This window comes from Aethalodelphis obliquidens, unplaced genomic scaffold (genome assembly GCF_003676395.1).
Source record: "Aethalodelphis obliquidens isolate GAN/ISIS:26980383/991018 unplaced genomic scaffold, ASM367639v1 scaffold51, whole genome shotgun sequence".
Taxonomy (NCBI): Eukaryota; Metazoa; Chordata; class Mammalia; order Artiodactyla; family Delphinidae; genus Aethalodelphis; species Aethalodelphis obliquidens.
The window spans coordinates 8,345,016-8,414,713 of NW_020837995.1; the positions used below are offsets into that span (position 1 = coordinate 8,345,016).

The 69,698-nt window shown below is 51.0% G+C and overlaps 2 protein-coding genes and 2 long non-coding RNA genes across 8 annotated transcripts; 3 read left to right on the forward strand and 1 right to left on the reverse strand.

The window, feature by feature from the left end:
* Positions 1-6,154: 6,154 nt before the first annotated feature.
* On the forward strand, positions 6,155-29,586 carry BAHD1 (bromo adjacent homology domain containing 1). 5 transcript variants are annotated; one of them, XM_027083897.1, is made up of 7 exons: positions 6,155-6,478; positions 20,772-22,211; positions 23,978-24,360; positions 25,344-25,503; positions 25,907-25,983; positions 26,730-26,830; positions 27,312-29,586. In XM_027083897.1, the coding sequence occupies exons 2-7, from the start codon at positions 20,786-20,788 to the stop codon at positions 27,499-27,501; spliced, it is 2,337 nt and encodes a 778-aa protein (XP_026939698.1). In that variant the 5' UTR covers positions 6,155-6,478; positions 20,772-20,785; the 3' UTR covers positions 27,502-29,586. The 5 variants fall into 5 exon arrangements, with proteins under 5 accessions (XP_026939698.1, XP_026939699.1, XP_026939700.1 ...); XM_027083898.1 differs by lacking the exon at positions 6,155-6,478 and adding an exon at positions 6,562-6,663; XM_027083899.1 differs by lacking the exon at positions 6,155-6,478 and adding an exon at positions 7,143-7,899.
* A 2,376-nt stretch (positions 29,587-31,962) lies between these two features.
* On the forward strand, positions 31,963-33,796 carry CHST14 (carbohydrate sulfotransferase 14). The gene has a single exon (XM_027083900.1). The coding sequence runs from the start codon at positions 32,202-32,204 to the stop codon at positions 33,330-33,332; it is 1,131 nt and encodes a 376-aa protein (XP_026939701.1). The 5' UTR covers positions 31,963-32,201; the 3' UTR covers positions 33,333-33,796.
* Positions 33,797-36,379: 2,583 nt separating this feature from the next.
* Positions 36,380-37,241, forward strand: LOC113608149 (uncharacterized). The gene is made up of 2 exons (XR_003428224.1): positions 36,380-36,556; positions 36,661-37,241. It is a non-coding gene; the product is annotated as an uncharacterized LOC113608149 (long non-coding RNA).
* A 794-nt stretch (positions 37,242-38,035) lies between these two features.
* LOC113608015 (uncharacterized) lies at positions 38,036-45,992 on the reverse strand. The gene is made up of 3 exons (XR_003428182.1): positions 45,257-45,992; positions 43,401-43,542; positions 38,036-42,057 (listed from the first exon to the last, which is right to left on the reverse strand). It is a non-coding gene; the product is annotated as an uncharacterized LOC113608015 (long non-coding RNA).
* Positions 45,993-69,698: the final 23,706 nt, after the last annotated feature.

Sequence of the window (69,698 nt, forward strand, 5' to 3'; positions counted from 1 at the left end):
TGAGGCTTCACTGATACGTTCAAACCCTGTCCTACTCGACCTGGCAATACCAACAGTGGTCGTGGTCCAAAGGGGCAGACAGTGGGGCATGGCTGTCCAGGCTCATAGAAATCAGGGCTGTGGGCTGGGTCCAGGGGATCCAACCCTGACCTGAGAGTCAGGCAAGCTGGGGTATAAGTCTCACCTGTGTGACTTGGGACAGGCATTAACCGTTCTAAGCCTCAGTTTCCTAACCTGTGAAATGGCAACAGTGATCATGCCTGCCTCCTGGGATTGGGATGAAGACGAAACCAGCTCTATATGGTTTTTAATCATCAATGTTCACTGCCTGAGAATTCCAGTCCCAAGTGGAGCAGAGAAAGAGCACCTGGAGGGCAAAGCTGGTCCCCCTGCTTGCCGACTTCTTTCTTGCCACTGCTCCAGGAAATGGCAGGACGGCTTAGAAGGGGCGAGGGAGGAGACGGAGGAATTGGACCCTCCCCATCCCTTCCCCGGGGAGAGAGAAGGTAGAACCCGTACTTGGCGGTGGGAGCCGCGCTGAGAGGGGACTCTTCCCTAAGGATAGACCCTTTTTGCCCAACCCACCTGGAAGGAAGGGCGGAGACCCGAGGTAAACCGTCCCTCCGAGAAGCCACCGTTGGGTGGAAACCAAGGGGCAACAGGCCCCCTGCATGAGCTATACCCCTCTGCTCCCCCAACTCGCCTCCCCAGATCTCTGTCACGCCCAGATCTGACCAGGACCTTCCTTCCCCTTAAGAGCCTTCCGTGAGCGATACCTTGGGATGAAGCCCCATGGCAGGGCTTACAAACCCGGGTGGCTCCAGTCCCGCTCCAGCCTCAACTCCCGACTCACCGCCTACTTCACAGCTCTGCGCTTTACTCAAGCGAAGACCCCTGCCCGGGGCGTCCTTAACTTTGCCCCTACCGATGGCAGGTCTGCGTGGAGAATGCCTGCGCCTTCATAAAGACTTTGCTCACTGCTTAGCCCTTTCTCGAACGTTCTCGCACCTCACCCCAGCTCCACACCAGAGGCAGACCTTGGCACCCCTCCTTTGGCTTCCTCAGCAGCCACTGCGTGTTCCTGTCAAGAAGTTATGTTTGTCAAGCTGTTTTCTGTCTACTTGTCCTTCTACCCCGAACACATCCCAGCCCCCGACTGGAAGCTTCTTGAGAGCAAAAAAAAAAACAAAACAAAAAACCCACAACAAAAAAACCCCAGTCTGGTTCCTCGTGGTAACCCAAGGGCTGGCCCTTTGGCCGGGGGCATTCTGACCCCTCCAGAATCCTTCCGAGGATGGACAGCTGGGCGGGGGCAAGGGCGAGTGGGCGGCTGGATGGAAGAACTAGAGAGGCGGATGGGGCCGCTTTTGCAGAACCGGAGCGGGTGGGGGTGGGTGAGGTGAGTCCTCGACCTTCTGCAGCCGGCTCCCGCCGAACCCAGCCCACCCGGCCCCGCTCCCGCTCCCGGGGCCGGTGCCCACTGGGCCAGGTGATCTCGAACCTTCTCCCTCTCACACCCCAACAACAAACAACCCTCGCGCTCTCCCTCCGGAGAAAGGAGGTGGAGCCTGACCTCAGCCGGAGGCTGCAGCAGCTGCGGGAGGTGCGGGGGGAGGGCTCGTAGCTCCGGTCCTTGGGGGAGCCTCTCCTCCAGGGAGTGGCACGGGTGGGGGCCTTGGCGGGTTCCCAAGCGCCCGGGAAGCCCTCCGGCGGCAGCCTCGACCCTCCACGGGCGAAGGGAGGAGGGGCAGAAGGGGTGGCTTCATTGGAAGCCTGCTTCCGACTCTCCTTCTCGGTCTGGAGTGCCCTCGTAACCACCTCCCCCTTTCACACCCACCCTCCTCGAACCCTGCGGCCGCAAGGGCCGGGTAGGACTGAGGTGCCGCGTTAGCAGGAGGGCGAGGATGCAGCTCCGCCGGGCTCCCGGGAGCCGAGGTGTGCCCATCCCCCACCCTCTTGGCTGGGAGGGGGGTTGGAGGGCCCACGAGGGTGAGACGAACTCCGGGGACTCAACGACAAGGACAGGAAAGAGCCTGAAATGGGGTTTAGTCTGCAGTTGTTGGGGCCTCGGTGGAGGCAACTTGGGTAAGGGGCAGAGAGGGCACCCCAAGGGGAAGGCCTGAGGCCCTAAGAAGGGTGGGAGTTGGGAGTTGTGAGAAGGAAGGAGAACGCAGAAACAGCTTTTTCGGGGGTCGGGGGGAGGCAGGCAGCCTGCAAAGACTTCCCCTGGCCAGCAATCTGGAGGCTAGCACTGGACAGATGGGGGTTTTGGACACCGCGCCATGGACATGTGTTCCCCAAGGTCTGAGTACACGTAGCCCCCCTTGTTCCCTTTTATGCAGAGACTGGGCCCACACAGGCTCCTGCCTCAACTTGACCTCCCCCTCATCCTGTGGCAGTGGGTGCCATTAGAGGAAAGAGAGGTCCTGTTCCGTGCTGGGCACTCAACAGCTGGCTCCTTGGCGGCAGGAGGGGGCTTTGCCCCTCCAGCTCAGAGTCACAGGGAGAGCACTTCTGCTTCCCCCATCCCTAGGGAAAGGGGCCCCAGCAGGTAAAGACCAAACAGACGGCTGCACTTGGATTTGCCTGGGGGCAAATAATTTCTGGAGATCCCTTTAAGCAGGGGGTTTCGATCCCTTTAAGAGGGAGTGGGTCAGATAAAAGGACTATAAAAGTCCAGCTTTCTTTATTCCCCAACACCCCCCTTCCTGCGACGGGGGAGGGGGGCAAGTGCTGCAGCCGCATTTAATTGGTGTCCTGGTATCCCTGCCCCAAGGCACCGTGACCTCCAGTTTGTCCAGTGGGGATGAGGGACCAGGTAGCTCAGTCAGTGATCTTGACACCTAGAGTTCACGCACTCTTGGGGGGTGGGGCAAGAGAACAGCTGCCCCACTCCCAGGAAAGACAGGACCAGGGCGTGTAATGGAGGAAGGGGAAAGTGGTTACCGCCACCACCGCAAGGACTGCGCTTCCCCGCTGTGGTGCCCTGCCCTGTGCCAGGTGGCTGGACCCGAGGGCAGGCGGTCTGCAGGGACTGCGGCGGGCAGTGGGGGAGGTGCCTGGCGGCTGGACTGGAGATGACGGAGCAGCCAGTCTGTCCCGGCTGTCAGTCTGGTCGTACGTGGTGGGGGAGGGGTGTGCAGCGTGTTTTCTCTCAGCCGCATCTCTCTCTCTCTCTCTGCTCTCCCGTTCTGAGGCAGTTAACCCTTCCTGATGGGTCTGGTGGCGACTGGGTAGAGAGAGTCCCCTGCCTGGAGGCAGAGAAGGGGTGGCTCTGGAGACCTGATGAATCCATTCCTCTCTCCAGATGAAGCAGCAGATCCTTTTCAGTGGGGGACCTCTGGGCTACTGGGTGTGCCAGGGTGAGGAAAGGTGAGGGCCCCAGGCGTTGGCACAGCTGCCTTGGTGGAGTGGGGTGGGGGCAGCATTCATTCAGGAAAGGTTTAGAGGAAGAGGTGGAGCCCTTCCACACCTGGAATCGGCTCTGGACTGGAAAGGAAGGAAGCCCAGGTGAAGAGGTCCCTGGAAGTGGGGTGAAGAAGAGAGACCAAAAGGTCCCTTGGGGAACAGGCAGGGTGTGCAGCCTCTGGTCTCTTTGTTGGCTCATTGACCGGCACTAACAAAATGGATGGGGAACAGAGGTAGATCAGTGGGCTGGAATAGGAGGAACATCAAGTGCCTTCAGCCAGCCTCTTCTCCAAACCATAGTGAGAGCTTCTTGGGGCAAAGGAGACAGCCACCCACATGGGGGATGCTCTGAGAGTAGAATTCCTCCAGCTGCTGGGCAGGCTGGAATGAGCTCTCATGACCACTCTGCCTCCTCGCCAATCAATGTTCCCTTTTTTTCCTCCCACCAGGGCCCCAAATAAAGACAACTCTTTCCCCACTCCCCCAGCCTAGGGCCATTGGATCTTCACTCCTGGATGTTGGGGAGAAGTCCAGTCCTCCAACCTCACCCTGCAACCACTTCCTAGGCCGAGCACGGGCTTCCTGCCCTTTGGGTCTCCTTTTCCTGTGACTAGGTACATTTCTTTTTTGACCCTCTTGGCCTCAATCCCTGCCCATTAGTGGGCATGAAGCCAAGGTCACCATAGGCTGGGCTGCTGACAGGGGCCCCTTCCCCTCTTCTGCCTTGGCTCTAGTCTGCCAGACGGCATGGCTCAGCACCAGCAGCCACCTCTGCTGTTACCCTCTACCACCAGTCTCTTGATGAGGGGTGGGGGACATCAGCTCACGGGACAGACAGGTGGAGGGGGTATTTTGTGAGGTGGGGGTAGGGCTGGCCTGATGGTGGTGGGGTACTGCTAGGAATCTTTGTCCTGGGAGGCTCAGGGAGGGGAGCAATCCTTTAGTGTTCTTTTATAGGTTTGGGGATTTTGCTTTCCCTAAGAGTGGGAGGTGGGAGAAGTAGGGGCAGTTGTCTTAGGAGACCCTGGCCCTTTGAGAAGTTGCTGTGCCACAGTCTTAGTGTTCAGCTTCCATTCACACCCTCCTGGGTGACCCTCTCCTTTAAACATGTCCCCCAACACAGCTAAGACTGTCTGGGCCCCACTGACAGCTCCAGAGGCAGATGGCAAAACGTCTTTTAGGGTTCTATTTCCCAGCCATAGGGGCTCACAGCCCTGATTTTCTTAAAGTGCTGACTCTCAAGGTCTAGGAAAGGCTAGGCATTATGTGTGGTGCAGGAGGAGTCCCTCAGCCACACTCCTAGGCTGGGTTTCTCCTCTTGCCTAGGCAGCCCCAGCACTGGGGGTGCTTCTCTCTGTCAGAGGTGTTCCTCCACTCAGCCCCTCCCTGGGCTGCTCCCAGGCTCTGGTGACTTGACACTACCCTTTTTGCCGCTCCTCCTTTTACTTCCCAAAGCTCCCCTCCCCCGCCTGAATTGGGAATGAGGCTTTGTTCTAGGCTGGACTCAGCATTTCTCAAGAACCTACTATGTGCGCATCCAGTGCATGTTGAAGTGAAGCCCTTTGCCGGCTCTGGCGATACAAGGTGCCGAAGACACAGCCCCTTCCCGCACCTCACAGGGACCTCCCACACCTCCGGGTGACCTCAGCCTGCTGTGCCCACCCACCCCGCTGACCCCGCGAGCGTGCTCGGGCTTGGAAAGGCACGTCTGTGGGTGTGAGACGGAGCCACAGCATTTGGTGACTAGGGGGAAGCCAGGTAAGTGTCCACACTTGGTCCCATCCTGGCTTGGGGACGCGAGAGAGGGAGTCCAGCCTGGGCTGTCAGGCTGCCCACCCCCTCCTCCCTCCCCCGGAGAGCTCTGATGTTCCCCGCGGTGGTGGAAGAGGGTGTGTGGGTGTCAAGGACTCACAGACCAGGCTCTGCTGTCGGCTGGAAATGGATGAGGGTTCCACACTCTGCTTCTGAGAAGGGTGAATTAGGAGCTGGAGTGGGGGGCGGTAGGTGAAGGGGAGAAAGAGGAAAAAGAGATGCGGGTGAGGGGTTACCGAGCCAGGACCGACCTTGCTTGAAAGGAAAGGAGACGTGGCAGGCAGGGAAGTCGGAAAGATGAGGCAAGGGCGGGAGGGGCTTCTCAGCAGTCGGGGCCCTTTCGTTGGAGTCTGGGGCCCTTTCTGCAGGAAAGGGGGGTTGTCCTCGCTTGATTTTCAGCTGGTCTTCCCGAAGCCTTGCCCTGGGGGCAGCAGCCGCTGGCGAGCGTGGGGGTGTTCCTTGGCTCGCAGTTCTCTGCACTGGGTGCTGGAGAGAAGGGGGACGAGGGATGTAGAGAGGTGACGGCCAGGGCGGGGGTGAGATTAGATTTCTCGGGGGGGGGCGCGGGTAGCAGCTAGGGGATTGGGGCTCCAGGGTCGGGTCACCATGGGATACGGGCTCATGTTCTGGAGACGAGGAGAAAATCCAAGAAGCCGGCAAAGAAAACCGCCCCCTCCACCACCCTTGGCACCGTACCCCTCCCCCCAGGCCCCACCACTCCCCGCACCGCCTCCCGCGGCCGCCTCGTGCTGCCCCCTGCGTTGGGACGACCGACCCACGGTTCTGATTGGTTGGAGACCGGGAGGGGGAGCCGAGGGCCGGATTGGCTGGCGGGGCCAGCGCAGGGCGGGGCGGCTGATTGGCGGAGCTGGCCGAGGGGCGCGCTGCTGATTGGCTGGGGACGAGGAAGCAGGAAGGAGGGCGGCGGAGGCTCCGCTCTCGGGGAGTTTGTGGGGGAACCGCGAGCGGCGTAGCGGATCCCGGAGCCCGGCCCCCGCCGCCCGCCCGTCCGGCTGCCTGCCCCGCCCGTCCGGCCCCCGCCGTCCGCCCGCCCCGGCCAGGCGCGCCCGCCCCCCCGACGGCCCCGCCCGGCCGCGGCCCCCGCTCCGCCCGCCCGGCCCCGGCCCCCAGGAGGAGGCGCTGACGCAGCAGCGTGGAGCCCGGGAATTGAGCGCCCCCGGGGGGTTCCAGCCGCCGGATTCCAGCCCGGCCGGGGCCTGCGGGAGCCCAGAGCCGCGCCGTCCGCGCCGCCGTCCCGGTGAGCTAGGGGCCGCGGTCGAGGATGGGGGAAGGGGCGAGCGAGCGGGAGGGAGCGAGCGAGGGAGGCAAACGAGTGAAGGGGAGAGGACCGGTCGCCCGTCAGCGCGCCCCACCGAGCGCGCCGCGCCGCCGCCCCCGCCAGCCCGGGAAGGGACGGACGAACGGACGGACGACGCGAAGCAGGTGCGGCCGCCCGCTCGCTCGTGCCGCCTCTCTCCCCCGGGTCCGGCGCCACGGTCCCGCCATCGGGGAGTGCGGAGCGCCTCGAGGTGACAGCCCCTGGGGGCCGCCCGCTTCGCAGGCCGGGGGCGGGGTGGGTGGGGGCCGCAGTGTGGCAGCTTGGCCGGGCGGCGGCGGCGCGGGCGTCCCGGGCGGCGGAGGGCGGGAGGACGCCGGTCGTTTCTCCGCCGAGGCAGAGCCGGCTCGCCTCCGAGTGCGCGGGCGGCGAGGCCCCCGCCCCACCGTGCCCCCTCCCCCCATCGAGGTCCCCGAGGCAAGGGGCCGCGGCTGGGGGCGGCGCCGCGGGATCGCCAGCACAGGGTGGGGGGCGCCCTCCCGCGCAGGGAGCTGACCGGTTATTGCTGGATGGGGGGCAGGGGATGGGGGCCACACCGGGGCGGGGGGTAGTGTAGACCAGACCCGATCGGACTGGAAGGAAGGGAGGCGCCGAAGAGGGAAGGGAACCGGTTCGAGAAGCGAGTGTGGGCCGCGGGAGGCCCGGCGGGGACCGTGCGGAGCAGCGGCCGAGTCCGAGGTGGGGCGGGGGATCGAAGTTGTCAGACCGCCTCTAAGTGACAGCGGGACCCAGTGCTCGCGGCCGGGCCTGGCCCTGCCTGCCTCGCCGCCTCTCCTCCAGGGCCGGGGGCCGGGTCAGGTCGGGCCCGAGGGGCCCGCTTGGCGGCGAAGCGCCGGACAAAGGCGGCGCCGGAGCGGGCGCAGGTGGTGGCGTCGGGGAGGGGAGCGGGTCCGAGCCACCCACCCCAAGGGGAGGGCGACCGGGCCGGACTCTGCCCTGGGGATTGCGGGGGCCGGGACGACCGCCGGGAGGAGCTGCGGCACTGGCTCACGGCTCCAGCCTCGGATCACCTCGCTGTTCTGGGAAGAGTGGGGTCGACCCAGTGGGGCAGAGGGACAGAGGTGGGGGTGTTCACATGGTGGGCCTGGCCGGTGGCGACCGGGTTGCAGGACTCACCAGGAGAGAGTCCGGTGAGCAGCTCTAGAGCCTGCCAGGACTGAGGGGTTTCAGCAAGAAGACTCTGTCCACAGGCAGAGGGTTAATCCCACCTGGGACATCTCCCAGTCGCCCATTGTCATTAGTCTTAAGAGGGCAGAAGACCAGTTGGACTGGGGACTAGGAAATACCTCCCAGAAGTGCTCCAGCAATCCATGGACAACTGCCTTCAGCACTAGTGAAAGAAGGTACTCACATAGAGAAATGAGAAGCTGAGTTTATAAACCCAGGCAGGAATTTAATTATTAAATAAAAAAGGTTTCCTTTCTATCACCTGAGAGACTTTCCTCCCACCTTTTCCACCCCCATGCCTTCTGCAAAAAGGAGAAAAGGACCCCAGAGAAACTACATGTCCTGGAGGAACACCACTGTCCTTGGCCAAGTAGAGGACATTTGGGAACCAGTGGCTTAAGCCATGAGTGCTTCTGACCCCACCAGTTACCAGCTCTAAGCTGGATGCTGTTTTTGCATATGTAAAAACCCACTCAGAGCTCCTGTGCCCTCTCCTGTGATCCCATACTTAATGGAAGAGTTGGGACCACAAAAACAGGGAGACTTAGGGTGTTTAGAATGTATATATTTGATAAAATCTGGGTCCCACCCCAGGAAGGTTTTGGTTATGAGCTGCTCCCAGCTGTGGTTGACTGTAATCCCTCCTTGGGAAAACCGCCTGTCACCCTTGCTTAGTCTGAGCATGGAGTTAATTCATAGCCACCCTCCATCCCCCTCCCCAAGAGGGTCTAGACCCCAGCCTGGGTGGAGTTGAGGCTTGTGGGAAAGGGAGGTATTACCTCATGCAGGAGACTAAAGTTTTTCTGAGAGAATTTAATTGTATGTCTAAGATCCAGAGGATGATGCAGCATCTCAAGGTCTTTGTGTCTCCTGAGGGGCTCTCCAGTATGTATGTGATTTCTTTTGGTGGCAGTCAGAAGGGGGTGACCTGTCTGGCCACCAGAACCTAAAGGAGAATGACCAAAACAATGATTCCCTCTTTGACAGGCTCTTACCTGGCAGGAGACTCATGTCAGTCAGATCAAGTGTTTAAGAGGGTTTGCTCTGGAGAGTTTAGCCAATGAAGAGTTTCTCTCTTTTTTATATCTCCCTCCCTTTCTTCCTTTCTGTTGCCCTGCTGTTCCCATGTCAGGCCTATGTTGTTATCATGACCTCCCTGTCCCTCCTGCTTCCTCTGGCCCTTCTGATCCAGTCTGTACACAGCTGGTAGATCATTCTTTGTAAAGCACTCCTTTCCCCATGTCACTCCCCTACCCACAAACTTGCAGTGACTCCCCTCTTCCTGCAGTCTCATCGTAGACAGTCTCCCTTAAGGCTCTCCCCTAGCCATGCTGCGCTGTGCATGTTTATCTCCCTGCATCTTTGCTCCTGCTGATTTCGCCAGTTGTCCCCAGTTAGGAGCCCGTTGCCTTCTTCTTCTCCTGCCTGAACCCTACTCTCATCCTTCATCTCAGACCACTCCAGGCCAGCGTTGCTTGCCTCTGAGATTGTGACCCTGGATTTTATAACATGGTGTCTTCTTGAGTGTTTTTGTCAGTTGGAAGTTTCTTAAGGACAAGGACAGTGTGAGCATTAAACCTTTGTGTGTGTGTGAGTATTCTAGGATTTCTGGTATAGTGCTGTGCACATCGTTTTTATTGAATGAATAAATGCAGTTGGCTGCTTAGTTGAGTGGGAGCGGAAGGGAAACGTTCCCTTCTGTTTCCTTAGAAATGCTAGTATAGGAGTTCTTGGTGGTTTCTGACCTTTTTAAGGCATATACATAGGGTGTATTTGGGGTGCTTTAGCGTGGGGAGCAAATGATTGCTTCTGATATTCCAGCTGGTGAAGAGTCTGTCCTGTGGATTGCTCACATGATACCGTATAGACATGAATTGGAAAAGGACTGTAATCCTGTTTTCCTCCTACCTTACCAGGCCATTCTCGCTACCCGGCTTTGCTGCTCTTATGCAATTTTCCTTGTTGTCCGTGCTAAATGAATCCATATGTTTTATCCCTTCTCAATCCTGGGTGTAAATGGGGGAGAAAACACGGTTCTGAGAACAGAAAAGGAAGATTCCTGGGTCTGGCGTGTGGACAGGGCTTTGGGGACTGATGTTGGAGGAGTTGCTTATAGAGGCATCGCTGATATGGGAGGCACCATCAGTCCCACACTGGACCCATCAGAAAGGAGAGCTTATGATCCCAGCTCTCTTGGAACTTCCGTTTTTGTTTACCACCAACCCTGGGCCATGGGAGAAATGGGAGAGAGGACTGGTGACTGGTTTGAGTCTAGACATTGAAAAAATAAATTCCGCATCCATCCCCTTTCCCCCAAACCTCCCTTTTGTGCCCCAGTTTGATGATTAATGGACCAGCATTTCCCTTCCAAGCAGGAATGCCACCCCTCACAGTTGCCATGGCAATGCAGACCGCTCCCCCGTCAATTAAAAAAAAAAAAATCCGCACTACTTCTCTCCTCCTTGCTTCTACAGTAGTAGGAGACAGGTTACCTCATAATGCATCTCCTGGCCTCTCTTCTCAGCTGCTTGGGCTGTTTCTGCTGTGTGTCCTAGAACACGGCCCTTCCTCTTGTTCTGAGGATGGTCTGAGTTGCTCCACTCTAAGCAAATTGTGCCCCTCTTGGATCTAGCAGCTCCTGGAACACTTTTACAAAGAATCAGAGAAAATTTCTGCTTATTTAATTCACCCACAATGCAGATTAAAAACCAAAAAGAGCCTTTTTCTATCTTTTCCTTTGGGGTTAAAAAAAAAATCCCCTCCACACTGTCTCTGGTACATAGAGGTGTAAGTTGGGGAGCGTTTTGACATCCATAAAGGAAGTTTCAGTAAACCTGGAAGGAATTAAGCCTCCCAGCATACAGAGTTCACATTGGAGTTCTGTGGAGATTTTCGATTTCTTTATTTTCATTCCTCCCCACCTCTGTCCCAGCATTCAGGAGGACTTGTGTGTTTTCATTTTATCTGTTCTTACTCCTCTTGGCCTTGCTCCGGCAACATCTGGCCTCAGCGCCCTGTCGCAAGGTGTCATTAAAGAGAAAAAAAAAAGCTTAAGGGGAAAATGTCTCTGGAGTTGAGAAGTTGCCTGTGTTGAACTAAGGCCGCCAGTTGAAGCTGCCGGGTTTATGGAGCATTATAGGAACAGCCTCAACATTAAAGGGCCTCCTTTTTATGAATGGGTTGTGAAGAATGTAAATAAAGCAGCATCTCTCAATGGGGAAGCATTTTACATAAGCAATACTACCCCAGCCCGAGTATTTGTGGGAATTTGCTAGCATAGTCTGGCAGAACTCACTTCCTTTGTGAACTTGCCATTGTGCTGGGGACTTTGGAGGGACAAGAAGAGTGTGCTTTGACACGGAGGGCAGCGCCAGTGCTCCTGCTCTGCAGGTCCCCGGCCTTGACGTGATGGGCCACCTCATGGCTGGAAGTGCCTGCTAACCCTGAAAAGGTGGACAATATAGCATGTAGTCAAGAGCCTGTGATGATTAGAAGCATAGGCTCCTGGCACCTGGGTTCTGAGATTCTGCAGCGCCTCACCCTTCAGGCTGCTTCTACCTCCCCGGAGAAGGGGACAGGGAGGTCCTGGATGATGAAATCCTGCCTGTTTTTAGGGGAGACACCTAACTGTAGTAAAATAGACTGGTTTGAATTTCAGCTCCTTTATGTTTCCCCTGCTCACCTCCTGGTACTGCCACTAATGAGCAGTAAACCGGCTAATAGGGAGAAGTAGCAGCAGCAGTGGCCGTGAGGCTGAGGCTGCAGGCGGTCTGCTCAGGGCCAGACAAGTGCCCTTGGCTCCAATGAGCTGGCTTTGCAGAGTGGCTGAGTACTAGCCTGGCCCTGGGGTGCAGTGGAGGTATTGGTGTCCTGCCCTAGGTGACTTGGTCTAGCGGCTGGGGATCTAACTGTGGTGGGTTTGGTGAGCAGGCCTCAGGGCAAAGTCACATCCAGGACTTTGTGTGATGTCCTGGGAAGCATTTTCATCCAGATTCCATTTTTACCAGTGGGAAACACCTGCAAAGATGGTTTGTTATTAACCTGTCTCAGCGTCCCACCAGTAATAATAACAATAATAATAACATTGCCCTTGAGATCTTCTGCAGGCACCAGGAATAAGAGAATGGGTTTGTCTCTCAGCCTCTCTGAGGTTTGAAATAGGAACTTATTTCTGAGGCACCATAACCAAGTTACCTGAATGAAAAAATGACAAGTGACTGGTCTTAGTTAACAGGATCAATGCCAGGCAGAAACTTGAGGTCTGCATCTTTTTTCTTATGTTTCTGTTCCAATAGGTTTGCGGGATGGGGGTGGGGGCTTTAACACACCTGGTGTGTTAAGACACCTGGTGTGTCTCTGCCTCCTGTGACCCCAGGGTCTCACCTGGAGTGGTACTTACCACCCCATACTTCCCTTCCATCTTCAGTGCCTGTTTGGGCCCCAGCCCTCCTTACATGCAGCTCTTTCAGTTTCCTACCTGCAGAAGAGAGGGGTGGCCCTTCTTCAACGGCAGCTGCCTGTCTAAATGTTTGGGGAAAATTCAGTTTGTTAATCACATTCTCATCCAGCCAGGTGGTTTAGAGGTGAATTATTATTATTACTGTTTTTTTGGCTGTGTCTTGTAGCTTGTGGGATCTTAGTTGCCCTACCAGGGATTGAACCGGGACCTCAGCAGTGAAAGCGCCAAGTCCTAACCACTGGACTGCCAGGGAATTCCCTAGAGGTGAATTATTAGTTTTTAGAGCATCTTTGCAGATACCACAGCAAAGGTATTAGGGTGTTGCTTGATGCCAGGATATCCTGATGTGTATGCCAGAATGGAAGATGGAGTCACGATTCCACTATAGTCAGGGTCAGCAGGCCCTCCTCAGTAGTGAGGGGTGTCCCTGGAGGCGTTCACACAGTTGGGACAAAGTGTAGAAAAGAATTGTAAAACAGATGAAATGACTGTAAGAGATAATCGTCAGAGAAAATTGGAAGGACTTGGACTTATTTGGCCCAAAGAGGTAGCCATAGAGGTCAGGTAATACATCTTCAAATATTAAGATGGCTGTTTGGAGTGTGATGACCAAATTTCAGTCTTCATTGCAGTCCGTGATGGAGATTTCATCTGATTCCAGACGTGGTTAGATGCATGGGGTGGGGGGGCAGTCTGTAGACTCCTTTCCTGGATTGACTGTTAAAATCAAGAAAACATGTCTTTGTAGCCCTTACCCCTTTCGAGGATATAAAATGGGTTTGTTTCAGAAGTGCATTTAAGAGCATATTGGGAACTTTGAGAGACTTTTCTGTAGAAACAGTTTGTAAAATTATGTTTATGTTCCCTGGCCAGTATATAGATGGCTCTTAATCGTAGTACATTTTCAATTCTTTTGTCGTGAAAAATCAGGAAAAACTAATAATGTGTTAATGCCAATAATTAAAACAGCACAGAGAAGCAGAATTGCACATGCAAGTTGATCTCGAATGTTGGTCTGTGACTCAGCAGCCGTCCTGTGTTGCGGTTTGGGGCGTGGGCTTGGGGACTGACACCAGCCACCCCGCCTCTGCCCTCGATGGTGTGGGAGTGTGGGCAAGTTCTTCTGCCTCTCTGTTTTCTCCACGTTAGGGTGAGATGATATCAGCCACCGGGAGTGGGGGGTGGCAAGGATGAATGAGAGTGACGGTGACTGTAAGAAGTAAGTGGAACGAGAGGAATAGTCTCCTGAGATAGCTAGGCAGGTTGGGAGAGAGAAGAAGGAGGACAGTCGTGGAAGAAGGTTGTGCTGTGTAATATGAGAGAATTCCTAAAGTAGCCTGTTGAACTGTAGATTATATTGAAGAGGCAAGGTGGACTCCTGGGGATGAGGGATAGTTTGGAGGTCAGAGTTTCTCTGGGCTGTAAGTTGGGCCATCAGTCTAGGGTGGAAATGTTATATGGGATGGAGCAGGTGGGCACCCAGATCTTCATTTGTTCAGTAAGCTCTTACTAAGCCCTGTGGATAAGATTTATTGGTAAGGAAGGCAGAGCCTGCCTGTCCCTGCAGAGTTTGCATAATGAGGGTGTTACTAAACAGTTAATTGGTTAGGCGTGAGATATTCAGGTTGGCTGCCTGTGTTTCTGTTCGCGCTGTGGGAGTATTGGGAAGCCCTGGTCTTGGGTCTTGTTCCTCATGGCTGTTTCATTCAGGACATCAGCACTTTGCTGGGGAGGCTAAGGGCAGAGCTCCCATGTTGGCCTGGCTGGCCAGTTTCTTGTGTTCAGGACAAGAGATTGCACCTCCAGTCTCGGCACGCCATCTTAGAAATCCAAGTTACTGGTTCCTGGAGCGTCCTGGTGGTTGAACCAGCACATATCCTTTGCCACTCCTGGGCAGGTGCCCGGAGCAGGCTGGTGAGCTGTTGCGTTTTTTGAAGAACGGTGCATCAGTACACGAGGTTTCCTCCTGGTTGACCTGTTGCTGAGCCTTGAGGTTCCCTGTCCCTGTTCCTGCTTTATTTTTTCCACACTTTAACTGCCGGGAGCAAATGGGTCCTGCTCCAGGAGGAGATTTGCTTCTGGCCTGGTCTGTGCACTGTGGAGTCTGGGTGGGAGGGTCTGAGGGAGCCTTAGCCTGGCGCTCCCTGTCCCCCAGCCTGGAGTAATCCTGTATGGAGCCAATGGTGGTGAGTCTGGGGAAAGCTGCATTTGTCTCCCGCCCTTTCCAAATGTTTAGGAAGCACATTTCTCAAAGTGCTGCCCATTTCCCATTGGGCTTAGTACACCTGGCAAGAAGTAGATCGTAGACCCTCAGTAAGAGTCTGAAAGTCCTGGCTCAAATGTGCCCTCTGGGAAGCTGCCATGGAGCCAAGCTCTCTGTACCGAGCTCCGAGCCCTCAGTCACAGCCCTGTCACGCTGTCTTGCCCTCTGTCTTCCTACCAGCCCAAGCTCCAGTTCCTCAGTCTGCTTTGCATTTTTCTTCAGCACTTGGCGTGATACTTGACATGTATGGGGAAAGAATGAGCTTGTGTTGAGCGCCTGCTGTATACCAGGCACTCTGCTAGGCAGTTGACACACACTCTTATTTAACTTGATCCTCATAACAACCCTGCTGTGTAGGTAAGGAAACCAAGGCTCAGAGAAGTTCAAGCCATTGACCAAACCCACTTCAGATTAGCAGTGGCACGAAGTGGCTTCCAGCCCCGTGTGGGTCTTGCCTTGCTGAGCTGTGGCGAGGGGCCAGCAAACGTTGGCTGAATGAGCAAAGGTCACAAGAGGTGCCGTGTGCCTGGGAGTGAGCGACGGGTGCTCTGGCTTAGCTGGACCGACACCTGCACATAGAGGTCTGCCTGGTGCACACAGGAGCTGGGCACTGGGAAGAAGCTAGGGGAAGGTAGGTTGCCTTCAGTAGGGACATGTGCCTTAGAGGAAGCCTCTGCAGACTAGTTTTGTATTGCACGTGATTACCTTCTAATTTGTCAGGGCTGAGTTTCTTAGAGCAGAGCACTGTGGTATGACTAAAATACAGTGTTCTCTGCCCACTGTCCTCACTCAGGGGTCTGTGTGTATATATTGACTTATAGGTCCCAGGGGTAAGTCTTGTCTCCTTCACTCTCAGCCCCCCTACCTGCAAGGAAGGGCCTTGCCCTGAGACTAGGGACTGGCTGTTTCCAGTGAGAAGGTGAAGGAGATTCCACCAAATCTACTGTTACTATATTCCTGTACTTAATTGCAATTCTAATGTAAAATGGAGAGGTCCATTTCATAGTCTGAGTCCCCTCCCTCCCCACAGAGATGTTAACAAGAGGTGTGATATCTGGCCTTGGGTCCAGAGCCAGCAGTACGTGGAGGTTCTGGATGCTCAGGTGTAGCTCTGGGCGCATGTGTCTGGGCGCTCCCGCTGGGATGCTCAGCGTGGACAGGAGTAGCCAAAGGTGGGGCCCGGCTGTGGGGCTGGGCTGGTGGCTGCACCGGACCCTGTGTGGGGTGGGGGTGGGCCTTCCCCTGCACTGCTGCTCCTGCCTCTCTGGGCTCCTGGGAGCCCCCAGTGTGAAGTGTGAGGAGCAGGTGGTCGACAGGCCAGAGATAGGCTTGGTGCCTCCGGGGCAGGCGGGCCCAGCTCCTCAGATGGCCATGACCCGAGGGCAGTCTATAAAACAAGCCGCATCCAGACGGGTCAGGCCAGTTCCCTTTGGTCAGGCGCCGTGCTTCCTGCCCAGGTGTTTGTAGGGTCCCAGCCTGACTGCAGAGTAAATTGAGTACGCACAGCAAGTGAGGCTGAATGGGCACCAGGGAGGCCCTCTCTTCGGGGCAGTACCTTGGGGCTTGAGGTCTGAGCTGCTGGAGCCAAGGCTTCTGCTCTCTCTGGGAGCCTGCACTGAAGCTGCAGTCAGATGGCAGCAGCAGGCAGAGCGAGTGCCCTCTGACCCCATCCCCTGGGCCTTTAGCATCTGAAGATCTCGCCTTTCTTGTTTCTTGGAGGCGTGGAGCTGTTATTCAGGGTCTGTGGGATACAGTTTCTGCCCCTGCCCTCTTCGCTGCATTGTAAACCGAGCCCCCCAGAGTTCACCCCAGACTGGGTCCCGAGTGGGATACGGGTGGCACGGCTGCGTTTCCCGGGGTGGACACTCGGGTGTTTTCAATGGAACGGTAGCAGAGCAGGGGTCAGGTACAGGCTGCGTTTTCAGATTTCTCACTACTCCCGGTGGCTCTGGATTCCTCCTAATGTGGGGATTCGAGGGCTGAGGGCAGGCCACCCTCCACTGTCTGTGGGTCTGAAAGAGGGGGATCCCCAGGATGTTGGCCTGCCCGGTTCCTACTCTGCTAGGCTCCTGCATGGTCCCTAGTGTCATTCTCACCACCACTCTTAAGTAAAGTTCTTTCTGATGTGTCTCTTTGAGATGAGGCATCTGAAGTTCAGCAAAGTTAGGTAAGTTGCTCATGCGGGCCAGAGCTGGATCCAGGTCTGGCTGACTTAAAGCTTTGGCTGTTGCCATTTTACCGGCTCTAGGGGGTTCAGGAGATACCAGCCGCATCTTTATCTGGCTTTATCACAAGAATTTCAGCAGCTCACCTCTCTGTTTTTCCATGAAGTAACATCAACTAAATTTAAAAGAACAGGAGCTTGCCTTTGTGCTCTTCCTGCTTTTCTTCTCTGATAGCAGATTCAAGAAACTTAGTGTTCGTGAAAAAGTATTATTCCGTTGAGGGGTGGCGGAGGGGGTTATTTTATTCCAAGAGAGATTGCAGAAGTGGGCAGTGCTTACTTAACTCGGTGCCTACTGTGTGGCTTTAGGGGTAATTGGAGGGAGGTGGCTTGGGTCAGGGCCCTTCCTGACCCTCACCCAGGGGACCACCTGGTCTGCTCTTACCTAAGACCGCCCCCCCCAACCCCAAGTACTCCCTCCCATTACAGATAAACCAAAAAGCCTGAAAAGCATAATTTCAAGTGCAGTGGGTAAGAGAGGTTTCAGGAAGAGCAGTGGGGCAGAGCCCTGGGTCCTGAACCCCTAATGATGGGGGTGTGGGTGTGGCCTAGAGCTGGGTAAGTTAGGGAGAGCCATGGCCAAGGCTGAGGGCCTCTTTCTGCCCCAGGGCAGCCTCTGCTTGGGGGAGTGATCTGGTTTCGACCTGCTCATCCAGGCCCCCACCCTTGCCCTCGTTTCTCCTCTGGTGCCCACAGCCCATGTCCTCCAGGCCTTTGACCTGCTCTTGCACACAGTACCTTGGGTGTCCTCCACCTGCCCTGGTGGGCCGTGGGGGCTACGTATAAGGTGCTGCTGCAGCTTGAGGGCAAAAGACAAGGCCTCCCTCCTTTTCTATTTCTGTGGAGATGACTTCTCCCAGCCCTGGTCAGGCTTGTGATTTTGGATTCAACTTTTGATTCATTGGGTCTTTGGCTCGGAGGACCACCGGCCGGCCACTGTGCTTCAGACTGGTTTTCTTCAGTGAGGGCTTGCTTGACATGGTCTAGGCGAGCTCTAAGACGCCCTGGGGAGTCCCTCCTAGGAACCTTCTCCCGAGGGTGCCTGAACTACCTGCCCCTGGGAGGACAGGGCTTCCCAGAGAAGAGGAGGGTAGTCTGAGAGAAGCAGGGCATTCTTGTCTGTTGGTAGTGGCAGAAAGTTCCTGGTTGAGCTGGTGTGTAAGTGGGAGGGACAGGACAGCAGGATGGTTGGCAGAGCTGGAATGGGAACCAAGCCTCCTGCTTTCCCGGGATCTTCTTCCCCCATTGAGCTGGGCCACCCCTGCAGGTTGGAGGGGCCCTGGCAGGCTGGGCGCCCCTCCACCCAGCCCCACCCCAGGAAAAAGCTGCTGCCGAAGTTCTCACACGTCCATCTGGCTTCAAAGCATGACTCACTGACTCTCTTCAGCCTGGAGTGCAGTGCGCTAGGCAGCAGAGTCCCCAGCCTCTCCTCAGGAGCGTGAGTGACATTGCTGCCTTAGGCACCACGTGAATGCAAGGAGTTCTGCCGGTGATGGGATTTGGCAAATTCAAGGGAGGCTAGCAGGAGGCCCAATATGCTTGATTTGAAAATGTGACTTGCACCCTTTGATTTAGAAGCTTCCTGGGATCATCAGCCTCAGGGACAGTGGGTGTCCCTGAGGGACGAAGAGGGAGGTGAAGGAGTGAGATACTCTGCCGGAAACAAATTCCCAGGTTCTGGGGACAGACTCCCAAAAGTGGAAGGCTTTTCTCCGAATCTTTTTCATATTGCAAGGGAAAGACTGAGTGGGACCAAGTATCCCAGAATCCCTGGGCCATCCATCCATGTAGCAAGTCTACCAGCAAATTGAGGGTGGGGGGAAGCGAGGGCAGACCAAGGACGACCATGGTCTGCTAAGAGCTCTTCATTGGCCAGGCTTGGAAACACCTCCCTGTGTTCGCTTTCTCTTTCCCATCCACTCCTCCTTACTCTGCTTGGTGTCCGTGTCCTTAAAGGCCATAAGCCCAGGTGACCTCAGCCTTGGCCACCGGCCATTCCCAGGCCCGACTCCTCTGGTAACTTGGGGCCTGTTGAGGGGCTTTGGCCCCTGCTCAACTGTGTGGTCTATTCACTGTCCTCCTTCTCCAGGCCCTTTGGGGGTGGGGGAGGGCTGGGCGCAGGCTTCCCTAGGAAATACAGATGTGCTTCTCCTTGTTCCTGCTCCTTCACCTCTGGCACAGGGGTGCCCTGCCCTTGAGGGAAGGGCCTGGGGTTATAAGCAACTGGGATTCTTTTGAGGGCTAATAAGCGTGCTGAGCAATCAGGGATGGGTGGACACCCTGATTAGAAGAAAGAAAGCGTCTTAGGTAGCCTAGCAGATGCCTGAGGTTTTTCAGGAGCGCTCCAGTCTGTGCTTCAGGAATGAATGGATTTGCCTCTGTGGCTCTCTGTCCTGCCTGGGGCCTAGTCTCTGGGTATGCAGGTCCCCGCATGTGGCCAGAGCAATGCCTGGCACCCCGCCTCCCTTTTCCAGTTTTCCAAGTTCTTTCTCAGGGGTGAGGGACACCCCTGCTGCCCTCAGCCTGGTTTTTGGAGCACTCTTTCTCAACTAGTGGCATGTCTCTGGAGAGAGGGTAGAGGGTACCCAGTGACCCCAGCCACTGGCCCAAGGCCACAGGAGCTACTGGAAGGGCTCTGGATTCCCTGGGAGTCCTCAGGCTTGGGACTTTCAGGGTTAAATCCTGGCCCTGCAGGGACTGCTCCCAGCTCCTCTGGTGGAGCGAGAGTGAATAACAATAGCAGCGGAGAAATCAAGCTGAAAAGCTTGCTGGGCAGGAGGGGTCCCAGAGTGCTGGGGAGGGCAGAGCTCCGTCTGACACCTTACTCAGCAGCATCTTGCTTTGTTGGGGTGTAGGTAGGGAGTGAACAGCATAGTAGTCTCTGACCACCGATGCCGGCAGTGTCCGTCCCCCTGCCCCTGCCCCTCAGCTCTCCATTGCCTGGGCTGTGCCAGCTTCCTGCACACAGCCTGCTGCCTTTTTCATTTACGGGGGTGCCCGGGGGGCCCAGGTATGTTGGAGGTGGGGAGGGTGTCTGCTAAGCAAAGTTAAGGGATGATGCCTGGTCGCAGGCATTTTCTGTCTGGAGCTCTGGGTTTCCTGTGACTCACCCCCATCCTGCCCCCTGCCTGGCATCTTGCCTACAAGGAGGGAGTCCTGAGGAATAAGGCAGGACTAACAGGGCTGCCTGGGTTTGTCGCCTGAGTTAGTTCTTCTATTTGGTACTTTCTTTTCCCAGCTCTTAGTGGCTGGTGGGCCTTTAAAGCTGTACCACAGGTCTAGAGTGTGGTCCCTGGGTTTCCTACCTGGGAATGCTGGCCCCAGCCTTACTGACATCCCTCCCCCAGGCACGGGCACTGGGCCGTTTGGAATCTGAACTAAGGTGGGGCTGGCTCCACGGGCTGGCTGAGACCTCCCCCCACAGGCTCCTCACAGCCAGGCCTTCACTCTTGAGGGGGCTTTCCAGCAATACCCAGGTTATGGCTGTCCTGCTGTATGTGCCAGGCAGGTGTCCTCACAGGTGGACTTTGCCTCCTCCACGGCCCAGCAGGCAGGTTCCTCATCTCAGCTCCTCGCTGTCCATCTCCTTATCCTCCTGTGGCCAATCTCAGAAGCCTCGAGAAGGGGGAGGGGACTGATAATGTCTTTGAAGGAATTGGTGGGCTCCCACCACCCAAGCCCCTATCCTGGATCCATGTCCTCAGGACAGTCTCCTCCTGTCCTACGATGAGTATCTAGTGGGAGAAGAACAGGTGGAGACAACCGAGAGCTTTGCCCCCAGCTTCTTCTGTCTTCCAGCTCTGGGGTTTGCATTGCTCCATAGGGTCCCCAGGGGCTTGGTTCAGAGGAGAGTGGGGCAGCCAGTCCTTGCACAGCTGCTGGTAGCCTGACCCCGCTAGACCTTTGCACTCTGGAAGGGGGTGTCCCGGGAACATCCAAGCTGGAGATGGAGTGAGTGGCCAGAGTTACTGCAGGGGATGCGGGCCAGAGTTACTGCAGGGGATGCAGGCCAGAGTTACTGCAGGGGATGCGGGATGGGCTGCAGTGGGGGAGAAAGCAGGCCAGGGCAGGCTTCTCTCATTGCCTGCCTTATGTCCTGCAGCTTGGAGGTACTCCATGACACACACTCGGAGGAAGTCTCTTTCCATGCTGAGTTCGGGCCCCACGGGCCGCCAGGAGCCCCTGCAGATGGAAGGCAGCAGTATGGAGCAGGGGGCAGAGGGTGTGGAGCCAGGTCCTCCTGAGAGCCCAGGGCACCTCACGGGGCGCCGCAAGAACTACCCACTGCGGAAGCGCCCGTTAATTCCCGAGAAGCCCAAGGCCTGCAAAGTGCTGCTGACCCGCCTGGAGAATGTGGCTGGTCCACGGAGCGCAGATGAGGCTGATGAGCTGCCCCCCGACCTGCCCAAGCCCCCTAGCCCGGCCCCATCCAGTGAGGACACTGGCCTCCCCCAGCCCCGCAAGCGGCGCCTGGCCTCCCTCAACGCTGAGGCCCTCAATAACCTGCTGCTGGAGCGGGAAGAGACCAGCAGCCTGATGGGCACCCGCCGCAGCCGAGGGGGAGACCCCCACCGCAGCCGGGACCGTGACCGGGCCACTGGAGGCTGGGCCTCCTCCAAGAAGCGGCCCCGGCTGGGGGACCTCGGAGGAAGTCGGGACCTGTCCCCAGAGCCAGCACCGGATGAAGGGGCCTGCCGAGATGGCGATCCAACTCCCAAGAGACTGGCCAGCCTGAATGCAGCTGCCTTCCTAAAGCTGAGCCAGGAGCGGGAGCTACCCCTGCGGCCGCCTCGTGCCCATCCAGAAGCAGATGGGCACTCCACTGAGCCACCAGCACTGAGGGCCCCGAGGCCAAAGTGGGCCAAGGTCAATGGCAAGAACTATCCCAAGGCCCGGCAGGGGGCTGGCTCTGGGGAGGCTGCAGGCCCACCCGGCTGGCAAGGACACCCCGAGGAGCCATGGCCATCTGCCACCCCTCGTGGGCCGTCCAGCCAGCCACCTTACCAGCCCCTGAGCGAGGCTCTAGAGAGCCCCTTGGGGCTGCGCCCTCACCTGCCCCTGCTGATGGGTGGGCAAGCAGCCTTGAAGCCGGAGCCCGGGCGCCCAGGCGAGGAGTCACCTGCCCCCAAGCAGGAACTGCACCAGCCCTCTTTCCCCGCACCCCAGCTCTCCCCGCTACCGATGCCTGGCAACCCCGCCGACTACAGTGGCCTGTGTGGTGGGCCTGAGCTCACCGCACTAGGCAGCTTCTACCTGTACTGCAGCCAGGCCGGGCTGCGGTGTGGGGGCTACCCCTCCTGCTCCGTGCTCCCCGAGGACAAGCTGTCCCCAGTGGCTGCAGCTAACGCGGGGCTCCTCTTGGCCCCGAGCTCAGTGCCCGCCGCGGGCACCCACTTCCAGCACCCTCCATGGGGTTCTCGCTACTGCTCCAGTGAGGATACTGGAGTGAATGGCTACAGCATCTGTGAAATGTTGCCCCCGTCTCTTACCCACATCGGCACTACCTGTGGCGGCTGCCCCTACAAAATGCCTTTTGCAGCAGGTATGCCTTCCCGGAGGTGGGGTACACCAGGGAGTCTCTGAGAAGCAGTGTCCCAGGAGGGTGGGGCGCACTGGCATCTGTCTACCGCGTGGGAGAGTCGGGGGTTTTGAGAAGGGAGGGTTCCTCTAGTTTTGTGCCCCCAGCCTAGGAGATTCCCAGGAAAGAGGCCCGTGTTTAGCTCTTAGCAGCCCTGCTCCGTCCCCACTGTCTATGGAGGTTTCTCGGCATGGCAGTTAGGTAGCTTTGTGGTGGTGAAGTGGGCAGGGTGTGTCTCTCCTCCCTCTCCACTGGGATGCCCATTCTTAGACTCTGAGTAGCAAGTTAGATGCTGAAATTAGCACTTTTGCCAAGTTCTTCCCATGTCCTTCTGCCTTCCTCGAGGAAAACTAGAATTCCTTACTTCCCGGGAACCCAGACCATCTGCATGCCAACCGAGTTCAGCATTCACGGGAGGGGTGGTGGGTACCAGGCCCCGTAGGTGGTACCAGCTGCAATAGGACAGCTTCGTCCTGGCCATACAGGCCTTGAAAGAGAAGTAATGCTCAGACTTAGAATCACCTTGCTAGGTACAGACCGGGTGGGCACACTCTGAGAACAGACAGGCTGCCATCAGGGCCTGGGCTTTGGTGTCTACCTTCTTGGCAAGATCCAGACACCTGAGAGTCTCGTGCTGTAGTTGATGAGACATCCCTAAGTGATCTCTCTTTCCCCAAACTGGCAGGAGTGTCCTCACATGCCTCTCCAGGCTCCCTTCCTGGCTCCTGGGTGGAAGTGAGGTGACCAGAGCCATGCTAGCCAGCAGGTCTGCCCTGCTGCTGGTGAAGTGAGGGGCCAGGCCTTCTCAGGGCTCTCCCCTCCCCTGCACAGCCCTTCTTGAAGGGGTCCATAAAACAACTTTATAAACCGGTTGACTCTGGCCAGACTGGTTGTTTCAGGTTCTCGCATGAGTTGGAGCTCTAAGAAATGAGAACAAGCTTCTTTTTAGGCTCTTCTTTTTCTTCCATACCACTCTCTAAGTCTAGTCACTTAAACTGTGGGACCCAAGACCCCTAGCCCCTTGCCCTGGGACACCAGTAAGCACCATGTGCCAGGCGCTTGTTCTTAGTGCTTTATATATGGGAGGCCATGTGGCTTGTTAATTGAGCACAGACTCTGGAGCCAGACTGAAATGTTCTCCCCACTTCTTCAGCCACGTGACTGTGGGACAAACCAATAACCACCCTGTGTCTCAGTTTCCTTAATTGTAAAATGGGGGTAAATGGTACCTACCTCATAGGGTTGTTGTAAGGATTTGAAGAATTAATATGTTGATAGGAAAACACCTAGGACACACTATATGATACTCACAACTACTACTTCTGTTGCAAGGCACGGAAAGGTAAAGTGACTTGCCTGAAGTCACACAGCTGGTAAGTGGCAGATCTGGGACTCATATCCTGGTCTCACTCCAGATCCCCTGTTCCTAAGTACGGTGGAAACCTTAGAGAAGGAAGATTAAGTCAGAGCTTAGAGATGCCATTCCCATTACTTCCCCTTCTCTCAGGCTAGAAGAGGAGATGGAGATGTCTGTGGGCCAGTCTCCAAGGTCAAGAAAAACCCTTGGCCAGTCACTGATCATCTCCCTTAACAGCCTCTGACCCCACCTGCCACCTCAATGGCCTTTGGGTTCATGCTTAGAATTAAAAGAAGGCGGCTCTGAAAGCAGAGGGGCCGGGGGTTCCCTGCTTATCCTTACCTGCCCTGACCTCCCTCTCTCCTTTTCCCAGAAGGCTGCAGGTCCCTGGGCCAGCTGGAATTTCCTCTCCCAGAAGCCGGCCACCCTGCCTCACCTGCCCACCCCCTCTTGGGATGCCCTGTGCCCAGCGTGCCACCTGCAGCAGAGCCTGTCCCCCATCTTCAGACACCCACCTCGGAGCCCCAGACGGTAGCTCGCGCGTGCCCTCAGAGCGCCAAGCCTCCTAGCGGCTCCAAGTCAGGTCTGCGCACGGGCTCTAGCTGTAGGCACACTGCGCGGAGCAAGGCTGCCCGCAGGCCCAGCCACCCCAAGCAGCCTCGCGTCCAGCGCCCACGCCCCCGCCGCCGCCGCCGCCGCCGCACTAACGGCTGGGTGCCCGTTGGGGCTGCCTGTGAGAAAGCCGTCTATGTCTTGGTGAGTGCCAGCTCTCAGCTGATGGGGAGAAGGGAGGGTGGCGGTTAGGGACATAGGACCTGCAGTGAGTTGGGTCCCAGGAACCCCTGGCTCTAGCCACTCTGAGAAGTGACAAGGGGTTCAAGCTCAGTTGTACCCCAGGAACTGATCACACTGGCCCGGCCTGCTCCCCCAACCTGTACTGATCCTGTGCCCTGTGCCTTGGGGAGTCACGGAATGCACAGTCAGTCACAGCTGGTGGCTGCCATCTCTGTCACCGACTCTTAGGGAAGCCTCCTGAAGTGTCTTCACCTCTCATCCCGGATTATAAAGTGGAGGACTTCCCTGGAGGCTTTTTGGATAAGTATGTATGGGGGAAATTGGGATAGGCAGAGAAAACTGGTGATACAGGAACATCTGGGATGATGAAAAGAATGTAGACTGAAATGTATCTAGTACGTCTTAGGTGCCAGAACCGAACTAAGCACTTTACATGCATTATCCGCTTTCATCATCACCGCCGCCCTGTGAGGTACGCACACACCCCGTGGTCCTAGAACTACCCTCATTTCACAGACGAGGAAACAGGCTTAGCAGTAGATTAAGTCATTTGCCTGTGATAAGGCTTTGCTGCTTATACCATGGTGGTTTAAGAGTCAAACCTAGACTGCCCATTAGGAATCTTGAGGACCTGCCCGGTGCTGGGGGCTTGGAGCACGAGAGCCGGCTGTCGTGGGTGTGGTGGTCGGAGTGCAGGCCCAGAAGTTTCGAGCCACTTTCTTACCCCTGTTCCCATTTCTCTTCCTTTCTCCAACGGTGAGGATTCCCTTTCCTGCCCCTGAAAGCCAGGCTCAGGGAGGAGGGGCCAGAGTGCAAACCACTTTGGCAGTCTCCCATCCTCAGCGGTTTGACTGCCCTGAGGAGAGCACAGAGAGGATGTCACTCCCTCCGCACGCTGAATGCGGCCCCACAAGCCTTGTTTGTGTCATTGGTTTGTTGCTCAGGATGAACCGGAACCAGCCATCCGAAAGAGCTACCAGGCAGTGGAGCGGCATGGAGAGACGATCCGAGTCCGGGACACTGTCCTGCTCAAGTCAGGCCCTCGAAAGACGTCCACACCTTATGTGGCCAAGATCTCTGCCCTCTGGGAGAACCCGGAATCAGGTACCCCTTGTCTAGAGTTCGACCTGGCACTAGTGTCCTGCGTCCTTGGCAGAGTCTGCCTTCCAGTAAGCCAGCGTCTGTCTGGTGCTCAGGGCTGCAGACGGCCTTGTGCTTGGGTTGGATCAGCTCATTAACCTTTCCAGCCATCGGGGCCTGAGCGCCTGTCACCCTGCCTCACCTGTCAGTGCCTTTTCCTCCTCCTTCCTCCATGCCTAACAGCATTCTAGGCCACTGAATTGCCAGACTTGGCCCAAGGCAGGGGATAGGGGTGGCCGGAGCCTGCAGAATTGGCCTAGGCTTTGAAGTTGGATGAGCCTCCAGGGCAGGTGGCCAGCCCGCCTGCCTATCTAAGTAACTCTGGAGCTGCCAGCTCAAGCCCTGATTGCTTCTCTTTCTCCCCTAGGAGAGCTGATGATGAGCCTCTTGTGGTATTACAGACCAGAGCACTTACAGGGAGGCCGCAGTCCCAGCATGCACGAGGTGAGCTGCCTGGCGGGGGAGAGGCTGGGGCACTGAGAACGTGGTATGGGGGGGTGGGGCAGCCTGGGCATTCAAGTCCCTGGACTCATTACCTTGGACACCAGAGAACCTGGGGAAAGGCCTGAGTTTTAGCCTCTTTTCCCAACACTGCCCCAATTCATGTTTTGAAGGGAATAGTAACCTTTGTCTTGAAAGGTGGGGCAGAAAGGGAGCCCCCAAGAGCAGGGTGCCAGAATGGGAGCAAGTAGTTGTGTCTTCCTGGCGACAGGAAAGGGGAGGTGGAGCTGCACAACTTTACTGTCTGCAGCAGGAGAGGGAGGGGAGAAAAGACTCTACTGACACCCCTTGCTATCTACCAAGCCGTGTGTGGGTTTCTCCACCCCCGGTCTGGGCTCCCTTTTACTTTTTTTCCCCTCTCTGGGACTTTTCATCTAAATGGGAGAATGCACACCAATTCCCCTCTCCTCCCCTGGGCTGGGGTGGGGGTCGGGAGGCCGATGTCAGTCAGAGGCTGGAGTGGGTACTTGGCTGCTCCTGAGTAGGACAGGACCTGGGAGGAATGCCTTGGGCTGCTTGATGAGGAGCAGTTAGGCTGAAATTCCAGGGAAGCTCCCTAGCTTCCTGGGCACTAGCTGGAGTTGTCTATCTCAGGTCAGGAGTCCCAGCAGAGTGGTTAATGTCTGCCTTGCTCCTGGAGCTAGGTGCTTCCCACCCTGGTAGCCAACCTCCTCCTCCCTCCCCTTGAGCCTTTGCAGAATGAAGTCTTTGCATCGAGACATCAGGACCAGAATAGTGTGGCCTGCATTGAAGAGAAGTGCTACGTGCTGACCTTTGCTGAGTACTGCAGGTGGGTGGTGCCCTGTACCTCTGGCTAGCCTCTCCCCTCAGACTTCCCAGGGCTATTTGGGCGCTGCCTGTGATCCCCAAGGGGATCTGACTCACTGGGCCTGACCTCCTAGAACTTTCTTCCCACAGTCTGCTTCCATCATGTAATTTTTATGGAAAAAAAAGAAAAGAAAAATTGTTCCCCCTCTGAGGCAGAGTGATTGGGGCAGAGTTGCAGAGTCGGGGATAGTTAGAGTACTGCTCTCAGAAAAAATCAAGGAGAATTGACAGGTGATTGGGAGGGAGGCCCTGGTAGGTGTGGTTCCCCAGTGACAGAGAAGATGGTTGGCAGAGAGGGCATAGGCCCAGGACAGGGATGGAGGCAGCACCTGCCCTTGTGGAGGTGGGAGGGGGTGTCCCAGCCCTCTGGGCAGGGTGGGGAAGGAATTGGTCTTCCTGCTAAGATAGCTGTGGTAAAGACAGCGAATGGTGTGTCACTGCAGATTCTGTGCCATGGCCAAGCGTCGAGGCGAGGGTCTCCCCAGCCGAAAGACAGCACTGGTGCCCCCCTCTGCGGACTACTCCACCCCGCCACACCGCACAGTGCCCGAGGACACGGACCCTGAGCTGGTGTTTCTTTGCCGCCATGTCTATGACTTCCGCCATGGCCGCATCCTCAAGAACCCACAGTAGCCCCCTCACGCCCACACTGGGGCTGCCCACGGGCAAGTGGGGCTCAGGGCAGGGGGCACTGCTTGAAGCACAGCACTTGGTTAAGGGGCCGCAGGAGCCTGAGGTGGCTGGCCTGTGGTTCTCTTGTGGGGGGAGGGCAGGGGCCCCTATGGATTTGGGCCCCATGGGAGGGAAGGGGAGGCCAGGGTATACGAAAAGCATCAGAGCCCTCAGCTTGGCCCAGGGCACCTCTCTGTGGTCCCCTGGGCAGAGGCTCCTGAAGAAGCAGTCTTCCCTGAGGCTGGGCCAAGCCTCAGGGGCATGGCCCCTGGGGGGATTGGGGGAAGGTCCTTCAGGAACCAGGCCCTTCTTTGTCCTCCCCTGGGCCCTTCAGGGGGGAGTGGGAGCCAGCTTTACCTCACCCACTGTGACCCGCTGCTTCCCCATTAGCCTGGGACCAGGCTCTCCCAGATTCTAGCACAGCTCCGAGCTCATTCCTTTGAGGCCTAGGGAGCCAAAGTCTGGCTCCCAGAACATTGACTTTCTCTTCCTGGACTTGGGGCCTTTCTCTGGCATTCCTCCTTTGCCCCTGCAGTAGCCCCTGGTGCTGGGACAAGTTACCAGCCCTCACAGTCATGGGTGTGGCCCCCTTGTGGGAGTCAGCTTCCTGTCCACCTCCTGGTGAAGGCCACCCAGCAGGTCTGGCCTCCCAGAAATTAACTGATCAACATGGGGTTTGTCATGTCTGGGAGAGCAGAAAGGAGCTGGGAGGGGGTGGGGGCAGGGGGCAAGGAAAATTGCTACCTGATTTATTGAAGACTTTTCCTCTTGCCTTACACTTAGAGGTTTAGGAAACCTCTTGCAGAACTTCACACATGACTTTTCAAGCCACACCCACCTGAAATCAAACCAAAGGAGTGCTGTGGCTCCCCTTGCCCTGCCACCTCTTACCCTAGTCTTTTGTAGATTGCACTAATTTACATCCCAGCGAGAATCAACACTGTATCAGTCCACAGACCTGCTGAGCTGCAGCCTCTCACTCTAGGAGCTAAGGACCTGCATTTTCAGTTTGTTCCTGTTGCCCAGGGGCCCTGTTCTCACCTCATGCTGCTCCCCAGAGTAGATTAGGAGACTCAGCCCCCTGCTATCCTTGCCAGAACTAGGCCCTGGCCCTGGGGCACTCCGTGTGGCAGCTGGAGCAGTCTGGTTCTTTCCTATTTGTACCAAAGAGGAGCCTGGTAGGGAGAGGGAGTGTGGCTTGGGCCCGGCGCTGGGCACATGCTCGTGAGTGATTCCACAGGCCACAACCCTGGGGACAGGAGTCAAGAAAGGCAGCACTGGGTCCCCCTCCCCTAGGGAGGGGCAGACAGACCCTGCAGGCTGAGGAGGTGGCACTGGGTGAGGACAGTTGGGCGGGAGGTGGAAGTGAATCCTGAGGGCACTCCCAGCGATCCCCCAGCCCTGTGCTGTCCCTGAGCAGATGGCTGCTCCTGATTGGTCATTGGGCTTGGGTGAGGCCTGGACCATTCAGAGGTGAATTTACACTTGGGAAGCCCAACCCCAAACCTGAAGGGAAGGAACTTGGGTCCCCTTGTATTGAATAAGCTGTTTGGAGGAAGGCATCATCAGTCCAGGAGGGCGGGGCAGTAAGAGAGGTTGGCAGAGTGGCCGTGGGGTGGGGCCGTGGTGGCTCTGGAGACCCAGCCTTGGAGCCTGCTCTTTCCCAGGGCGCTGGGCCCTTGCTGCCAAGGAGCCCAGCCTCACCCAGCAGGAGATCAGGCCCCTCGTCTCCCAGGAGGCAGGGTCCACTGCCCACAACTTAAATGCTTTTGAAATCTCTTAGATGTGGAAATATTTTTTCGAACCTGAAAATGCAGCTGGTAGAATTTCAATGGAAGCATAATTCATGTAAAATATATTTTAGTTGATATTTTGTAAAATGCACTTTTTGTGTGTGTCGACCCTGGTTTCTCAGATCTGTATTTCAGTGTTTACAAGGGAGGGAGGACCTTTCCTCACCTCCCTTTTGACAGAGATTAGAAGTACTTCTTTAAGAAAAAAAATAATAAATTTGAGAAATTGTATTGATTTAGAAAAGGACCATTTCCTGTGTGTCGTGTCATCTTTTTGTGTGTGGGTGCAGAGGGGCTCACCACTCTTAACCACTGCAGTGCAAGGGCTCACTGAGGTCAGTAAGCAAAGAGCACAGGAATGTGCGTGGAAACAGCGGGAGGAGAGGAGACAGAGGGAATGGGAACGTGGAGGTGACTTCTTCGCATCGTGGTGGGCTGAGTGAAATCCTTGGGAAGTGGTCTCCAAGTGGTTGCGCGGTGAAGATACCGCCTCATCACCTTGCATCATGCCCCTGGAGAACTGGCCAGCAGAAACTGTTGGAGGGCCTTGGTATCTTGCAACTGGCACTCCTTGCTGAGGAATTGAAGGCTGCATCATGAGGCCAAGGGCTCAGACGGCCTGGACGCTTGGTTCAGTCAACCTAGCCCTAGCCCCAAAGCCTCAGTGTTGACTGTGTTCAAGGTGGGGTGGACCTAAGGCTCTCGGGGTTCCTAGGAGGCAGATATGCTGCCCAACCCGCTCCTGCATTTTGTAAGGACATCTGGGCAGCTGCACTTCCATAGAGCTTGTTAGTGGCACAGGCACCATTGTGGACATACTGCAGCACTGCCATCAGTGTGCTGTCCACAAGAGTCCCATGAGATGGGCAGTATCCCATCATTTTACAGACGAGAAACTGGTGTGGAGACAAGTACTTTGTCTAAGGACTCCCCCAGAGTAAGTGGCCATTCCTGTATTCAGACTGCCTCACTGTGAGTGCTAACACAGAAAACTGCTCAGAGAAATGAGCACATGTGATGCAGTTACCAAAAACTTTCTCAAAGTTGTTTTTTCCTCTCCTAGTATAGAAGACGTATTTACTGTTTAAAAGATAAAAGATTTCAGTGGAAATAATCCCATGACCAGAAATCTACCTTCAGTGCTATTGGAAGCAAGGAGCAGTTCGGTGAGGGCTAAACCCTGATGGAGACTTCTAAATCAGTGAATGGTGTCCTGAGATGCACCCCAGCATTCAGACAGAGTAGGGAGCCTGTCCTGAGGAGCTGGAAGGCCACCAGGTTTCCCATTCTTTCCCCTTGCGCATGTGCTGTGCTCACACTGCTAGGATTGGGCGGGCCATGCGTGTCTTTTAGCTTCATCTCATCCTTCAGGAGCCCTCATCCTCTGAATTCCTCTCATCAGTGGTAACTCCATTCTCGCTAAACTCAAAGCCTGTGGCATCTTCTCCTGTTCCATCACCTCCTCAGTACAGTGTGTTCTGGGGTCAGCTGCTTTCTCCCTCCGTGTTTGTGCTCCATTCATCTCTGAAGGATCGTGATTAGGAATTTAGGATTTAGAATCAGACCAACTCACACAAAGTCTCAGCTTCCCTGAGCCTGTTTCCTCAGCTGTGCAGCGGGGATGCGCATAGTACCTACCACCCCGGGTGACTGTGACCACTAAAGAAGGTAATGAATACAACAGATGACACCTGCCTCAATAATGTGGACACTGTTTCATAGCCTCACGGGCTCCCCGCATGTAACAGGGTGAAGTCTGGACACTTAGCTAGGTGCCCAGTTCAGATCAGTAAAGGCTGGCTACTGACTTCCGAGGCATTCCCCATGTCTGTCTAGTCCACATGGCCAGCCCGGTGCCCGTGAGCACGTCTGACTCCAGGCAAGGAGGCTGCTGCTCTGTGCCCCCAGCTCCTCACCCTTCAAAATGTGTGCTGACCACACCAGTGGTCACGTGGCAGCAACTTGTCACTGGCCCCTCACCAGAGTGTCCCACCTCTTCAGGCCTTGAAGAGGGAAGACAGAGGAGAGAAGATTCCATTTCCAGACATTTCAGCATTCCCATAAGCCATACCAGTGGATAAACACTGTAACCACTAGGTACTGTTAAATCTAAGGGTCACCATAGAGCTGAGCCATTGTCAGTGCCTGACCGTCTAGTTCCTCTTTATTGGAGTGGCCAGGACACGGCGGGTAGGGGGAGCACACTGGGGACTCTGCTTACAGCAATTAAGACCTCCAGAAATTTGGGACTCAAAGTTGGGGGTCGGTGGAGAGCACTGCGGAAGCCCCTTGCCTCCAGACCCGCTGTTGGAGTAAGGGCTCGGCCGGGCCAGAGTGTGCGGCAGGGCGTTGCGTGCAGGTCCTCTCCTTCCAGCTCCCTGAGGGCACGCGCTGCGCGGGAGAGGGAACCGCGGCCTGGGTCTTTCCTGCCTTCGGGGCCTCGGCAGCTTCTGAACCCGAAGCGCGGAGGACCGGGACGGCCCTGGCTCAGGCGCCCTCTCCAGGGTGGGGGTCCGCACGCGCCCTCCCAGCCCCCTCGCTGCAGGGGTACCCGCCCCTCTCCACGCCCCCGGCCTGGGCCCGCCCCCGCGCCTGTGTCACGGCGGGGCCGGGGGCGGAGAGCGGCCGGGCGGGACATCCGGCCCAGGTCCCTCGCCGCGCCCGCCGGCTGCCCGCCGCCCGCTCCGGTGCCGCAGCCCGGGAGTCGGCTACCCCCGCGCGCGCCGGGGCCTCCCGCCAGCGCTCCGCTCCCCTACCGCATCCCGGCTCCGCGGGCCCAAGCCCTCGGGCCCGCCCCCAGCCCGAGCCCGCCTCCCGGGCAGCCCTCGGATCGGCCGGGCCCGCGCAGGCCCCCGCCCCGGGAGCACGATGTTCCCCCGCCCGCTGACCCCGCTGGCGGCCCCAAATGGCGCCGAGCCCCTGGGCCGGGCGCTGAGGCGGGCCCCACTGGGCAGGGCCCGGGCCGGGCTGGGCGGGCCGCCCCTGCTGCTGCCGTCCATGCTGATGTTCGCGGTTATCGTGGCCTCCAGCGGGCTGCTGCTCATGATCGAGCGTGGCATCCTGGCCGAGATGAAGCCCCTTCCCCTGCACCCTCCCAACCGCGAGGACGCGGTCTGGCGTGGGACGGTCCCCAGGCCTGGGAGGCTGTCCCTGGATGCGGGGGACTCGGACTTACAGGTGAGGCAGGACGTCCGTAACCGGACCTTGCGAGCAGTGTGCGGACAACCAGGCATGCCCCGGGACCCCTGGGACTTGCCGGTGGGGCAGCGGCGCACCCTGCTGCGCCACATCCTCGTGAATGACCGCTACCGCTTCCTCTACTGCTACGTGCCCAAGGTGGCCTGCTCGAACTGGAAGCGGGTGCTGAAGGTGCTGGCGGGCGTCCTGGACAACGTGGACGTCCGCCTGAAGATGGACCACCGCAGCGACCTGGTGTTCCTGGCAGACCTAAGGCCTGATGAGATTCGCTACCGCCTGCAGCACTACTTCAAGTTCCTGTTTGTGCGGGACCCCTTGGAACGCCTTCTCTCTGCTTACCGCAACAAGTTTGGCGAGATCCGAGAGTACCAGCAGCGCTATGGGGCTGAGATAGTGAGGCGGTACAGGGCTGGAGCGGGGCCCAGCCCTGCGGGGGACGATGTCACCTTCCCCGAGTTCCTGAGATACCTGGTGGATGAGGACCCTGAGCGCATGAACGAGCATTGGATGCCCGTGTACCACTTGTGCCAGCCTTGTGCCGTGCACTACGACTTTGTGGGCTCCTATGAGAGACTGGAGGCAGATGCCAACCAGGTGCTGGAGTGGGTGCGGGCACCACCCCATGTCCGATTCCCAGCTCGCCAGGCCTGGTACCGGCCGGCCAGCCCCGAAAGCCTGCACTACCACCTGTGCAGTGCCCCACGGGCCCTGCTGCAGGACGTGCTGCCTAAGTATATCCTGGACTTCTCCCTCTTTGCCTACCCACTGCCTAACGTCACCAGGGAGGCCTGTCATAAGTGACCATGGGTGTGGGCCAGCAGTTGTTGGGGACTGGTTTTGACAATGCCACCTTCTGTGTTGCCATAGAGAGAAACCCTGGCTCTGGGGCCTGGGGCTTCTCCAGATGCCTAGGTGGGAAGAATTGCCCTTGGAAGTTCCTTGTCCAGGGTGGGTGCACACAGTGGTTCAGAGGCCAGGGTTGGACAGATGGCCTGGTGCTCTCCATAGGGGGATTTCTTGGGAGCCAGTGTGATCCTTCTTGCCCTGGCAGGGCTAGATACCAGTTTGCTAGTGTAGCAACACATCTCTTCTCAAGACTGGCTCCACGGCCCTGCCTGCAGGGGTTGTGCAGTCCACTTGAGCCACCTTAACTTAACCTGTAGCCAAACCCAGAGGAGGCACCAATCAGGAGATGACCACAGCCGGGGGCCCTGTGGCTCTGATCACCCGTTCATCCACTCCATGTGCCTCAGGACTGGAGTCAGCAGTCGTGCCTTTTTTTTTTTTTTTTTTTTTGCGGTACGCGGGCCTCCCACTGTGCGGCCTCTCCCGTTGCGGAGCACAGGCTCCGGACACGCAGGCTCAGCGGCCATGGCTCACGGGCCCAGCCGCTCCACGGCATGTGGGATCTTCCCTGACCAGGGCACGAACCCGTGTCCCCTGAATAGGCAGACGGACTCTCAACCACTGCACCACCAGGGAAGCCCAGTCGTGCCTTTTTTAAATGACTTTTGTATCTTTCCGCTTCAGACTTAGAATTTCCTACACTTGCCGGGTTCTTTCCCTTTTTTCCAAGGAAAGGAAAACTGAAAGGGGCCTTCCAGGACCTGGCCCTGCAGCATCCAAAGACCCCTGTGCCCAGCCTCTTCTTGGGACTCTGGGCACTGTCTCCCATCCCCCAGGATTGTGACTGTGGCCTATGTATCTGGCTGCCACTTTTCTGATGCATTTATTTAAAATTTGTACTTTTTTGATGGAACCTTTGAGAAGGCTTTGTTTTCCTAATAGCTGAATTTTTAATAAAGCCATTTTGTATACAAAGTCAACATCTCTGATTCTCCCTTTGAGCTCCTGTGTGTCCACCAAGACCCCCTGATGTCTCTTTCCCCAGGTCAGGAGAGGGAGCTTGAAGGTAGAGAAGGTAAGACAAGCTGTAACTTGCTAGGGCTATTGCAGTGGGCCATTGTCATACCATGGAGCCTTTGGGAGCTTCCCATAAGCCATACCGGATCACTGACTCAGCTTCTGGGATGCCACCAAAGGGCAAGCCCCATTAGGAATGGCTCCAGGTCTAGAGCACATTATTCCCTGAAGCTAAGTAAGAAATATTCCTCCTCTTAGGCAGGAATACTTCTTGACTGAGGAGGCTCTCAGATGAAAAGGGGGATCATTGTGCGAACAAGGGGAGGTTATTCCTGGCATTGAGAATTATAAGGAAGGCAAGAAGGTTGAGTGAGGGGCGGTCTTTTGCTGACTTAGATTCAGAGGAAGTTGTGGGCAATGTGGGAGGAATACAGTCAGGGTAGTAGAGGGCAGGCCTCAGTGTGACCGTTCCCCACTGCTCTCCAGAGATCCCAGACCCACCAGGAGATGGAGAATAGGAGGCTGTGCCAGCCATGCCCATGGGAGAGATTCAAGGTCAGAGCTGGCTTTTCTCTGTTAGTCCTATTTCATACATTCCCAGTGGGAACTGCTGTACTTCAGGGACCTGGGGCTGTGGTGAGAAGTGGTGCCCGAGGGGGTGAGGGACGGAGGCGGGAAGAGCCTCCTTGCCAATGTCACTTATACCTAGCCTTGCTATTGGCCTGACTTTGGAGGCGTAAACCAACCATATTCCCCAAATTTGGGGGAGGGGGCTCCTATAGTCACTCATGTTTCTCTGCCATGACTCACCAGGAGGCCTTAACTGATCCCCTGTACAGGACCTGATCCTCAGGTCCTGGGATTTCACATTTGGCCCTGGGGATTTCACCTCAGATAGCACGTACCATGCGCTGCTGTATCTATCCAGTTACTTGTCACTCTCTCCCACCAAGAACGTGAATTGTGGGAAGTTGAGACCGTGTCTGTCCTGTTCACGTGACATTCCCAGAACCTAGCCCAGGGGGCTGGCAGGAGGTCGATGACCCAGCAGAACCAAAGCGTACATCCTGCTGCATTAGAGACGGCACGGTGCTTGGAGTCTTCTGGACCGATCAAGTCCCACCTCTACTCCTCACCAGCTGCCTATCTCTCGGAGCCTCCGTGTGCTCCTCTGTATTGTGGGAATAATAATGCCTATCTTACGGAGATCGCTGTGAGAATGAAGACAAAATGAGTTAAAGGGCCCATCCCAGCAGCTGGCTCAATAGGTGTTCTCTGAAATGCTAGTTGAACACCTGATCCCTCAGAGACCAGTGGGGACAAGGGAGAAGCCAGGACAGTGCATCCACCCAGCACTGGAGAGCGGAGCTTCCTCTGGGCAGGGCTTCTCTGACCCATGACCCACTTCCTCTGCTAACCAGTCAGATCTTCTCTGAGCTTCTGGCCCCTCAGGAGCCTCCCACCCCCACCCCGCCCCCAGCTTCTTCCTCCTTTGCTGGGAACTGCCACTCCGGACCCATAGCGGCTACTCAGTCCCCCTTCCCAAAGCCCTGCAGCCTGGAGCCCAGCTGTTGTGTCTGCTTCATCTCCTTTCAACCTCACAACAGCCCGGTTCCACAGGTGTCATCCTGTTTTACAGACGTGGAAACTGGCACAGAGAGAGTTAAGTATCCTGCCCGAAGTCCCACCCAGGTCTGTGTGCCTCCCAATTATGGGAGCAGGTGCAACCCAGGTCCGTGTGCCTCCCAAATTATGGGGATGGGGGGTGTGTGGAGAGTGACAGAGAGAGAGAGAGAGAGAGAGAGAGAGAGAGAGAGAGAGAGAAGAGAGAGAGAGAGAGGGAGATATGGAAGGTGAGGGGAGAGAGAAGAGGGAATGGGAAGGCTAAGGAAGATGAAGGGTGAGAAGGGTGAATGGGGGTGGATTTAGGGGTGTTTGCACACATTCTCCCTCTGCAGTTCTTTCATTCCTTCATTTGCAGAGAACCCAATTCAGCTCAGCTGACATTTACCAGTCCCTGCCCTGGAGGAGTGGGAGACAGATGAAGTGCTTGATGTGGTTAGCTTCTTGGCTACTCTCTGCCAGGCGGAAAAGGGTGCCAGGCCACAGAGCACCCTGACAGCCAGAACCAGACACCTGTGGTGTGGGGAGGAAGGTCTGAGGTAAGAGGGAGCGGGCCTCCTGAGGTGAACTGCAACCTACCGTCGTTCTTCTCCCTTGAATCAGCCCCTGAGGGACTTAATTTGTCATCTACCTTTCCTTTCAGGAGAATGGACTTCTTAAAAGAAGCTACCACGGAGGTGGCAGAGAGTTGTGCGGGTCCAGCTAACCCTAGTGGGGCTTGCCTTACACTGGGCACCCGGGCCAGAGCTGGGGGTGTGTGACAGCCTCTGGGTCACCAGGAGCGGGGCAAGGGCATTCTCGGGACTAGATGCCTGGGCTGTTTCTTCTTGGGATTCTCCCTTTCACTGGGTCTGCCCTCATCCCCAGGAGCCAAGCCCTACGCCACTGCCTGGTGACTCTGAAGAAGTCCCCAGACAACTGAGTCCTCCTGGGCAAGGGGGATGAGGCTAGCAGCTTAACTTCTCTCAGCTGAGGGTGATGAACAAGGAGAGGGGAGGAGCCCAGAGGGGCCCGGCCCTCCAGGTCTGGGTCCTGACTCCACCTCCAGGCTCCACTTCTGGGTCATCTTTCGAGGCGTCTGAAGCTACCACCCAGAGACCACCTCCCCTTAGATTCTAAGGTCCTTTCCCCTCCCCTTCCCCCTCCTACCTCTGTCCCACACCCACCGCACGGACCCTCTGCAGGAAGCAACAAGGTCCAAATGGAGTCGCTGACCTGCCCTCTGGGCAAATACAGAGCCCTCACCTTTCCCAGAGGCTGAAAGGGGACCAAGCCTGCGGGCCCCCTCCCAGGATGGATCCAGTGCTTTTATTTATCGAACCAGTCCCTGCCTGGCTTCAAACGAGAGGAGAGAAATTCTTTCTCTTCCTAAAGGGAAATAAGAATTAACGATAGGTACTCTGAATTGAGAGCACCTGTGCCAGCCGTGCTGTGAAGTGCTTTACATGCATCATCCTCTTCCTTCTTACAACAGCCCAGCAAGGTAAGTAAAAGTATTCCCATTTTATAGATGAAGAAAGTAATCCTAAATGACTTGTCCAAAGAGGTGGTGGCATTGAGATGAAAATCCAGCTCCGTCGAATGCATCACGAATTATCCAGCTCATTGCATTTGCTGATAAGCATCTTGTTCATTTTCTCTAATTTTGGTGTCCTTCTCCAACCCTCTTTCCCAACACTCCACAGACCTCTCCAGCTATTATAAAATTCCCCAGATTTGCCCACCCTGAGAATCTACTTTCCAGTAGATCCAGACCATGAATATAGTATTTCTGTTTCTTTTTTTAAAATTTTATTTAATTTATTTATGTTTGGCTGTGTTGGGTCTTCATTGCTGTGCGTGGGCTTTCTCTAGTTGCGGCGAGTGGGGACCAGTCTTCGTTATAGTGCGCAGGCTTCTTATTGCGGTGGCTTCTATTATTGTGGAGCACGGGCTCTAGGTGCGTGGGCTTCAGTAGTTGTGGCACGCAGGCTCAGTAGTTGTGGCTCACGGGCTTAGTTGCTCCGTGGCATGTGGGATCTTCCTGGACCAGGGATCGAACCCGTGTCCCCTGCATTGGCAGGCGGATTCTCGACCACTGTGCCACCAGGGAAGCCCTAGACCATGAATATAGTAGATGTTCAGTCGGGTCTTCCAAGAAGCAGATGCCAAGGCAGAATTAGACGTGCAAGAGATTTACAGAAGAGGGGCTTCCCTGGTGGCGCAGTGGTTAAGACTGCAACGAAGACCCAACGCACCCCAAAATAAAATAAAATAGATTTATAGGAGAAAACAGCTGTGAAGGATAAAGGGAGAAGGGAGCAGGAATAGGCAGGAAGTGTCTCCTGACACTTGTGAAAGGAGAGCGGGAAGGAAGAATTGGGTGGGAAGAGTCTCAGATTACAGTGCAGCTCTAAAAATCTCAGCAAGGCTAGCGGCAAAGGTTGCCTATTGGAGGAGTCCTCCACTGGACAGAAATGGGGGGACATGAACATTGAAGCAGACTGAAAGGTGCAACGGCTGGGGACTATCCGCCAATAACACTTCTCACAGCAGGTTCTCTTGAAAGGAGATGTGAGCAGGGCACCTCCCCGGCTGCCTCACAGACTCAATTTGGCTACTCCAGCTTACGGGCACTGGTCCCATAGGTTCTGTTGACATAACGACCTTTTCAACAAACAGAAAACAGCTGTTGGCCTAGCAAGAGCCTCTAGATGTCTGGGGGATCTTGAACTAAACTCTTCCCCATGGCCATTCCTTGGTTTTATAGCAGGACTGCTGACCCTGCTCTTTTTTTGGGCTTTGGAAGACATGTACCATCATCATGCCCAAATGCCCATACTGTCATTTTCAGGATGTTTTCTTTGCAGTTTACCCAACTCACTGCAGGTTTTGATTATCTTTGGTTTGTGTCACTGTCATTAATTGGGTGGATATTGGTGATCACCTTAGCTTAGCTCCCATCTCTCATAGGCTCACATCCTTTCAGCTGAGAGCAGATTCACCCCAAAATTGAGTCTGGCTGCTGGAGCCCCAGACTTCCCAGGGGATACAGTCTAGGCTTCCTCCCAACATTATCATCCAGCTGGACTTAAATGCCAGAGGCAGCCTGAGAGGGAAGCAAAATTCCCCTAAAGGGAGCTTCTAGGGATCTTCATGCCCAGGAGCACCAGGTGTTCTGCAGAATCCCCCTACTGAGCTCTTCATACTGCCTGGTCCTGGACCCCTCTGCACAGGAGTCCGCACAGAAACAAAGAGAATCAGAGCATTAGTCCTGATTGTGCCATTGTGAGGAGATAAGGAGAACCAAGGTCACGCCAGGTCTTCTTCTGCCCCTCAACCCTCCAGCAGGAAAGCTTTGCCAGCCTCAGCCTTTGGGTGGGGCTTGGGGGACAGAAAATCATGAGGGGCTTGAGGAGCTCAGGAAGGAGGAAGCTGTTGTATTACTCCTACCACTGGCCCTGCGGTGCCCCCAGACCTGCTGGGCCACTACTTCAGTGACTGTTTGCAGCTAGAGGGAGCCAGGTTTCAATCTCACAGCAGCCCAGGGGGCAGGAAGTCATCAACTATCCACTGGATCATTTCTGCATCTGCAGCCCTGGCGAGTTGAGCTGCCCCTAAAACCCCCACCAGAGCCCCAGCAGAGTCCCAAGAGTCCAGGCACTGTGACCAGAGGGGCCATCAGAACAGGGGAGTCCATGGGAGCTGGGGTCCAGGCTGGCCCCTGAGTGCTGCTGAGGGCCACAGGCTCCCTGGAGGAAGGCCCAAGAACAGTGGGTTTGGCTAGGCAGGGGTGGGGGGAATGGGGCAAGGCTTTCCGGTTGAGGAGCTAAGCCAAACTGGGCGCCAGCTGATCCCTGGAAGTCCAGGCATGCCTCCCTCACACACACACCCCTCCCTGCCTCCCAGTGAGAGGAGCTATAATGAGCCTCTTCTACAGAAACTGCTGGATTCAGTGGCAGGCTCATCCCCTGAAAGGTGGGGGGTGTGGTGCCTGGGTGCAAGTGTCCAGCAATAAAAAGAGACCTGCTCTGACAGATGAAACAGAAGACTGGCCTAACTAAAGCAGGAAAGCCAGGAGGGAAAAGCCAGCACCTGTGCAACTTTGGGGGCGGAGTCTTCGATTTTAATCCACTGAGACTGCCCTCAGCCCAAGCACATACAGATAACAAAATGAATAGATGGAGGACTGGGGGAGCGATGGGCACAGAGGAGGAAGAGAACAAAGAAGGGGACTCAGAGTCACAGCTCAGATGCCTGGCCCTCCCTGAGGCTTTTCTCAGCCACTGGCCAGTTAGCCCCTTCCTCCTCTGAAATCCCATGGTCCCTAATGCATACTTCTAGGAGAGCTTTCAACCCATGGTGATACTTGTCTACCCCTGCCCTATAGGCCGGGAGTTTCCCAAAGACAAGGGCCAGACTTTGTTTCTCTTTGTATTTGTAGCACATAGTAGGTGCTCAATAAAGGTTGAATAAGTGGAAAGTCAGATGATTAGATGGATGAATACATGGATGGATGGATGGATAGATGTGTGAGTAAGTGTGTGTGTGTACATACATGAATGGGAGGATGAATGGCTAAATGGATAAGTAGTTGGATGGATGGATGGATGGATGAGGAAGTACATGGATGGATAGATGGGCAGCAAGGGGAATAGAGGAAGAAGAACTTCTGTAGGAAGAGAAATCAAGAATCACAGTGAACATCTATCTGGTGGTTAGCATATTGCTTCGTAAAAGGAGAAGCCTGGAAGGAAGGAGAGATGTTCCACTAAGGAAACAATAGCACAGGTTTGGGAGATGGAGGAAGCAGCTGAGGCAGAGCTGGGTCCTGGGCTTGCTGAGATATAGGAGGGAAGGGGTGCCATGCAGGCTGGCAGGAACATAGGTGAGAGACAGATGTCATGAAAAGTAAAACTGAGAGAGGAGCCTGGGAGTCAAAGTGTGACCATGTGAATTCCCCAAAGGGAGGAACTTTCAACAGTCAAATGGCTTCCCTAAAGCAGAGGTGAAAGGGGGCCGTGTTCATTTGTTCCTAACCCATTCAGGCTTCCGGAGGAGGTGGGTCACAGCCTCCAATGGTTATTTGGGAGGGAGTCCCTTAAGGACACAGAGTGACCCGATTCCTACATTCCAGACTGTGCCACGTGCCTCTGATGATCTGGAGCAAGTCCCCTCTCTCTCAGTTTCCTCACTTGTTACCTCCTCTACCTTGTGGAGTTATGGGGACTTGCAGACCACACGAGGAACGGAGTTCGACACGGCATAAAACTCTGCACAAACAGAAGGCTGGGGAGCGGCAGTGGGATGAGAGCTCAGTAGTCCTAGATTCAGATGCTTGCTCTCTTGCTCAGACACTTACTAGCTGGGCCAAGTGAACAAGCCTCTGAGCCTTTTCCCCCACAATTGAAATGAGCAAAATAACATCTGTCCTGAAGAGTTGTGAGGTTTCAAAATAAGTCACAGAACATGCCTGGCATTCAATTAATGGAAGCTAATATTACATACACGGGGTTAATCAGGGCTGCTGTGTGCGACTGGATGGCCAGTGCCTGGACACGGGCTGGGTCTCCCAGAGGAAGGAGCACCTCTTTCTCATTCTCACAAAGGTACCGTCTGCTCTCCAAGTTCCTCACCTGGGAGGCTGGAGCCATCAAGCCTGGGATTAAAAGTGTCCTTTCCAGCTCTAATCTCTTACCTTCCACAGAGAAGTCTCAAGGCCAGGCTGTGAACACGGCCGATGGCCTGGGCTGGGCCAGCCAGGATGTCCTCCTCCCAGAGGTGAGAGGAGGAGCTCTCGCTCTGTGTCAGGGACACCGTCATCACCCCTTGAGGGGCAGGCAGAGCAGGAAGGCCCCAGCACACGGAGTCCTGCCACCATCCCGGGCCAGAGCCTGTCATTCCATTTTCTATAGTCATTCTTTTGGTTTATGAAATCATCCCTTTGTAGATGCAAAGGTCAAACAATCATAGTTGATTAACTATTTCCTTGTGCCAGGCCCTCTGTGAAGAGATGTCTGTATACCTCTTCTCCTATCTTTTATTTTGAAAATGTTCAAACCTACATGAAAGTTGTAAAAAATAGTACAGTTAGCACCCATAGACCTAGATTCATCATTTCACATTTTGCCACATTTGCTTTATCTCTCTGTATATATAAGTTTTGCTGAATCATTTCAGGATAGACTACAGACGTCGTAATACTTCACTCTCAAAATATTTCAGCATGTATCTCCTAAGGAAAAGGGCATTCTGCTCTGTAACCCAGTACCACAATCAAACCTGAGCCGTTTTACATTAATACAACAGTATTAAATCCATATTCAAACTTTCCCAATTGTCTGGATAATGTCTTTTGACTTTTTCTTTTTTGAACCAAATCAAGGATCATGCCCTGTGTTTAGCTGTCATGACTTCTTAGTCTGCTTTCATCTAAAACAGTCTCCCACCTTTCTTCCCCCTCTTTGGTCTTTCATGCCATTGACATTTTGAAGCATTCGAATCAGTCGTTTGCAGAATGTCCCTCAATTTGGATTTTCGGATGGTCTCCTCCTGGTTAGATTCAGGTTTGCCTGCGTGCTTGACGCTCCTAGTGACTCTCTGATGGATTTTACTGCTCCATTTTACAGAAACGGAGGCTGAGGCTCAGAGAGGGCTGTCACGACACAGCTACTGAAAGGCTGAGCCGGGGTTGATGCAGAGAGCTTGGTTCTCAGTCTGTGCTCGTTCTCCACATTGCAGGGAGCAGCTGGGAAGTCTTATCCCTTGGGTTCTTATGATGGATTTGTTTACCAGTCCCTTTTAGCGCCTTGACCATGAATGGAGAGCAGATTTTGACAGGAAGTCAGAATAGTACGGGAAGAAGAGGGACACCCCAGGGGAGGGGCACCTTCAACATACTGTGGTGAACGCTAGCCTTCATAGCCTGGCTGGAACACCCAAAAGCCCCTTTAAGCTGTTTTAGAAATTTGACTCTTTCTGCCCCCTTCTAGACCTCCAGGGGAAGTGATGGGGCACATCATACACACACATACCACAGGCCACCGACTACCAAGGGTGTAACAGTCTTCCGGGTACCATCATCAGTGAATTCTTTCCTATTGCCTAGCAATCCTAGGGCATTTCAGCCCTTCCCAGCCAGAGGGTGTGTAGAGAGGGCAACCACGTGACTGGTTGGGTGTCTCTTGCTCAGGAGGTCTCCTGGCCCTACTTCCTCTTGACCAGTTGCCTAACGACTAAGGTGGTCCTTGTGCTCTGTGTGGTTACTCCCTTCCTCATAGGAGATTAGCAGAATCTCTTCAGGGCCTTTCCTGCTGTCTTGGAAGCCACACAAGTGCACTATAGAATGTGGGGCTCCTCCCAGGGAGGAGTTCGTGAGAGCTAAGGGGAGGATACACATCTCACCCTGCAGTGAATCTTTAAAGAGAAGAGGGTGAAAGGAGAAGATCCAGGTAAGAACATCATCATGCCAGGACAGTCCAGCTTCTCATGGTATGGTGCCACAGAGGTTCAGAGGTCTGCTGGGTTTGGGTCCTGGCCAGTTGCTCTGTGAAGGGAGAGAGATGGATAATCCATGTACCTGGGCAGCTCCTTAATCATCTAAGCCTGCAGTGAATCTTGAATATGTGTGCATAATTGTAACCATTTTATTTGGGTAAGATTTAGAGCAAGGGTCCTTGACTGGGGTCCTTGGGACCCCTTAGAGGTCTGTGGACAGAATTCAAGAACTTGAGGGAAAGTTACATCTTTATTTTCTCTAACTTCTTCTGAGATATATAAAATATTATAAATTCATAGTTTTATGAAATATTAGTAAAATTGGTGACTTTGTCATTTATAGAAATCACAGATATATATATATATATATTTATTTATTTATTTATTTATTTATTTATTTTTGCGGTACGCGGGCCTCTCACTGTTGTGGCCTCTCCCGTTGCGGAGCACAGGCTCCGGACGCGCAGGGTCAGTGGCCATGGCTCACAGGCCCAGCCGCTCCGCGGCATGTGGGATCTTCCCAGACGGGGGCACGAACCCGTGTCCCCTGCATCAGCAGGCGGACTCTCAACCACTGTGCCACCAGGGAAGCCCACAGATATTTTTAATACCACTTTTTTTTTTTAACTTTCCAAGAGGTCTCACTTTATTTTAGTTTTTAACATCTTTATTGGAGTATAATTGCTTTACAATGGTGCGTTAGTTTCTGCTTTATAACAAAGTGAATCAGCTATACATATACATATATCCCCATATCTCCTCCCTCTTGCGTCTCCCTCCCACCCTCCCTATTCCACCCCTCTAGGTGGTCACAAAACACAGAGCTGATCTCCCTGTGCTATGCGATTGCTTCCCACTAGCTATCTATTTTACATTTGGTAATGTATACAGCACTTTTTTTTTTTTTTTTTTTTTTTTTTTTGCTTTTTTTGGGGCTTTCTCTTTTTTTTTCTCTCCCGTTGCGGAGCACAGGCTCCGGACGTGCAGGCCCAGCGGCCATGGCTCACGGGCCCAGCTGCTCCGTGGCATGTGGGATCTTCCCGGACCAGGGCACAAACCTGTGTCCCCTGCATCGGCAGGCGGACTCTCAACCACTGCGCCACCAGGGAAGCCCTATAGCACTTTTTAATACCACTTTACAGTTATTGAAGATATCACAAACTATCAATTACATTTATCACTACCTAGAAATTATGAGTTACCAAATCTGCCACTAGATCCTGTGAATAATATATTCATAAAGAAGCATATATCAATACCACATTTTCATTTTTTAATATGTTGATAACCAAATGTCAATATAATTGGTTTCCTTTGCAATCCTATCATTTTTTATGCAAAATATTATTCTGAGGCTTCACCAGACCACCAAAGGGAGCTGTGGTACAAAAAAGTTAAGAGCCTCGGGCTTCCCTGGTGGTGCAGTGGTTGAGAGTCCGCCTGCCGATGCAGGGGACACAGGTTCGTGCCCCGGTCCGGGAAGATCCCACATGCCGCGGAGCGGCTGGGCCCGTGAGCCATGGCCGCTGAGCCTGCGCGTCCGGAGCCTGTGCTCCGCAACGGGAGAGGCCACAACAGTGAGAGGCCCACGTAACGCAAAAAAAAAAAAAGTTAAGAGCCTCATGTTTAGGCTTTGGGAGTTTTTGTCAAAATATTTAAGACACAAAGATGTATTCTGGGACATCTTCTAATTTTGAATGTTCAGCTTTGATGCTAACCTACACGAATTATCATATAACATTCCTGATGGTTTGAATGACTACCTTATAATCCAGTACTGCCATGTCATCTCAGCTTCCAAGTTTGCGTTTACAGCAGAGGTGACGCAAGCAGCTCCACCAGAACTGTTCCCTGATGATAGTACAAACAAAAAAGAAAAAAAATGGTGTGGAAGTTGGTAGAAGGAAATAAGGTGAACTCAAAGAACCTGCGTCCTGCGGTCGGCACCATAGTCAGGTGGGCAGAATTCAGTGTAGCAACACAATATCATTTATCACATAAAATTAATGACTTTAATTTGAATGGTTTTTAGTTGTGATTTTGTTTGAACTTGTAATTTTGTTTTGTTTTTTACATCAGTATAATAAGTATTAGCATAAGTCTCCTCAGCTTCAGGTTTTGTACTTACTTGAGTAACAAGTGGACACCAGAGAGCTGGGCAATTTTTCTTCTCCTTTAAGGGGGGTATGTTCCTCAAGGGTGGGAAATGCTGGGCTCCGGCACTTACTGGTAACTCTTCATGTTTCCCTCTCTAGCTTACCCCTTTTTCTTTTGAAGAGTAACTGAGTTAGGGTCTCAAGCATTAGAGTGACTCTATTTCAAAGGCTTCCCGGATACAGGATTAAATAGCAAATTACCTAGTAATTTCTAGAAATGTCAAGTGTATGATTCCTTGACTTGTTCAAAGTCACTTTCCCATATCGCGAGGACTGAAGTGTGTGGGTGGTGTTATTCCGGTGAGCGCTTTGGACAGTTTGACTTTCCCAAGATATGGCTTCCTCGTGATGTAAGCACTAATCATGGGTGGCAGTTGGGGGTGCCCTCCTGTCATGGAGTCAAGGGGGTAGGCCGGGCTGAGCATCTGGTATACATGAAATATTCCTCCTTTCCCAACCTACTTTGGAAGGCATTTAAGTCATGTTTTCTATAGTGCCATAGTTTAAAAATTATATATAATATATATGTATATATATACTACAGAAAAAAGTGTGTGTGTGTGTGTGTGTATATATATATATATGTGTGTGTGTGTGTGTGTGTGTGTGTATATATATATACTTTTTTTTTTCCCTGTAGTAAGACCTAAAAATTTGAAAACCTACAGTGTCAAAGGGTTCAACTTTAAGGTCTGTCTCAAAGGAGTCAAAAATGGTGATTAACTTTGACCCTCTTGAGGATTAAATATCAAGCAATTTACCAGTGTTGGCATTTTAAAATGGTGTGTAGCCCTTGTTGGACTCTTGAGTCCCATTCATTCTAGCAGTGTCATTCCCAGAACTAAAGGCTCCCTCTCTAAGAGTCCCAGCTGCTCACATTGCCTTTCCACTGCTGCGGGGGCTTTTCCAGTTGTCCTGGTGACCCTCCTCTGCTTCCAGGCCGCACACCAGTCTGTAGAGTGGCTCTTGGCCCCAGCTCTTCCCCTCCTCAGGGCAGCTTCCTCCCCACCCCAGCAGTGTGTACCTTGGGCTGTCGTGTCCGTACTTGCAAATACAGCTCCCCATACTGCCCTGCCTGACTCCCTGAGGTCAGGATGGTTTCTCTTCCATCATTCTGGCTCTTGAAGTACCCAGAAAACTCAGTTTTACATTCCTTTTCTAGAAGAAACTTGGAAAATAAGTCTCCTGGGGCCTGGCTGGAGGATACTGCTTGAGGAATATTACTCAGAGCAGCATCTGAGGAGGTTCCTAGACAAAGCGTTTTTTTTTTGTTTGTGTGTGGGTAAAAAACACATAACATAAACTTACCCTCTTATTTTTTAGGTGTACAATACAATCTTGTCAAATAAATGCACATTGTTGTAAAATAGATCTCTACAGCTTTTTCATCTTGCATGACTGAAACTATGCTGATTAAACTACTCCCTGTTTCCCTTCCCCCCAGCCCCTGGTAAGCACCATTCTACTTTCTGTTTCTATGAATTTGACTACTTTAGATAACTCATATAAGTGGAATCATGCAGCATTTGTGTTTTTGTGGTTGGCTTATTTACATAACATAATATCCTCAAGGTAGGTCTGTGTTGTAGCGTATGCCAGGATTTCCTTCTTTTGTAAGGTGGAATAATATTCCATTGTATGTATATACCATATTTTGTTTATCCATTCATCTGTTGGTGGACATTTAGGTTGCTTCCACATTTGGATTATTGTGAATAATACTGAAATGGATGTGGGTGTGCAAATAGCTCTTCAAGATTCTGGGGGGGGGTTGTTGATTTTTTAAAAAATATTTACTTTTTTATTTATTTGGCTGCGTCAGGTCTTAGTTGTGGCATGCAGGATCTTTAGTTGCGGTGTGTGAACTCTTAATTGTGGCATGTGGGATCTAGTTCCCTGACCAGGGGTGGAACCCAGGCCCCCTGCATTGGGAGCATGGAGTCTTAGCCACTGGACCACCAGAGAAGTCCCAAGATTCTGTTTTAAATTATTTTGGATATATACCTAGAAGTGGGATTGCTGAGTCATGTGGTAGTTCTATTTTTATTCTTTTGTGGAACCTCCATACTGTTTCCTAGAGCAGCTGCACCATTTTACAATCCCAACAACAGTGTGCAAGCATTCCAGTATTTCCACGTCCCTGCCAACACTTGTTATTTTCTGTTTGTTTGTGTGAGTTTCCTTTTTCATATTGGCCATCCTAATGGATGTGAGATGATATCTCATAGTGGTTTTGACTTGCTTTCTCTGATGATTAGTGATGTTGAGCATCTTTTCATGTGCTTGTTGACCATTTGTATATCATCTTTGAAGAAACATCTATTCAAGTCCTTTCGTCATTTTAAAGGGTCATTTGTTTTTTTGTTTGTTTGTTTGTTGAGTTGTATGAGTTCTTTATATATTCTGGATGTTAACCCTTTATCAGATATATGCTTGGCAAATATTTTCTCACATTCTGTAAGTTGCCTTTTTACTCTACTGATTGTTTCCTTTGCTGCACAGAAGTTTTTAAGTTTTCTGTAGTCCCATTTGTCTATTTTTGCTTTTGTTTTTGTTGCATAATGGGACAACAAAGTTTTGTACAATAATTGGTAATGCAATCATTGCTAATGAGACTGCTATAGACTGAATGTTTGTACTCCCCTCAAAATTCATGTGTTGAAGCACTAATCCCCAATGTAATAGTATTAGGAAGTGGGGCCTTTGGGAGGTAATTAGGTTTAGGTGAGGTCATGAGGGTGGAGCCCCCCATGATGGGATGGAGACCAGAGTTTTCTCTCTCTCCCTCTCTGCCATGTGAGCACACAGTGAGATGGTGGCCATCTGCAAACCAGGAAAAGGGCCGTCAGCAGATACCAAATCTGCCAGCACTTGGACTTCCCAGGCTCCAGAACTGTGAGGAATGAAAGTTTGTTGTTTAAGCCTGTGGTCTATTGTTTTCTGTTACAGTAGCCTGAACTAAGACAGAGACTCTTACCGGTTAAAACACAAGTCAAATAACAGGATCTTGTGCTTTATTTTTCATAGGCTTCCTGGAAACCACCACCTAAGTTGCAAACTTGAAGGTAATGTTGACTTGGAGCAGCAAAGCAAATTTGCTCATCTCGTGCTAGCTCCCGTCTCTGCCCGTCTCTTTGACTAGAGTAGCTATGACTTTGTTCCCATTCCCCACTAACTCCTGAACCTCTACTTTTCTCAGGAGTCTAGAGGTATTTGACCATTCAGACTGTGCTCTCATCAGCATCACTGGTCAGGAAAGCTTCCATTCATGCCCCTGTCACCAGTGGGCACCTGTGCTGGCATTTCCCCAGGGGAATACAAGTTGCATTCAGGTGGTAACAGGCCTCCTGAAAAGTTTTGGTGGTCAAATATGTTGGGGAAATCCAGTGTTACACAGGATTTAAAAGATTACTACAGGGCTTTTTTTCCTGATATGTTAATATGTCCCTTGTAGATCTGAGTGGAAGGTGGAGACAGGGGAATACGCACTGCTCTTCCAAACTTATTTGACTATAGAATCCCTTTTTTCATAGGTCTGGGGTTCCTCTGAGTCCATTTTGGGAAAGACAAGTCTCTAGGAAGTTCAGACCAGCTCTTAAATCAACTTTGCAATTTTGACTCTCTCCTGCAGATAAACACATGTACTAAATGTTTCCATCTACTTCTAATTTCCAGAAGTAGTAGAAATTAGTAGATATAATTCAGGTAGAAAGATGCCTCCATGAGTATTTATTTCTCTTTGAACTGTACATATATTTTATGTATGCTCTTTTATATATATATTTTGTCAAAAATTATTTTTCTCTTGCTTTAATTCTAAGTATCATAGCTTTTACAATCCACATACCACTATTTGGTATTTTGTGTGAACTCTAGAAATGGAGAAATGAGCTTCCTGAAGTTTTAAATTGTAGTAAGCAAATTTAAAAATTGGTCTTGGGAATTCCCTGGCAGTCCAGTGGTTAGGACTCGGCACGTTCACTGCCAAGGGACTAGGTTCAATCCCTGGTTGGGGGACTAAGATCCCACAAGCCACACAGCATGGCCAAAAAAAAAATGGTCATGACAGGTTTATTCTTTTCTCAGTTATCTACTATTTTAAACCTGTTTTTTTCCAAGGATACTTAAAGAGACTGTGAGGCTTGGAACACATGTAAATATCACTCAGCTGAACTGTGTGCCACAGAGTAAAAAACTTCGCGTTCTATCCTTATAAGCCTGTGTTCTTTCCAGGAGATCTAGCATAGTGGTAAGAGCACAGGGTTGGAAATCAAGGAGATCTGTATTCAAATCCCCACTTCATTACTTGTCTGTATGACATTGGGTAAACTGCTTTAGCTCTCGAAGCCTGAGTTTCTGGATCTGTAGACTATGGTTTGTTTTGGAGATTTACATGGTATAATACACGTAATGCTCTGTAAATGGCAACCTTTCATATAATACCAGCACCATTACTAGGTCTGGCCTTGTGAACTAGCAGGCAGAATGAATGACTTATTGATTTTAGGGGCAGCAAAAAGTCTTCCTGCCCTCTACTTTTGTGATGGGTAATTTTGTGTGTCATCTTGCCTGGGCCACACTGTGCCCAGCTATTTGGTCAAACATTATTCTGGGTGTTTGGGGATGAGACTAACAGTTAAATTGGTAGACTGATTAAAGCAGATTACATTCCCTAATGTGGGTGTGCCACATCCAATCAGTTGAAGGTCTGAATGAAAAAATGGCCAACCCTCCTGAGAGTAAGGGGGAGCTCCTCCTGCCTGACTACCTTAAGCTGGGACATTGGTCTTTTCCTGCCTTTGGACTCAAACGGAAACATCAGCTTTTCTTGAGACTTGAGCCTGCTGGCTTTGAACTGGAACTTACACCATCGTCTCCCCTAGGTCTTCAGCTTGCCAACTGCAGATCTTAGGACTTCTCAGCTTTCATAATTGCCTGAGCCAATTCCTTATAATAAATACACACACACACACACACACACATTCTATTGGTTGTATTTCTTTGGAGAACCATACTAATACAATTTTGATGGATATTCTTAAATTTTCACAATTAAGACAATAAAAATGACTAGAAAAACATCAACCTAAGGACTGGTGTGAGCATTAAATAAAGGGTTACTCATAGAACTAAGACTGAGTGAGGGTTAAAACAGAAAATATAGGACACAAAGGCCATATGCTCATACAGTGTAGCTACAGACAACTGTAAAAATGGGAGAATGGGGAGAACATATGGGAAAACTGAGTTTTAACTGTTCTTAGTAATTACATTGATAGTGGTGGTATTAATGTTACTCTGAGACTATTGTGTGTGTGAAGTGAGATAAAGTAGATTATTATATATTTTTTAAATTAATTAATTAATTTATTTATTTTTTGCTGTGCTGGTCTTCATTGGTGCACACGGGCTTTCTCTAGTTGCAGCAAGCTGGGGCTACTCTTCGTTGTGGTGCGTGGGCTTCTCACTGCAATGGCTTTTCTTGTTGTGGAGCATGGGCTCTAGGCAAGCGGGCTTCAGTAGTTGTGGCATGCGGGCTCAGTAGTTGTGGCTGGCGGGTTCAGTAGTTGTGGTTCGCGGGCTCTAGAGCACAGGCTCAGTAGTTGTGGCGCATGGGCTTAGTTGCTCCACGGCATGTGGGATCTTCCTGGACCAGGGCTCGAACCCATGTCCCCTGCATTGGCAGGCAGATTCTTAACCACTGTGCCACCAGGGAAGTCCTAAAGTAGATTATTAATTATGTGATATTCTAATTTTATCCTGCCCTGTGTCTTTGTGAACCAGGCTTCTTGGAGTGGAAGAAAAGAGATACAGATGTGATACAGAAAAGGTTAAGTGAAAACCCCATCCTGTATTCTTTTCACGAGCATGGTTACCTTCCCTTGTGCCCACAGCCTTTATGCACTCACACCCCTCATGACATGGACTCCAGGTGATTGAGATTCCCTCTTGCCTAGGAACAGCCCTTCCTTTTCCTTCCCTAGTCTCCACCCCCAGTAGCCATGTTTGTAACACAGGAAAATGCCCATCTCCTGGAAGTGTTTGGACACCTTTTACCAACCACGTGGATGATGAAGTGGAGAAAGTAGATCTGATGAAAGAAAAGCAAGAAGCTTCCCATAGAGAAGGGCTGCCCTGATCCCTGATAACTTTCTTGTCCCTGGTTTCACCACTTTCCTGAGGTCTGTCTGCATTTCTGTCCTTGGGCTCTGTGTATCCTTATACTAAATTTCCCTTTTCTGCCTAAGCTTACTTGAGAACTTGTTCTCATCTGTCAATTTGGAAAGGGTCTAGCTAATTCTTACTAAAGTATACATGACTAATAAAACCCCCTAAGATTAAAGAAACAAAAAACAGGGGAGTTCCCTGGTGGCCTAGTGGTTAGGATTCTGGGCTTTCACTGCTTGGTTAGGATTCTGGGCTTTCACTGCTTGACCCAGGTTCAATCGCTGGTCAGGGAACTGAGATCCTGCAAGCTGTGTGGCCAAAAAAGAAAAACAAAAGCAAACAAACAAAAAAACCCTTTAGTCCTGAATTTGAAGTATCAGTAGGAACTCATGAGATAGTTTATATCTGTCTATTGATTGATCTATCAATTGATCTATCCATCCTAGCTCTGTCAACTGCAGAGGCCTAGAAACAGTGACCAACCTAGGAGCAATGAGCATCTATAGTACCCAGACTGTAGTCTTGAAATACCATTTTCTACTAAAAGAAACTACAGTTTCTTGGAGAGATGTTTGATTCCAGGTCTGGGGTAAGAGGTATACAAGATCAGCCTGGACATCTTGTTTTATTGGATAGCAAGGAAGTGATCAAAATCTACTTCAGTCATGTCAAAAGACTCAGGAGCCAACTTAAACAGCCTCCCACCAGCCAAAGATGGGACAATTTTAACTTCAAAAAGGATAATAATTGTAACTGATTAAAACTTAAATGCGTTCAAACTTGAGTTCATATTGCTGTGAACTTAGGGGCTCCCCTGGCAGTCCAATGGTTGAGGCTTCGCCTTCCAATGCAGGGGGATCCCTGGTCGGGGAACTAGGATCCCACATGCCTCGCGGCCAAACAGAAGCAGTGTTGTAACAAATTCAATAAAGACTTTAAAAATGGTCCACATCAAAAAAAACCTTTAAAACAATAAATTAAAAAAAAGTCATCTTCAGAAAATGATAGTTGTTCTTTTCAAAACTGGTAAAATAAAAAGAAAGAATAAAGCATTTATTTTGCCTTTCTATTGACTTTTACCACTGGGTAACCAAGTATTAGCGGAAGGGAAGCATTTTTAAAATAAAGTACCCCAATTAATAAATAAAAAATAAGCGATAGAATGTCACCATTTCGCTATCCCCAATGAATTAATGGATCTAGGCACTCAGCATCAACAGCCACGAACATCACAAAACCTGAGATAACCAGCGGCCAATTTGCAGGAAATACAGGAGACAGAGGAACATCTTGAACTGTGGCTTAAGGAGCTGGAAGGATATAGGAAGCAAAACCCTAAACCACCAACAAAACTGGCTGACATTTATTAGGTGCTACTACATGCCAGGCATTGGCCTGACTTTCCATGTATGATTTCATTTCATCTTCATAACACCCCCAGGAAGCAGGTACAGTTATCATGCCTAATTTGCAGATAAGGAAAGTGAGACACAGAGAGGTTTAGTAACTTGCTCGAGGTCACATGGCTAGCAAATATGTGAGCTGGAATTTATACTCTGGCCGTCTGGACCTACTCCAGGACCTACTCCCTTAAACACTAAGTTATATTGCCTCTCAGAAAAAAGTGTTTTTTGAAAGAAATAAAAGTTATAAGTTAATAATGGTAAGTCTGTGTATACACTGACACAAACACTTACGATCCTAAATGTTATTTAAGAAGATACATGCAAATGCTAAAACCATAATATTAAACTAGGGATAGAAGAGTTCAGTGGGGTCCTTCTCCTAAATCTGGTTTGATCCCCACCAACTATCACTTTGATTCTCTCAGAAAGTGAAGGTAGTGGACAGGATTGGTTCTTCTGAGCATACCCGAAAATGGTGTCCTGCAACAAATTTTAAGGTCCTGTGTTGACATGGCAGCTGTCAGGAGTGATGAAAAGACGTTGGAGGCGTCCTTGTGAAAGAAGTGCCTGAGGCTTGCAGAGAAGGCAGCCAAAGTGTGGTATCTTTTTGACGTGCCCACTATCCGACAAGCCACCACCCTGCTCCCAAGAGTACAAAGAACCCACTCCCATCTCTCACAGTTTCTCTCTCTCTCCGCCTCCCTCCCAGTCAGACCCAGCCCTGAACCAAAGCCAAAATGGGGATCCTGTCTGCCTGCCCCCGGAGGACACCTCGGCCCTTGCCCTACTGCCTGGGTCTTTCTCCCACGCTCCTTCCTTCAGGCTTGACCAGATTTCTGGAAGCACCCTTTACACCTGAGGGTGAATTAAAATCTCTGAACTATCTCTTGCAGAGCCATAAGCATTTACATTCTATCTCTAGCTCCTGTTAGAGGGATTCCTGACTTACAGGTGGGGGAGTTTTGTGGTTGCAGTCCGTCATCGTTCCCACCCTCCCCCACCGAGGGTCCTTGCCAGGCATTCTAAAATCACCCCAGGCAGGAGGTCACCTTCTCTCCCTGGTAATAAGGAGACCCCAGGGTCCTCTGGTGCTGCCCACGTTGGTGTCCTGCCTCAGCGCACCTGCTTCATTCCCTTCCTCCCGAAGACATGGAGACGTAAGTATTTATTAAAGTGAATTTGGGCGCAAAAGAGAGATTTTGGCAGCTTTGGCATCTTTCTTAAACCCAACGAGGAGCTCAGGCATGAGGAGAGACAAGCACCAGATGTCTGAACATAGATAACTGTCACCATCAGATAACTGTTTCTGAAAACCCTTCCCTTTAATTTATGCACAGTCTATGAATAAGTACATTTCAAATGTGCCCGAAGCCATTTTTAAGTGAGTACCAACGCTCTCAGTGTATGGCGTCTCTGCCGTCAGTATGATGTGCCGTCAAGATACTTACCTTAATGAACACTGATTTGAAAGTTTCAAACATTCTCCCTTCTCCTGACATGTATTTCAACTTTTCAGGATCCAATCCTTTCCAGGTAAAAAGGATAAAATAGAAAGAGGAGTATCCGCCTCTAAAATGGGCGCTTTGGGTGTCAGAAATTAGAGTTAAGAGATTTGAGGCGTATGCACACAGATTTTTAAAAAGTGCTGATTCCTATTCACAACCAAGTGAGTGTTGTCAGTGTCTTCAAATGGGTCAAAATGTCTGAAGTACTGTGATCAAAAATGACTGAAATAATCCTCTGCCTTTGACTTTGGGCATCAAAGCTGTGGGTGTTAGTAAATGTTTCAGTCTCCAAAAATCTGGTCCCACACTCTCGCCTTCGCAGTTCGCATTTGTCAGAGTTGAATGAATGCCACATGCCTGTGTTGCCATGGCAGACCCTCCCCCTTGGCTTTAAGGTGGCCTCAGTGCCGTTTGAAGTGTCACAGGCAATGGTGTTGAGACCTGGGTGCTGATGCATGCTGTGAGTCAGGAATTCTGATGCACACATCCATCACCGTGATGAGTCTCTTTTCCTGTCACTTCCTGTTCCTAGTAGATCAATGGGCTAAAAATGTCCCTATATCAGTAATTGTTTACAAAACCATCTGCACTTACAGATCATGCTGTTTAGGTTTACAGGTGCATACCCAAAGTGAAGAACATTAGTCTTGTTGCTGCCATGATATATGTAGCAATCCCACCAGAGTCGATGCTCCACAGATTCATTAAGGGGGGGCGCCAATTCTGTTAGTATGTGATTTCCCATGGACAAATGATGACTCTCTTTCCACTGAAATATGGTACCTCCTTCAGTGAATCCTAATGCACAGATTTCAACGTCACAACTGCACACTCTAACAGAATAATCAAGCTTCTAGAAAGAGTTGTTTACACCTGTTGTCTCCATTTCCGGACTTCCTATTTATTCCTAAACTCCAGCCCCCATAACTCCATAGAAACATCTTTCCCCAAAATCACCAATGACCTCTGACTCACTAGATCCAGTGGGCATCTTCAGGCTCCATTCTTGACCTCCCAGGAGTATTCAACCCTGTGGACCACACTCTTTCCTGAAACACACTCCTCCCTTAGATTTCTGGACAACTCCCTCTACTGGTGTCCCTCCTCACTCTCTGACCCTACTGCTCTGGCTGCTTTGTGGACTCATCTTCATTCAGTCATTGCATGTTGAGGCTCTTCAAGACCTTTCCTGGGCCCCTTTCTCTCTTGCTTTCTCCCCCAGCCATGCATTCATGCCCAGTGTTTCAAGTACCATGTATGTCAATGAGCTCACACACAGATCTCTAGCCCAGGTCTCGCCCTCTAAGTTACAGAGTTACATGTCCAGCTGGTAATTAGCATCACTACTTGGATGTCTCAAAGCTACTTCCAACTCAACATGTCCAAAACTCATGGTTTTTCCCTAAGAAAAAGGAGAAGGAGGAAGAAAAGAGAAGCGAAGGGAAAAGAAGAGAAGAGAAAGAGAGAAGGGGGGGAGAAGAGGAACACACCTCCCGAGTCTGGACATTTTTTGAGCTTTATCATTATGTTCTCACAACCTGACAACCTGGAGGTCAGTCATAGGCATTAAAAATGCAATGATCTCTCGTGACAAGCTCCCAATACATTGACATCACTGGGTGAGATCCCAGCACCCCTGGTCCACCCTCTTCAGCTCAGCTGAAGCTGCCCCCGCTATGCTTGCCTCTCCCACCCTACTACATTCTGTAGCTGCCATTTCCTTATTGCTCCAGCCACCCGGTGACAAAAAGAAGCCAGGGCCACCACCCTGGCCCTCATGACATTCAACTGCTGCTGCCATCAAGGCAGGGGTGGGAGAATGTTTCCTCCGCTGTCACCACGCTCAGCTTTCTCAAGTCTGGGCAAACCCTGAACCGTCTGGCCTGTGAGTGGGACACCAGCTAGTGCCCCGGGAGGGTGTGTTCAAGTGGCCTAACCCTCTCATACCTGCCCACCCGGTTTGTTTCTCTCAGAAGTTTGGGGCAGCATTTTTCTCTTTCTTATTTAGGAGAGTTGATTTTGTGTTTTGTTTTGTTTGGTTTGGCCACGCTGTGTGGCTTGCAGGACTTTAGTTTCCGGACCAGGGATCGAACCCCGGCCCCCTGCAGTGGAAGTGTGGAGTCCTAACCACTGAATCACCAGGGAATTCCATAGGAGAGATGATTTTGGAACCTCCGGAGTCCAACCTTGAACCCCCAAATCCCTCTGCCATTTCCGCAGGATACACAGTGGGCCTTTGTATAAAAGAGGTTCTTGGGCTTCCCTGGTGGTGCAGTGGTTGGGAGTCTGCCTGCCAATGCAGGGGATGCGGGTTCGTGCCCCGGTCCGGGAGGATCCCACGTGCCGCGGAGCGGCTGGGCCCGTGAGCCATGGCCGCTGAGCCTGCGCATCCGGAGCCTGTGCTCCGCAACGGGAGAGGCCACAGCAGTGAGAGGCCCGCGTACTGCAAAACAAAAACAAAAACAACTATATATATATATAAAAGAGGTTCTTGATAGCCAGCTCCATTATCCTAGACCTGAGATGACCCCAGCATAATCCTTGCTACACTTTCCCCTCTGCCAATATACCTCCCCTATCCCCTCAGGCTCTCACACAGTCTAAGCCTCCTCAGCTCAGTCCTTACTTTCTCAGGGCAGCCTCCTCTGACCTGCAGACCAGATCAGATCTCTCTGCGGTTTGCTCCCTCTCCTCCAGCTCTTACTACAGTTTGTAATTCTATATTTGATTTCTATCTACATCCCCCTCTAGAAGATAAGTTCATTGAAGGCGGTAATTCTGTCTTTTTTGCCCACCATCGCGTCCCCAGCACCCTGCACGACACCTGGTCCGTGGTAGGGGCTCAATAAATATCTGTTGAATGAGTGAATGAACTAAGATTCACTTCATTATGTGTCAATCTTTTGAGAGCCTGTCTTCGGTGAAACCATTGCTCTACGACGGCAAAGAAAGCACTTTGGGGGGCAGTCACTAACCAGCGTGCATTGCATGTGTGAGCGCCACCATATTACTATTTGTGGGTTCAATACTCCAACCCCATATTTTATTAAAGTATTTCGTTCAGGGTGGTAAAAAACACTCTGTTACTGGCTTGCGGGAAGTTCAACCTGGCTCTGGGGGAAGGGGTCATGTTACGACACTACAGATAAGTGGGGATACTGGTGCCAGGCAGGGAGGAGGCTGTGAGAACGCCCCAGCTTCTGCCTAGAGACATTCTATCTCCTCCCTTCAGCTGTGCAGATTGCAAAGGGCATGAAGAGGGGTGGAACAGTCCCAGAACCAAGTGACAGGTATTCCTACAATGCCCGCCGTTGTGAGGGGTTGCTTTGGAGGGGTCTCAGAATGAGACTCCGTGGCTGCCTTTCAACATTTCCGGATTTACTTTGTGGTTTGTCAAGTCATCACACCCTGTGCTGTTGGAAGATGACAACAATATGTTTGACCAAAAAAACGACAACAAAGCAGCTGTGATGTATTGGGATGAGTCTGGTCTTGGAGTCAGAACCAACATTCGGTTCCCTGGTTCCTGGTAAAAGGCACACATGGAGAATGAACCCTGGGTGAATGGAGATGAGGCTCCCGGGAAGCAGTGTGGGAAGGTGGGAGGAGCAATGGGCTTGTTGTCAAGGTGATAACCATTAACATCCAGGGAGCACTTGCTATGGTGGGTGCTGTGCTGAGGACCTTGCAGGCATTATCTCATTTAATCCCACAATAGCCTATGAGGGTTCTTATTATCACCAGGTTTCGATTAATGAAATCACATGTTGAAAGAAATGTGCCTGAGGTAACACAGCTAAGAAAATGTCAGAGCCAGGATTTGAAGCCGGAGTTCTGTTTGACTTCACACTGGCCCACTTAACCCTGAGATACGCTGCCCATCAGAAAGTGAATCTTCCCTTATGGCTGGGTGTCTTGGGGTAATTACTTCACTCCTGTAAAAGTTTTATTATCTGTAAAATGTGAATAATAATACCTATGGTGGAGGGTTTCTGTGAAGATTAAACAAGACAATGAACTCTTCAGAACTGTGCTAATACAGCAGCGACTAGCCACGCGGGGCTACTAACTCTTGGAATGTGGCTGGTCTGAACTGAGATGTGCTGCTAGTGTAACATATACACTGGATTTTGAATACTTTGTCTGAAAAAAGAATGCAAAATATCTCATTAATAATTTTGTATGTGGAATATATGTGGAAATGACCAGTTAAATAAGAGCTAACACTAAAATTAATTTCACCTGTTTCTATTACTTTTTTAATGTGGCTGCTAAAAAAATTAAAATTACGTATGTGACTCACATTATATTTCTACTGGACAGAACTGCTCTAGAGCAGCGGTCCCCAACATTTTTGGCACCAGGGACTGGTTTTGTGGAAGACAATTTTTCCACGGATTGGGAGGCGGGCATGGGGGGAATGGTTCAGGCGGTAACGCGAGCAATGGGGAGCGGCAGATGAAGCTTCGCTCCTGCTGTGGGGCCTGGTTCCTAACAGGCCTCGGACTGGTACCAGTCCCCAAGGGTTGGGGATCCCTGCTCTGGAGTACTATAAAGATGAGTGATTATTGTTATGGTAATTTCACACAGAACTCTATTCCATTTCCCCTAGACACCTAGACAGAGTCTGACTTAGAATGAGTTCTCCTCTTTCTACAAACATGAGTTCTAATGAATTTTAAAAACTGTAGGTTTGAATCTTTTGAACCCAGTCTTTCTGATGTGTGTTTTATTGTTGTTTTTCAAGTAAACAAGGTCTTCCAAGTGGAGGGAAGTCTCTATGTCTGAGCCATATACACTTAAAGTATATAGATGACAATTTAAAACATTCTGCCCCAGATTTTTTATTCAGGTAACTGGAGAGTAAGCTGCATCTCACAAGAGCTGCTTTTTCCTTACACATGATAGAAATGATCCCTTTTTTCTTCCATTACTTATCAAATGTTCCCTATCCCAATTCATAATAATGTCTGAATCATTACAACTGTTTCAAACCACTGTCTATGAAAGTATATCATTTTAATGCATGCCTAAATTTCATCTTGTTCCTTTTGATCAATCTAGATAACTTTTTGATCTTGATTCTTTCATTGAACATCATGCTATCCCTTTCAGCTTTGCGTCTGTCTGCAAATTTCTTTTTAGACCCTGTATTGTTCATTGAGGTCACTAAATGAGAACATGGCTAAAGACAGAACAGTCAACTAAATTATAACCTCCATAAGGACAGAGGGACCAAACTTACATAGCCGAAATAGAGGAGTGATCTACATTCCATACTGGAGTTATATTACAAAAAAAACGCAACTTATAATGAAAGGATTTTTGTTTTATTTAGGGTAACACTAGCTGCTGTAACACATAAATCCCAACATCTCAGAGGTTTAACACAACAGAAGTTTATTTCTTCCTCATAAAACAGTCTGGTGTTAACGTTCCTGCTCAGTGGGTACCTGTCTTTCCTCTGGTGATTCCTTCCCTCACGTGGCTCTGCCATCTCCCAGGGCCTTGTCACTCCCTGCAGCCAATCAGCAAAGAAAGAACTTGGAGAAGGCACCCACATTTCTTAAACCTGGCCTGAAAATGGTATAAAATGACTTCTGTTCATATTCTACCAATGCAAATTTAGCACGTGGTCCCTCCCATAAGGGGAGCTGGAAATACAGATCCAGGATGGGAAGCCCCTTTCTAGAAATACATTACACTATGAAAGAGGAGCATGAAGTCTGGTCTATAGCTCTCTATCTCTGCTATCTTCTAAATGGTAATTATTTCCATAAGGCTGCAAAAATGCATGCAAAATAATCTAGATGTATTTTCAGACTTCACAAATCTTTACCCATTATCACTGCCCACAAAACACATTAAATAACACTTAAAATGCATGGCATAAAATAATAGAAATAATAAAAGACTGTGTAATCATTTATGTTTTATAGGGATACTACACTATTGCATGAAAGGCAGTGGTCATAAAACTGTACCCCTAGGATGGAAAGAGTTGGCCATAGAGAGTGGCAAGATGACCAACCTTCACCTCTCTTCACTCCATTGTGGGGGGCAGATACAGAGAGAGGGCAAGATAAATCAATGTGAGGGAGGCAGCAGTCTGGTCTCCTTCTTGTGGCCCTTCAAGTTGATAAAGAAGAAGTGAAATATCAACTGTTTTCTTTTTTTAATTTTAGTAACAAAAATCACATGGTTACTCATGTTTGTTCTCTTTTGGCCAAAGTTTCTGGATGACTTGCCAGCTAAATACCTTAGAAAGATGCCTTAATACCTAAATGATCATATACATATGTGAAAAATAATGTGAAACTTTGAAGGGTAAACATGAACAATGCGTCTCAATCTCTTTATATTCCCCACAGGGCCTGGCAGTGCCTTGCCACGGCAGGCCCCTGCTAAGTAGATATTGATTTTTGATGGATTAAGGTGGATCCAGAGTTTGCTATGACTGTGCCTTACCTGAGTATTCTGTTCTAAAATATTTATTTTAATACTTTTGTATATATTATAGGCAGCAATCCCCTTCATGGACACTCTTTCTTTGATGTGAAAATGTACCCTATTTTTTAACTAAAAAAATTTTTTTAATTTTTAGTTTTATTTTTTGGGCCAGGCTGCGTGGCTTGTGGGATCTTAGTTCCCCAACCAGGGACTGAATCTTGGCCCTCAGCAGTGAAAGCGCACAGTCCTAACCACTGGACCACCAGGGAATTCCCTTTTTACTTATTTTTAAAATTTAATTTATTATTATTTTTTTGAAAATGTACCCTAAATTAAGGTCTTCTCATTGTCTCTAGTTTTGAATCTGCTCTCCAGCTCTGAATGTGACAATTAGTTAAGGTACTAAATTTCTGTTCTATATATGACTAGACTATAATAAATAAAAATGTCTAAAAATATCTGAATACAGACATTTTCTATTTTAAATAGTAGTCACTTTTGATCATATCATTCTTATTTATCTAATGTACTAACGTGGGGCAGGGGAGGGGATCAATTTTATGTAATAAATGCCTTGTTGTAAATAGTCTTATAAAAATATAATATGTTGAGCTGTTTTAATAAGCTCCTGTCTTAAAGTGGGAAAATATTTTTATCTATAACTAAATTCCAGCAGCCACACACACCAAAAAGATTGATATATTTAACCACATTGAAAAGAAAATATCCCCACATGGCAAAAATACTATAAGCAAAGTCATAAAACAATGTAAAATTTGGGGAAATTTTTGCAACTTGCATTGTTGCAAAATGCAACAAAGAACTCTTATACAAAGAACTCTTAGAAATAAAACAAAAACAAAACCCCACTAATAACCCAATAGAAACATGAGCAAAGAATATAAAAGACCACACAGAGAAAAGAAATACAGTGGGCCTTAAATGTATGAAAAGATGTTCAATCTCATTCATCAAATAAGTGTAAATTAAAACTACACTGAAAACATATTTCACTAAGACTTTTAAACTTACGATAACACACGCTGTAGGTGAGGGTGTGGAGAAAATTAGGAGGATAATGTGGGACAACCTCTGCAGAGAGCAACTTGACAATATCTCTCAAAACTGAAAATGCCTTTAACTTTCCACCCAGCAATTCTACTTCTAGGAATTTACCTTAGAGATATAACTTATGTGCATAGTGACATGTATACTAGGTTATTCATTGCATTATTGTTTGTAATAGCAAAAATGTTGGAAACAACTTAAATGTTCATAGATAAGAGGACTGGATAATTAATTTATGGCTCATTCATACAGTGAAACACTCTCATATTATGAAAAAACATTTTTTTAATGAGGAAGCTCTCTGTGAGCTGATACAGAAAGATCCTCAACCTATATATTAAGGGGGAAAAGCAAGATGCAGACCAGTGTGAACTGTATGCTACACTGTGTAAAAGACAGATTATTCCTATGTGCTTATTGGCACATAAAGAAACTCAGACTAATAACAATGGAGGAGAACAGATGGGAACCGGTGGCTAAGAGATGCCATAGAAGGGAGACTTCTGTGAAAATGTTTCAAATTTCTCCTGATGTTTTAGCCTTGTTAATGTATTGTCTATGCAATAAGTTAAATTTTTAGAAGTAACGAGATCTCAGTGAACTTTTAATTCAGCTTTGGTGGGATGATGATGGTCTAAGGAAAATGTGAATTTTCATGACTAGTGACATAACTGTGTGGTACAGACCGTCTTGTATGGCTCACTGATCACTTCTTCTGCTCAAATCTTGTCTCCCCAGTGAAACCCACGGCCCTCGCCTCTTCTGGAGCCTCTACAGGGTCTAACCTAGGCACCCGTCTGGGGTCTGAGGACAACTTGTCCATTGATTAGGCCTCTGACTTTCATCTTTTTTCATCATGAGCACCTGTTATGCGTTTCCACTTCTTCCTTTCAAGTAAATCAAAATATTAGAGTGAAAGGACAAGTGACGTAGAAAGTTGCCCGGTAAATTTGGCCTCCTCAGTGTATATCTTCAGGTTAAAAATAAGGGCAGTCTCCATCTCACTGATGAAAATGTGTTTGCTTTCTGTTCAATTACCTATTGTATGTTGGATGGTATTTTCTGGTTCAAATAGCTGTCTATATCAAATGCCAACATTTAAAAATCTATTTCCTCGCTATAATAAAAAATCTATTTCCTCCGCTCCTGTTTCAATGTCGACAACTCTATTGTTAGAATCTGCAAGTTGGTGTCTTTCCAGCCAAAAGATAATTCAGATGAGATGTTTGATTTTACGATATAAATGTGATCTCACTCCTCCGTGTGAGCTGCTTCCTGAAAAATCACTTAGTAGAGCAAAGAGAAAAAGTCATGAAGAGTCCAGCAAGTGCTGTGCTGACCGCTGGGTTTGGCGGCGGCAGAGGCAGCCAAGTCTGAAATACTCCCGCCACGGGCGGAGGGGGCTCCCGGATCCCCTCCAAGAGGTGGAAACCCGCCCTCTACCTTTGGTGGAGGGAGTGGGTCCCGCCCTCAGAGAATCGTTCTAGGCAAAGCGTCCTAGCCTCGTGCGCCTCCGGAGTCCGGGTGTAAAGGGCAGCTTACAGCCCTGCCCGCCCGCTGCTTGCTGGTGGGGGAGTCTGGGCGAGCAGTAGCGAGCCAGGGGGGCAGAGAAGTGTGGTGAGAAGGATGTCATGTGCCACCCCCCAGGCTGGATCCTCAGGGCTCAGCCTGGACAACCCAGTCCCCTGGCCGCACATGGCCCCTCCGCCAGGGCAGAAAGAGGGCGCTCAGGGCTGGATCCCCAGGTTTTAGCACCCTCTTCCCTCCCACTTCACAACCTTTTCTTTTCCCAGCCCCAGGGTTCCCTTTTTCTAATTCATTTCCCACTAGAGAAACTCTAGAACACATATGCTCGGGCAAGCTATTTGGGGTCAATTAATTAATCTGGCTGGGACTCAGTTTCCTGTTTTTTTATAGTAATATCAAACTTTACAACCTTTAGAAAACTATTGGGTAGTTTCCTATAAAGTTAAATATACACTTACTCTATTCAACTCCTAAGTATTTACCCAAGAGAAACTAAAATCTGTGTTCACTGAAACACTTGTCTACAAATGTTCATAGCAGCTTAATTCACAATAGCCAAAGACTAGAAACAACTCAAATGTCCATCAGCGAGTAAACTGGAAACACATTGTAATGTATTCATGCAATAGAATACTACTCAGCAATAAAAGGAACAACTACTGATACATGGTTCAGCATGAGCGAATCTCAAAAGGATTATACTAAATAAGCCAGACTCTATGATTCCATTTATAGGAAGTTTCTAGAAAAAGCAAAGTGGATCTATGGTCTAAGGAATCAGAACAGTGGTTTCTTTGGATGGTAAAGACTGAGAAGGGCAGAGGGAACTTTCTGGAGTGATGGAAATGTTCTATATCTTGATTGAGGTGAAGGTTACCTGAGTATATACATTAGTCAAAAATCATATAATTGTACTTTAAATTTTGTGTGTTGTATTTTATGTCAATTAAACTTCAAGTTAAAAATATCTTTGGAAAAAAAATATATCTTTGGAAAAATAATAGGACCTACCTTACAGGGTTGTTGTAATTATTAAATGAGTGAATATGTAAAGTGTTTAGAGCAATGTTTGGCACATGGATATTACCATATAAGTATTTATATAGTATTTATAGTAGTATATACATGTAGCATTTATATATAGTATTAATAATTAATCTGATATCTGTGGCATTGTGGGAAAGACATTTTATTTTAAAGTACTATATGTCAGAATTTTTTTTACTTTATTAATATATTTTATTTAACCCAATATATCCAAAACATTTTCATTTCAATATGTAATCAACATCAACTTATTAATGAGCTATTTACATGCTTTTTTCATAAGTCTTCAAAATCCTGTGTGTATTTTGCCATCACATCTCAATTTGGATACTAAATTTTCATCAAAAATACTTAATCTGGGCTTCCCTGGTGGCGCAGTGGTTGAGAGTCCGCCTGCCGATGCAGGGGACGCGGGTTCGTGCCCTGGTCTGGGAAGATCCCACATGCCGCGGAGCGGCTGGGCCAGTGAGCCATGGCTGCTGAGCCTGCGCGTCCGGAGCCTGTGCTCCGCAACGGGAGAGGCCACAACAGTGAGAGGCCCGCATACTGCAAAAAAAAAAAAAAAAAAAAAAATACTTAATCTGTATTTAGATTTTATAAAAGGTACAGTTGAAAAAGTAGATTCACATATCTAAGTTGCTCCAAAGAGGCTTAAAATTTCTCCAAGAGTTGTATCAAGTATCAGTTTTTAACTGTAAATTAAATATAATAAAATGAAATTTAAAATGTGGTTTATCAGTCACACTAGCCATGTTTCAAGGGCTCGACAGCCAAATGTGGATAATAGCTACTGTATAGGACATCACGTTCATTCAGGTATTCATCCTGAGCACCAGAAGAGACTGTTAAACTTGGAGGCAACAGAATTTTCTATAAAGGAATTCACACTGGCGGAGGTGGAATCACTTTACCACCGTCCCAACCTTGTAGGGAGTTGTGAGGATTAAATGGGGCCGTGTATCTCAGCTACATTTGTATTTGAGTAATAATATAAATACAGATAGTTAAGTCACCCAGTTTAACTTTCTGATGTAATTTCTATATCTGAGAAATGTTGCTTCAAGTCCACATATCAAAGAACCACAGAATGATGCAAGGGACATCACACATGCAAGAATTCCATGACAAATACTCATAGATGCACCAAAAGACATCACATCAGATGTAGCTATTCAAACTGCCCCTCTAAGAGGCTACTTGTGACAGGAGAAGGAGCTTGACGGCCTTGGTTTGAAGGCTGGTTCAGCTTTTTAAAAAATAAATTTATTTATTTATTTATTTTTGGCTGTGCTGGGTCTTTGTGGCTGCACTTGGGCTTTTCTCTAATTGCGGTGAGCGAGGGCTACTCTTCGTTGTGGCGCGCGGGCTTCTCATTATGGTGGCTTCTCTTTATTGCGGAGCATGGGCTCTAGGCGCGTGGTCTCAGTAGTTGTGGCTCGCGGGCCCTAGAGCGCAGGGTCTGTAGTTGTGGTGCACAGGCTTAGCTGCTCCGTGGCATGTGGGATCTTCCCGGACCAGGGCTCGAACCCGTATCCCCTGCGTTGGCAGGCGGATTCTTAACCACTGTGTCACCAGGGAAGCCCCCCCCCCCACCTACATCTTGATCACAGGTTGAACAGAGTTGAGAATAAACTATTGTATTCATTTTTAAGTACACACTGTGCTTGAGAAAGTAGTAATCAATCAACAACTGGAACCAAGTCTTCTTACCTATCAATCTCCACTGCCTTACAGAGTTTCTGTCATATTTCTGTCAAATTTGAGTAGACACTCAAATTTGTGTAGACCAGATGAATGAATTTCTTAAGCATCTACTATGAAGGCACTGTGCTTGATGTCATAGGCATGGAGGGGAGATGTAAAGACGTTTTAGAGCCTTTTTTTGGTCCTCAGAACTAGGTGGGGAGAGCTGACAAATATATATGTAGACATACCTAACAAAACGAGGCAGCATAAGAAAAGAGCCAGATGAGTGGAAGTGACAACGTGCTTTAGGAGTTGAAAGACCATTGAGCTCCCTCTGGGGTCTGGTTTTGTACCAAAGGAGAACAGTATCTGCAGATGGGCTGGATGCAGAAAGGAGGAGAGGGCATTCTGCCACAAAGAGCAGGATGGTGCTTGACACTGGGGATAGGAGCTCTGCCACTTACTGGTTGTATGTTTCTGGGTGAGTAACCTGTGTGTGCCTCAGCTTCCTGCTCTGTAAAGCAGGAGTAGTACCTCTTACCTTATAGGGTTGTTATGAGCATTAAATGAGTTACTATGTATAAAGCACTTAGAACAGTGCCTGGCACAGGGTCAGTACTGTGTGTTAGCTATTCTTAATATTATTCTTCCTAACAGAATTTTAAACTTCAGTAAGAAATTATTCAAAATGAAAATCAGTGAGGGAAATAAAAACCTGAATCTTAACACAAGGTCTTAGGGGAATATGACTTAACCTAAGTTTACATCATAGCATTAACACTGATTTTGAGAGTCCCATGGTATCAGATGAAGATACTGCTGCTGAAATCATGGACAGTATGTGAATAGAACTTCATGGTTACATTTTATTTTTTAATTTGCAAAGTATTTTCACTTACATTATCTCAAATATTGCATCAGCGTGCCCCCAGATCCTTCAGAAATGAGTGTGGCATCTAAGGTCAGGTCAGCTTCCCTCTGAGGGTTCAGAAAATAATATACATTTTACTCTTTTCTTTTCCCAATTGAGCCTTAAACTGCCCCAAACACAAAAGATGAAGATGTACAGATTTCTGAGCTGTGTCTCCTGCATTGGCAGGCAGATTCTTAACCACTGTGCCACCAGGGAAGTCCTGGTTCAGCTTTTATTACATATGCTATTGAGGAAGTTATTTAATCTTTCTAAGCCTCAGTTTCCTTATCTGTAGAATGGGAACAACCCCATGTGGATTTTTGGAACAACTGGATGAGAGAAGATATGTGTTTCAGAAATAAAAACCGTTGCTGATCTCTGCAGAGCGTGAATGCTGGTGATGAGAGGGTCTTGTTTGAGCAGGTTGTCTGGTGTGGTTGAAAGCATGTGTTCCCATGAGCAGTTAAGGAAGGCATTACCCAGCTATTCTCTGCCTGAGGAAGGGGGAGAGATGCAGAAGCCCAGAGGAAGGTCTTGGAGGGAGTGCCTGGGGTTGGGCAAGATTCAGAGGCCTCTCAGAGAAAGGGTGGATGAGGAACAGCCAAAAAGGCAACTAAGGGAAGAGATGTCTAACGGAATGAAATGCTGCACCCTGTGCTGTATGTATAAAATCCCCTCTTTCCTTGGTCTCCCCTGTAAGCCGTCAAAAAAAACCCTACAAGATTTACTAAAGCTCTTGTGTAAGTGGATTTTTTTGGAGAGGGGTGAGAGGAATTGCTAAGTCCTGCTTCAAGAGCGACACAGGGAGGAAAGATAGGCTGCAAACATCCAAATCTGGGTTACCCATGCGCCTTGCACAGTCCTGGGTTCAGGTAACGCGCTTAAAAAAACGACACATTTTATGCCGTGTTACGCGTGTGTACACGCCTGGCGGAAGAACCTGCCTCACTCCGCGCTGTGGGCTCGGGTTAGTGCTCCAACACAAATGTTTCTGTAACAATCAGGGTGTCTTTGCACCTCCAGGTGGGCGCGCAGGCGGTGGGGATGTGGCTACAGCAGGCACCGGTTCTGCCTCGCCAGTGGACCAGCAAAACCCCTCTTTGGAGTACAAATTACTCCCTCCTACATAGCTTCAGGCTGGTGGGAGGCGCTGGGCAGGGAGCACCGAGCAACCTCCCAGCTGTCGCGCCCCGCCGCGGCCTGGTGTGACTCCCGTGCGCCGCGCAGCTCCAGGTCCCCCTCCGGGATCTGGCCACAGGGGCCCATAACCCGGGCGGGTGACAGGACCCTGTGCGCTCCGCGAGCCTTCTGCGCTGCGGCCCCTTACTCGTGACTCTGGCCTCACGCCCGCCAGCCGCCCAGACCCCCCACCATGAGAGCCGGAGAGTGAGCCGGGACACGTTCCCCGGCCCCGCGCGCTCTCCCCCGGGGCCGGGCCAGGGTCAAGGTTTCCGCTCTGTCCGCTCGCAGCGCCGCCTTCTGGCGCTGAGCCGGCGGGAACGTGCCTGAAGCTCCAAAGCGGATCTCGCACTGCCTGTTCCGTCGCCACCGACTAGGCGGAGACTGGGCGCCCGCTTGGACCCGGAGGCCGCGAGGGGCGGGGCCGCCGGCTGGGTGGCCGCCCGGGGCCGCCCCTGGGGCCTGCGCTCTGCCAGGTCGGAACAGAATGTTTTAGACCCGAGTTTTAAGACGACGCTCCGATGTTGCTTGGATTGGACAGCAGTGTGTTAACTAGGGTCAACAGCTTCAGTGAGCTCAGCTGGTGACGAGAGCCAAGCCTTCTTCCGAGCAGGTCTCAGACCAGCCCTCCAACCCACCGAGGAGGTCAGGAGTTCTTGACCTCTCCCCATGTCCGCACCCCACCCTCCTCTGCCCTGCCCCTCTGTCCCGCAGACCTCTATTTGGGGGCTAGTCATGAACTCTCCTGGCTCTGACACCCTCACCTGTTGAGTGTCCATCTGTACGGACCTGGGGTTTGCCCTCTTGGTCTTTGTCCTCCTGCCCTGCCCTCCTCCTCCCTCCCATCACCTTGTCTTCCCCAGTGACCCAGTCTCCCCCAGATCTTTCCTCAGCCCCACCCCTGACCCTCATCACAGCTCAAGCTCACTCAGAAGCTTTAGCAATAACCCTAGTAGGTAGTCAACTCCCATCCCCATTCTCATCCCTGTTTCCCAGTCTTCACAACTCTGTGGCTATTTCTGGCTCCCTATTCCCCCACCTCACTAATCTCCATCCTTAACATGTGCCCCAAACCATGCCCTCCCCCAGCTGTCATCAAG

Coding starts and splice junctions, on each gene's coding strand:
- BAHD1 (XM_027083897.1), top strand. CDS start 20,786: ATGACACACACTCGGAGGAAGTCTCTTTCCATGCTGAGTTCGGGCCCC. Junction 22,212..23,977: donor CAAAATGCCTTTTGCAGCAG/GTATGCCTTCCC, acceptor TCCTTTTCCCAG/AAGGCTGCAGGTCCCTGGGC. Junction 24,361..25,343: donor AGAAAGCCGTCTATGTCTTG/GTGAGTGCCAGC, acceptor TTTGTTGCTCAG/GATGAACCGGAACCAGCCAT.
- CHST14 (XM_027083900.1), top strand. CDS start 32,202: ATGTTCCCCCGCCCGCTGACCCCGCTGGCGGCCCCAAATGGCGCCGAG.